Raw genomic sequence first — 72,089 nt, 5'->3', positions numbered from 1 at the left:
GAAGCCTATCAATCCGTCGGTGGATGAGACCCCGGAAACCCGGCTAATAATCACTCCTTCTGGGTGGAGAAACCTCGCCACAATGTTTTGCAAAAGCAATACAGGAGTTGAAAGCAGCAAGAATCAAAATACAATACAAATGTATGAAACACCTTCGCTTACTTGCCTTCTCTTCGACTGGATGAAGCAGCAGCTTCTCGGATCCAACCACAACAGCAACAGCAACTGATCAGTTGGTCCCAGCCGAGTGGAAGCTCACAAAAAGCTTCAGGAACGAAGAGCTCAGCAAAGCTCGCAGAAGAACTTGCAGCAGTAAGAAGAAGAGGCAGGAACAAGAAGAAGCAGAAGCTTCGGAGAAGAAGAAGAAGAAGAAAACTGTAGCAGCCCTCAATCTCCTTTTATAACCTCTGATATCCTGAGCCAACCTGCGAACCTGCAAGCAAAAAGGCCAGAACACAGAAGCCCGAAATAACCTAGCCGTTGAGTCACAACGGCTAGTCCTGGACCGATCAGGCTCCACCCTGATCGGTCCAGGGTTCTTCTGATCGGTCATGGAGACCGATCAGGCTCTATGCTGATCGGTCCCCAGACCGATCAGAATGCTTTCACAGAGAGTTGCCCAACTCTCTGTGCGTACCCTGATCGGTCCCGGGGACCGATCAGGCTTCCTGCTGATCGGTCCCCAGACCGATCAGTAAGCTCACAGAGGCACATTGATCGCTTTCTGATCGGTCTCAAGACCGATCAGGAAACCACAGTATCAGTGGATCGATCACCAGACCGATCCAGGTCTTGGTTTTTGCCCAAACCAAGTCCAAACCAATATCCGGTCAACCTTGACCTCTTGGTACATCATGCTTAGCATCCGGTCACTCTCTTGACCTGCTAAGACTCCCCACCAAGTGTCCGGTTAATCCCTTTGACCTACTTGGACTTTTCTCTTCGTGTCAAGTATCCGGTCACTCCCTTGACCTACTTGACCTTTTCAACACCAGATGTCCGATCACCCTTGATCCATCTGGATTTTCCCTTGCCCGGCTTCACTCATCAGGACTTTCACCTAGCTTCACTCACTAGGATTTTCACCTGGCTTCACTCACCAGGATTTCCAATCTGCCCGGCTTCACTCACCAGGACTTTCCAACTGCCTGGCTTCACTCACCAGGACTTTCCCACTGCCTGACTTCACTCACGAGGACTTTTCCACTGCCTGGCTTCACTCACCAAGACTTTCACCTAGCTTCACTCACTAGGGTTTTCACAACTGCCTGACTTCACTCACCAGGACTTTCCCACTGCCTAGCTTCACTCACCAGGACTTTCCCACTACCTGGCTTCACTCACCAGGACTTATCCGTCTGCCTGGCTTCACTCACCAGGACTTTCCACATCCGGTCCAGAGAATGAGCTACCAAGCCCTCTCTGACCACAGTTCGGGGAACGAGCTACCGAGCCCTCTCCGACTTCCATCCGGTCCAGAGAACGAGCTCCCGAGCCCTCTCTGACCACAGTCCGGAGAACGAGCTACCGAGCCCTCTCCGACTTCCCATGTGCCAAGCTTCCATACTTGGACTTCTCCGTGCCAAGTCTCCATACTTGGACTTTTCCCGTGCCAAGCTCCCTGCTTGGACTTTTCACCATGCCAAACTCCCTGCTTGGACTTTTCACCATGCCAAACTCCCTGCTTGGACTTTTCTCATGCCAAGCTCCATGCTTGGACTTTTCCCGTGCCAAGCTCCCTGCTTGGACTTTTCCGAGTCAGGTCAACTCACCTCGGGTCAACCAGGTCAACCTTGACCACGGGTTGCACCCACAATCTCCCAAGCTTGTATCCTTGTAAAACATCAAGATACAACTTTTCTGTTCACGTCAAACATTGTCAAACATAACTCGTCAAACATCAAAACACAACTCGAGTCAAGTCAACTCGAGTCTGGTCAACCAGGTCAACCTTGACCTAAGGTTGCACCAACATACCCAGCGAGCGAAGAGGCCGAGAAGGAGAAAATGAAGCACGGAGAGCCCTTTATGCCTGCAATTTTAGGGTTTTAGCAGGCAGACATACTTCGTTATTCTCGTACTGCACTCGATCTCTCTGCTTCAGAAGAAGGAGACACCTTTACACAAGATCAGAGATCTCGGTGTTGTTCTCTCTTCCTTCGGATTTCCTTATGTTGCCGACCAATCGTGCCATGGTGGTCATGGGCGTCCTCTCACTGTTCGGATCTCGTTGACCCCTACCTTAGCCGGGAAGAGCAAAGAGAGGAAGGAGGAGGAGGAAGAGAGGATCAGACAAGGAGGCAGAATGGAATGATTTATGCTGCGATTTTGCTTAGGACCGAAGCAGGTGGTTTCGATCCTAATCGGGAGAGGAATGGGTGTCGATCCAGGAAGGGGAAGAGATCCAGGAAGAGGAAGAGGGAGATGAGGCTGAGAGAGATGGTCGGAAGTTTAGGTTTAGGTTTAGGCTGAGAGAAGGGGCGCGATATTGGTTTAGGTTTGGAGGGAACTTTGTGAAGTGTTGTAAATTTTGGCTGGTGGAAAAATTAAATTATTATTTTTTGGTTCATTAACACCGGGTTTTAAAAATCGCTGTTAAAATCGGTGTCTATTAACAAAAAAAGTGCTCATAGACATTGGCTAAAAAACCAATGTCTATGAGCGAAAATCTGCACTCATAGACACCAATTTTAGAAGAACCGGTGTAAAATACTCAAAGACATCGGTTTTGCTTAAAACTGTTGTTGTTCCACCGATGTCTATGAGGGTTTTTCTTGTAAAGCGTGTTTATGATTTCTTTGTAGTTGGTATATTACTTTACATCATTCTAAATTGTAATACTTTTTGTAATATTTCCGAACTGATAGTGAATTGCCCAAAGTAAACGCTCAACAAGTGTGTGCCTTGGAGTAAGAGTCCCCCTAGGCTCCGAACCAAGTAAAACCAACTTGCGTACTTGGTGTGTTCTTCTTGTGTTGGTTTTCTTTTATTCCGCTACATTTACTTGATCACTTTAATACGAAAAGTGAAAGCCACGAGCACTATTCAACCCCCCTCTAGCGCGTCTCGATCCAACAATTGGTATCAATGCTTTCCCGAGAAATACCTTGTGGGCATCAATGGTAGATGCTTACATGGTATCCAAGGATCTCTCTTCAATTAAATTAGACAAATTGTTTGCTAAATTTGAATTGCATGAACAAATTAACGCTCGATCGACCGAGAAGGGTATTACTTTAATTACAGGTACAAGTAGAACCCGCGAACCAAAAGAAAGACGTAGAATCGAACCAGAGTCAGAAGAAGAACTAGACTCGGACGATGATGACGAGGAGATCACCGCCGAACTCGCCAACCTGGTAAGAAATCTCTACAAAAAGAAGAAGGGCTTTAATAAGAAGGATGTCAAGAAGGTGATCCAATCCAAGGAGGTTCAACCTAGTTCCAAGATGAAGTTCGAAGTAACCTACTACGGCTACAACCAAAAGGGATATATCAAAGCCAACTGTCCTAATCAAAATGATGCAAAGAAGCAAAGAAAGAAGAAAGCTCTGAAAGCAACCTGGGATGAGTCCTCATCAGAAGAGTCCGATTAAGAGCTCGAACAAATGAGCTACCTTGCACTGATGACCCAGGACCAAGTCAATGAATCCGAAAGAGAGGACGAATTGGAAGCTGAGTCCGAGAGAAGCCACGGATTCATATCCGTTTCCGAAGGGCCAAACTCCACTGTAAGTATTTCTCGGTTGTATAACTTTGTTAATTACCTTATGCATAAATTAGCAAAGTCCAACGTTCGGATCAAATCATTTCTAAAGGAGATAACATCCCTTAAAGAAGTGACTAACTCCGAATCATTAACTGACCCTATTCAGACTAAAACCTCAACTCAAGTCCAAAAGCTTGAGGAAGAGAATTCCAGTCTGAAAACTCAAGTCAAGGATTTGAAGATCACATTGGAATGATTTACACTGGGTTCCAAGAATCTTGATTTGATTCTTGGAAAACAGAAGGTCGTATATAATAGATCTGGACTAGGATTTAAGACTAAAAGGAAATACCGTTTATATCTATCACTTGTTAATAAACCAAATAGAAAGATAGTCCAAGCATGAGTACCTAAGTCTAACTTGGTCAATCAAGTTGGACTAGGTCATTATTGGATCCCCAAGGATCAGATACATTACCTTGATAGACTATATCGAGGCTATGATCTAGGGGAAGCCAATAGAAAAACTATCTTTATAAATAAATAAGACTTGTTTGATGATTGTTATTTTCTTTTCTTCATAATATGCATGCTTAGATTAGGATAGATTAAGGACCCAGACGTAATTTACACTTGATTGGTTAATCCTAGGAGTTTCAAAAAGAAAATTAAATATATAATTTATTTGAAAGGCTCTGTCTAGAAGTGGTGGATGATTTCATACCTAAGAAGGCACAGTGCCTCGCCACATCCTGGGAGTTGATCCTTGAAATGTGTATTTAATTGACTAATTGAAAATTTTAAGTCTAACTCAAATGTAAATTAATCCTTAGACATAATCTAAATTAAAAGATAATCATCTCACAAAAATATATAAGGTTCCCCGATTGATAACGTAGAATTGAGTGAGATGGATCTAGGATGAACTTAGTCGAATTAATTTAAACCTAATTCAATTCAATACAATTTAAATCTTAATTTAATTAACATAATTTAATTAATAACTTAATAAAAATTATTTTACAACTAATTAATTAACTTAATCAAATTAACTAATTAATTTAACCTAATCAAATTCATTTAACCTAATCAAATTAATTAACTTAACTAACTAAATTTTAACTTACCTTAAAATCTAACTTAAACTCAAATCTGATTAACTTAAATACCTATCTCACGATCACCCATAGGAATACCGTATTTGATAATCTAGACTGGGTGAGATGGTATATTAAGGAGTTAATTTCAATCAAACTATCTTTTGAATCCATTAAATTGACCCAAATCAAATACTTTATGTGTAGGAACATAAAGATTTGGATTAATGGATGCTAGATAGTGGATGCTCTAGACACATGACTGGAGATAGATTGAAATTCACTAAGCTGAAACTCAAGAACCTAGGGTCAGTTACATTCGGCAACGACGGAACCCTTAAGGTAATCAGAACAGGTAATATCCAATTAAATTCTGATTTCTATATTCGAAAAGTTCTACTAGTTGATCAATTCAATTTCAATTTACTTAATATTAGTCAGTTGTGTGACTCTGGATACTTAGTCACATTTTCAAAATCTGAATGCTTAATTAAAAATATTGAAAATCCTGAAATCACACTTAAGGGAATTAATAAAAAGAATATTTATACAATTGATCTACTATCCTCTTTACTAAAGTGTCTATTGACACAACAAGAGGAAACTAAGTTGTGGCACAGAAGACTAGGTCACACTCATACTAGACTCATTTCAAAAATGAGTCAAAATGGTTTAGTTAGAGGGTTGTCCAAACTAAAATTTATTGAAAATTCAATTTGTAATGCTTGTCAACAGGGTAAATAAACTAAGTCAACTCACAAGTTAACCAACTTAAATAGAACTAATTCAATACTTGAGCTCCTACACTTAGACTTGTTTTATTCACACGGGGCCATGCCACTAAGCAAAAACCAATATTGTTTAGTAATAATCGATGACTACTCAAGATTTACTTGGGTGAAATTTCTAAAAATTAAAGATAAAACCTACGAAGTCTTTAAAATCTTTTGTAAATTAATAGAAAATGAAAAAGACACTCAAATAAAAGAAATTAGAAATGACCATGGGGGAGAATTTGAAAACCACAAATTCAATGAATTTTGTGAAATTAACGGATATAAACATGAATATTCATGCCCTAAAACCCCCCAACAAAATGGTCTAGTTGAACGTAAAAAACAGAACCCTACAAGAAGCTGCTAGAACCATGTTAAATGAATATAATTTATCTAATCAATTCTAAGCTAAAGCAATTAATACAGTCTGTTATATACAAAATAGAATTTTAATTAATAAAATTCAAAATAAAACACCATATGAAATTTATTATAATAAAATTCCCAACTTAATCTATTTAAAAGTATTTGGGTGTAAAGTACACATACTTAATACTAAAGACTACTTAGTCAAATTTACATCAAAATCAACCCCAGGAATCTTTTTAGGGTACTCCACAACTAGTAGAGCCTACCGAGTCTATAACAAAGAGACCCTAAAAGTTGAAGAAACAACCAATGTGATTTTTGATGAAGAAGATAAAATGCCTAACCTATTAAATGAAAATATAGAAAACATTAACTCAAGAAATATAGAAGATGATGAAGAAATTCAACTTAAACCTAGTGAATCAAAAGAACCAGTTACTGACACAAATATAAGATCAAAAAGAATAAGTACCAATCACCCATACGACCAAATTTTAGGTGACCCAACTCTAGGAGTAAGAACTAGGTCATCTTATAGAAATCTAAGTCAAATAGCCCTTCTTTCCAAAATTGAGCCCAAAACTATAGACGAAGCCCTACCAGACCCAGACTGGATATTAGCAATGCAAGAAGAGTTAGCTCAATTTGAAAGAAACCAGGTCTGGGAACTAGTACCTAAACCCATTAATAAAACCATAATTGACACTAAATGGGTATTTAGAAATAAATTGGATGATCAAGGTGAGATAGTAAGGAACAAAGCCAGGTTAGTAGCAAAATGATTCAGCCAAGTAAAAGGGTTAGACTATGATGAAACCTATGTACCTGTAGCCAGACTTGAATCTATTAGGATGCTGCTGGCCTATGCAGCACACAAAGGATTCAAGTTATACCAAATGGATGTGAAATCTGTATTCTTAAATGAGTTCATCAAGGAAGAGGTCTATGTAAGTCAACCCTCAGGATTTGAGGATTTAAACCAACCAAACCATGTCTTTAGGTTAAAAAAACCCTATATGGACTAAAACAAGCACCTAGAGCTTGGTATGAATGACTATCAAACTATCTAAAGGGTTTAACCAAGGTCAAATAGATCCAACCCTATTTGTAAAAATCTTAAAAAAAGACATATTTATAGCCCAAATTTACATAGACGATATAATTTTTGGTTCAATCAACACTAATTTTTTAAAAGAATTTACCAAGTTAATGGAAAATAAATTTGAAATGAGCCTAGTAGGAGAACTCAATTTTTTGTTAGGCCTACAAATTAAACAAACCAAAGATGGTATTTATATTTTTCAAACAAAATATGCTAAGGAAATAATTAGGAAATTTGGAATGGAAAATTCAAAAAATATAACTACTCCAATGACTACTAACATTAAAATTGACTCTGACTTAGAAGGAAAACCAGTAGACTTGAAGTACTATCGAAGTGCGATAGGAAGTCTACTATACCTAACTGCAAGTCGACTTAACATCCTTTTTGCAGTAGGTATGTGTGCAAGATATCAATCTTGTGCAAAAGAGTCACACTTAACAAACGTTAAAAGAATACTTAGATATATTAAGGGGACTCTAAATGTAGGACTCTGGTACCCTAGGACTTGCACCTTTGATCTAATTGGCTATTCTGACTCAGACTATGCCGGGTGCAAACTAGATAGAAAAAGCATAAGTGGTTGCTGTCAATTTCTAAGTCAGTGCCTAGTAAGTTGGTCAAGCAGAAAGCAACACTGTGTTATCTTATCCACTACTGAAGCTGAGTACATAGCCCTAGGAGAATGTGCATCTCAACTATTATGGATGATGCATACCCTAAAAGACTATCAACTAGAATATCAAAATACGAAAATTTCAATTAATAACATAAATTCAATCAATCTAACCAAGAACCTAATTCACCACTCAAGGACTAAACATATAGAAGTAAAACACCACTTTGTAAGGGATCACGTAGCTAGGGTGATATTGTACTTTACTATGTTGAGTCCAAATCAAACTTGGCTGACATATTCACAAAGCCCTTACCTGAACTTGAGTTCAGTGCACTTAGAAGACAGATAGGAATGTGCATGATAGAATAGAACTTACTTTTAAAATTATTTCTGCTTTCTGATTTACTATCTCAAAAATTATGTTTTAAAATTAGTCTAATTTTAAAATTATCTAGAAAAAATAGTTTTCAAATCCCAATTCTTGTTAGTTTTCAAAAATTTGGACTTAGCCTAGGTATTTACCCCCTAGAAATCATGTTTCCCTAGATTTCAGCCAGAGCATCTCACAAGCACACTAGGCTTACCTTGCTTGTGTATGAAAACACTTAAAATGGTGTGAGATGCATAGGGTACTGCCTAGACTTTAGAATGCTTATATTTGTGCATAATAGTAAGTCTAGGCAATAAACACCAATTTATATTAATCAAGTTAAGTTATCCTATTTTAGTCAAATCCAACTGGATCACTAACTTAATTTGACTAACCAAGTGAAAGATGTTTCCATCTAGGTAAATAGCTAGTAGCTAATGGTTAGACATTTGGCTAAAGAAATTAAGTATCTAGTTTTAATTTTTTAATTACTCATGCTTGGAATTTATGACTTTTGGAAAAGAGAACTAAATTTTTTAAATTTGACTTACTCGATTTTGATTCTAAGTAAAAGTGGCTTTAGCTAAAGTTTTACAAGTTCTTACTACTTAAGCTAAGTATTTCTCAAATTTAACGAAGTAAAATTAATGCTTTCTCTAAGATTTTTCTTTAAAGTTTTATCAAATATTTTTGTTCGCTTTTTTTACACTAAATTTTTTAAGTTACTTTTCAAACTTTTCTTTAGCTAAAAATTTCTTTCCAAACGTAGTTTCTAAAATTTTTAAGGATTTTTTTTTTAAATCTAAGTACTTTCTCAAAAATCAAATTATTTTTAAGAACTAAGCTCCCTACTTAACTTTAAGTTTTTTTTAGCTAAAAAGTCTACAAGAAAATTTATTCTAAAAGCTAAGTTTTTATGAAAATATTTGCTCAACCTTCTATTAAAAGTTTTTTGCTAAACATTTTTGTGTATTCTAAAAAGCTAAAGATTTGTTAACCTTTTGAAAAGCCAAGTTTTAACAAATAAAATATTTCTTATAACCAGTTATTGGCTATGTACTTTTAAAGCTAAATTCTTATACTAAGGCCTATGATCAACTTCTCAACTTGTCTATTTTTATACCTTCATTTTTGTTGTTTTTTGATATATGGCAAAGGGGGAGAGTATATGAAAATTCAAAAATATGAAAATTCAAATATGAAAAAAAGGGGGAGAGGAGTTTTCATTAAGGGGGAGCTTTACATTTTTGCTTGTATTGTCATTGAAATTCTTTACAAGTTTATTTCTTTATTTCTTTATATCTTTTTACATAACTTTGAATTTTTATCGCCATAATAAAAAAAGAAGAGATTGATGGTGCGGGAAGTATTCGACGATCGAACTTGAATTTTGATAATGGCAAAGGATTCAAAGTTAAGATTATTTGTGATCTAATGTGTTGAATGAGCTTGCAGGAAAAGTCCTAAGGTATCTTAGGAAAAAATCCTAGCCGCGGTTAGGCAAGCAGGAAAATCCTAAGGGGTGGTAACCCTAGTTCCTAGGGGGTGATAACCCTAGGTGGAAAACCTTGGCGGGTCGAGATCTTCAGGTAAAAATCTTAGGGGGTGGTAACTCTAGGTTGAAATCCTAGTGTCGCGAACCAGGTGAAAGATTGGGCGGGTCGTGGAGCGAACATCCAGTGGAAAGACCTGAAGACTCAGGCGCTGAGTAAAAGTCCAGTCGGTTTGGAGGACTAGTCTGGCAACAGGTATACTCTGCTGAGTGGAGTAGGTGAGGACACATTATTCGAAGAGGGAACAGTAGGCATCCGTTCAACCTAGGGTTTCTGGTCGGAAGTTCGAAGTCAGAACCGGATAGTCCGAAGACTATAAAAAATCTTCTGTTATCATGTTTATTATGTGCTAACTTTGTTTTGCATGATATATTGTTGTTTTGTGGACTAACATAGCTTGTAGGACGAAGAAAGAGCTCAAAATCCCTGGATGAACAGTGTCCGAGGCACTTCCATGGAGCTTGGAGGCGCCTTGGATGCTTTGGCAGAAGCTACGCAGGAAGCCAAGATGGTGGTGCCCTCAAGGATTGCTGAGGCGCCTCGGATGGCATTAGAGGTGCCCTCAAGGGAGATTGAGGCACCTTCAAGAGGATAGGCTGTGACCTGTTCAACCCTTATCTGTTGGAACCCCAAGGTTTGTTGGTTGCTACTCGAAATACCGTTCTAGTTCCCCTGTACACAAAATTTGTACAAGCATAGAACTATCCTAGCTACCCATGTGCTCTACTGAAGTTAAATTTGGATTGCAAACGATGCTTAACATTATTAATCCAAATTGTCCTTCAGAAGTTAAACTTGGATTGGAAACGATACTTAACATTTTTACTCTAAGTTTAACCGATGTGATCTTCCTAAGTTAAATCATATTACAAAAGTTAATTAAATATCTATTTCAAATATCAGCTTCCAAGTTAAACATGGCGAGACACTAGGCCTTCTTGGGTATGGGATCATCCACCACTTCCTAGACAAAGCCTTTCAAAGAAATCGGATATTTAATTTCTTATAGTAAAGTAGATTTAACTACAGAGACCTCAATAGAAACACAATATCGAAACATGAAATTGAAAAATAAAATCGATAACAAAATGATAAACTAAAACCGATAGCCTCTTGTGTTTGGTTTTTCAAGATCTATACAAAGAAGATGAACTAGTTATGATGCGGAAATAAATAACTAGTTATACCTTTCTTTGTAGCTTATAGACCTCTTGATCTTCTGCTGTATTCCTCTCCTTCTCTTGGACGTCGTGTGAGCGACGATCTTCCAAGATGAAATCCACCCTAACTTCTTCCTTTGCTTCCAAGTTTCGGCCACCAAATAACCTCCAAGGGATGCTAGACAAGAGAGCTTCCTTCTTTTCTTCTTCTCCTTCAAGAAACCGGTCACCAAGAGAAAACCAAGCCTGATGCTGCCAGCCTCCAAGAGAGAAAACAAAAGGAGAAGAGAGAAAGAAGAGAACCGGCCACCAAGGGAAGAGAAGAGAGGAGTTTCGACCACAATAGAGAGGATGCAAGGCTTAGGTTATTCAAAATAAGGCACCCTCTCCCTCTCTTTTAAAATCCTTGGTGAATTCAAAAAAGAAAAGTTTTTTAAAAAAAAATAAAACTTCCTTTTATCCCTTTAACATGGCCGGCCACCACTTGTGCATCAAACAAGGAAAGATTTTAAACAAAAATTAAAATCTCTCTTTTAAGAATCCCTTTTGTGGTTAGCTATAAAAGGCATGTTTTATAAAATTAAAATCTTCTCTTTTAATTCATTTTGTGAATGTCTATAAAAGAAAAGATTTAAAATAAAACTCTTTTTATATCATGGTTACAAAAAAGGAAAGTTCAAAAATAAAATCTTTCTTTTAAACATTATAGATAACTACAAATAAGGAAAGATTTCAAATCTCTCTTTTAATCCTTTGTAGAAAGCTATAAAAGGAAAGATTTTAAAATTTAAAATTCTCTTTTAAAACCATGTGAAAAAAACATCATAAAAGAAAAGTTTTTAACAAAATAAAAACTCCCTTTTATTTCCTTTTGTGCCCGATCTAAAAAAGGAAAGTTTTATAATTAAAATCATGCTTCTAAATCCTTTTTTATGGATTTCTATAAAAGGAAGGATTTTACAAAAAATAAAACTCCTTTTCTATGTGTGGATGGTCGACCCCTTGCTTGGGCACCAAGCAAGGCTTGGCCGGCCCTAGCTTGAGCTCCAAGCTTGGCTTGGCCGACCCCTTGCTTGGGCTCCAAGCAAGGTTATGGCCGGCCCATAAGCTTGGGTAAGAAGCTGGGCTTTGGGTAGATATAAGGCTTTATAAATAAGAGGCTACAATAGTGACCGAGAGGAGGAATTGATTTTGGTCTCCCGATGAGTATGAGCTTCCCGTGTTCGGCCCGAACACCCAACTCAAGTTCATCAATAATAACTCATACCACTAAAGAGTTATTATTGCACTACCGCACCAATCTCATATTACAATATGGGCTCCTTATCATGAGTGTGTTAATCTCCCTATGTTTAAGATATCGAATGCCCATTAATTTAATGAGTTACTGACAACTTAATTAATATCTAGCTCCAAGAGTAGTACCATTCAACTTTATTGTCATGTCGGACAAAGTCCACCTGCAGGGTTTACATGACAATTCTTATGAGTTCCTCTTGGGGACATCATCAACCTAGATCATTAGGACACAGTTTCATTCTATAATCAACAACACACCATATAGATAATATCATTTCCCAACTTATCGGTCCTATTGATTTAACGAACTAAATCTCACCCTTTGATAAATTAAAGAAATAAATATTAAGTATACGTGCTTGTTATTATTGTTGGTTGCTTGTTAAGAACCACAAGTGCACGGATTCGTTGTCAGTAATAAAAATATCGATCCCACAGAGACTGATTATAAGCACTAGCAATTGCTCAATAAGGGTTAGCTAGACTATCAATGGTTGTGAATACTCTAGGGAAGAAAGGTCGAGAAGAAGAATTGAGAGCTGGTGAGTTGAAGTGTTCACTTAGTTATGAGGAGTTCTAGGAGGTCGGTTTCGTTGTGGTGGTATTGATGTGTCACGTTTTATCCTACACTCGCTGTCCTTTAACAAGCAATTGCCGGAAGCTAAAGCGGCTATTCTTAAATGCCAGAATAAAGAAGGATCCTAAGAAGGCTTGTTGCGGTTTACCCCTATCACTAGGGCATCTCGACGAATCTTGAGGACACGACTCTAATTGGTAAGTCAAGAATAGTGGTTAAGAGCTAAGTTTGGTCTCTCGCTTCCTTGAGGAGAATTTGCCTTTTCTTTCAAGGAAGTATCCTAGATGTCCGTGAACGGGTTACCTCTGTCACAAGGGCCCCTCGGGTGTACAATCTAGGGATAATCCCTCTACGGGATTAACAAGTTCTACACAATCAAGTAACATGCAATTGAGACAAAGCATAAAAGATCATCCAACGAATATAAGCATAATACGAGTTTACATCAAACCGAACCACAACTACTCCCTAATCCTAGAACAAAGGATCTACTCCATAAGTGTCGAAGAAATACCCAAAGACATAATGTAGATAAACATACAATCTTCAGACACGGAGAAAGAAAGAAAGAATATGCTTATCCAATGATGACGAGTGGCCTTCGGATCCAATCCTTTGCTTCTAGAGTCGATATGATGGTGGAAGATCACTAGACGGAGGTCCAAGATAGCGTGGGATGGCTTCAAGATGTTTCTCTGATTGACGGCTCACTTCCCCACGCTCTCCCTTCGAGAAAAAGGGTTAAAACCCTTATATAGACTATGGTTCGGCTGTGGTGACACGGTCGTGCCAAGATGGCACGACCGTGTTCATTCTCTTCTCTGGTGGCGCTACACGGCCATGCCAATTAGCACGACCGTGTGGTGTCTGGCCTCGGTCCCTGGGGCACGACTGTGCAAGGATGCACGGTTGTGTACTTCTTGGTCTCGGTATGGGGTGGCACGACCGTGCAAGGATGCACGGTCGTGTGCTGATCCACCTCTATCTTGGCCGCACGGCCGTGCAAGTATTGCATGGCCATGCACTGCTCCCTTTCTGTCTGGTCACATGGCCGTGCAAGGGTGCGCGACCGTGTTCTTTGGCTTGTTCCGGTGTGTTGATAATCGTCGTTTTTGCTTCGAAAGTTGTCCCTGTCAACACAAAACCAAACAAAGAGCAAATATCCGAACAAAAGAGTATATATAATGAATACAAAATGAAAGAGGCAATCATGCAACAAATATATATGCATAAAGTACGTGAATGTGCACTAAAACATGCATAAATGATCATAATATTTGCACACATCACACCCCCAGACTTGATCCATTGCTTGTCCTCAAGCAAAACACTACAAACTATGTTCCTAAGTTCCTGCAGTGTTTCATAATCCCTAGTGCATTCGCCTAACTCCATCAACTAGTTTCATTGATAAGAATGACTGTGGAGTAACCTAAGTATGACCTAAGCATAAGTCCTTTGTGCTCGGTGCAGTAAGTAGCTCAAACTCTTCAAGTTTCAATTCTTTGTCCTAGTTAAGTCGTCATACAATTGAGTTCCTAATGTTCCCGGTGATAGGTACTTACCTGCCACACACTGGGTTTGTTTTCCTTAAATTACACAAGGTCTAAAGGGTACTTCTCGGAATCAAGAGAAACATAACATTTATTTCCCCAGTAACCTAACTCGGTTTTAAAGGGGTGAATTGTTAGTTTCCACTCACGACAACTATTTTTTATCCCTTATTTAAATTTTTATATTTTATTTTTTTTCTTTTTGGGTGCTATAGAGGTGTAGCACTTATTACATATGCGATGCATATGTTGGGATTTAGATTTTTTCTAATGAGCTTCCATGATCCGAGGTTATTCATTAACCAAAATGTAAACAAGGAATCACCATGGGAACAAAAGTACTAAACAATTTGGATGAATCATAACTATTTCAAAAGTATATCTACCATTCAAACTTAAGTACTTAAGTGTAGTGAAAATAAGGTCCTTAAGGTTAGGCCAAAACTTATACCCAACTCCGTACAATACTTAGCTTATTTCATGCTACTAAAGATAGAGAAAGAAGATACACCAAACATACTAACACCATCTGGAAACTCATGAACTAAGAAAATGCTAGCTATTTTGTTATCAGGCAAGTAGCAAAAAAAGTAGACGATTGATGTTCTCAAATATGCCACAAAATTAAAGATAGGAAAAGAAAATGCAAATGAGGTGCAAGCAGAAACAAATAAAATGCGAATAAATAAAACAAGCCTAAATAATACAAAGCAAATAAAATATGCAAAAGCAGGTAAAATATGCAAAAATAAAAGAAAGACTCGACTTGACTCAGGTTGTGCAGACAGACACAACACAACACCCCCCAGACTTAGACTTTTCATCATCCCGATGAAATCAATATGGTGGCAGGGGTGGGGGATAAGGGGGTCCCCGATGTGTGTCAGGGGGGAATCTAGGCATACCAGGAAGATGGCCAAGGTGTTGATGATATTGATATAGGGCATCTACTTGTTGTCTAGTGATATCCATATCATCCATAAAATTTCTCATCCTTTCCTAGTCAACATCATAATCCTGAACGAACCCTGTCACCTGACTATAGAAGTCGCTAGTGAACTGAAAATGGTCCTGTACCTCCCTAAATTGGTCGTCAGATAACTTGAAGCGACCCTCCAACAATCGTTGTTGGATATTTTGCTTCTCATGAAGGGAGTCTAAAGAGGTACGGAAATCAGAAAAATCAAACCTAGAGGATCCCGTGCCATAAGCAAAAGAGTGTCTAGGAGGTTCCAGATATCTAGAAGGCTGTGGGAATCCTGATGACAAGGGCTCTTGGTGGTACTCGGGTTCTTCTACAATGGAAGGTACAGTCTCGGGGTGTGAATCAGTAATCACCCAATTCGCGGGGTCACGAACTGAAGTGCGTTCTGGGCAAGGAAGGGGTAATGGAAAACCATTGGTCCTAGGGAAAGCAAACCCATTCTCATCCCAACAAATCATCTTCATAGCAAGACAAGAATCGATGTTGATATTGTCATTATCATGAATCACCTCTAATCCATCAAGTGCACAACCCAGATTGAATGCTACTTGAGTGATTAATCCTCCAAACACTATCATCCCCGAAGATGCCTTAGCTGCCTTTCACAAAGTTTGCAAGAAATGAAACCCCGAATCAAAATCAACTTTATTTAACATCGCCCAAAGAGAATAGAGTTCTATCTTCTTAACCACCCCATCGCTCTCTCCTTGACCAAAGATCATTTTACTCATCACTCTGTGAAGGTATCTAAAGGTCGGGTTTTGCATCCGGGATGCTTTGGCTCTAGAGGTTTCATAAGGGTCTTGTGATCCGGTAATCGACATCCAAAATTTGTTCCACTTAATACCACCATCAAATCCACATGAACCACCAGTAGGTAACCCAAAACAATCATTAAAATCACTAAAGGTCCACCGAACTTCTTTATTCATCATTCTAAAAGTTATGACCCCTGCGTAGTCATCCTCAGAAGGGAATTTAACATCTATCGAGCTAAAAAATTCAAGAACTAGGCGGGGGTAAGTCGGTGCATGGGCGTACATTATATCGTTCCAATCTAAAGCACAAATTATCCAATTTATGTCATCCCTAATTCCTTGCAGATCTATAGTAGTGGGATCCATATATTTGGTACATAAGATTTTTCTAGCGACAAGAATATCATATGTAGCTTTATGCTCATGATTTTTAAAAATAATATTGAACTCGTTTTCGTTACCTTCATCACGTGCCACCCGCTTTCCTTTGCCCTTCGATGATTAAGCCTTCCCCTTGCCTTTGTCGGCTCCCGGTGTGTCTCCTTCACCAGATCCACCGCTTCCTCAACGAAGTCTCTTCAAGATCTGCGACATGGTGCAAAGCTTTGAGGAGTTTCTTGTGGAAATGGATCTTGAGGATGGGAATAGTGAGGAGAAGGAAGGGAAAATAGGGAAGTTTCTTCTCTCTTTTCGGATTTGTGGCTTGAGGAAGGTTTAGATCTAGATGTAGATCTAAGCAAAAGTGAGCTCTAGAGGTGGGAAATCAGGGGTTTATGAGGTGTAGTAGAGAGGAGAAGACTTTTGGGAGAGAGGGAGATGAGAATAGGGTTTCTTGGAAGAGGAGGCGGCAGGGGCACGACCGTGTCTTATAGACACGGCCGGGTCAAACGGGATGCTGCACGGTCGTGCCGATTGGCACGACCTCCTTCTTTCTCCCCTCGGCCGAAGTGGCACGGCCGTGTCGATTGGCACGACCCCTGCATTTTTCTCCTCTGTATGAGTTGCACGGCCGTGCCAGTTGGCACGGTCTGGACCTTCTTCCTCTCTTCCAGGGCTGCACGACCGTGCCAATTGGCACGACCCGTGCTTCTTTATTCTCTGCACAAGCCACACGGCCGTGCAGAGTTACACGACCCGTGGCTTCAGTCTCCACGTTGGCTCCACACGACCGTGTGAGGTCACATGGCCGGCTCCCTTAAGCTCAAAGTGATTCGTTCTTCATCATTTCGGCTCCTCCTTCGCCTCCACGCCTATGAAAACGCTCATGGCCAGCTCATGGAGGCTATACACATCCTGAAAATGAAATACCCAAAATAAAATACTAGACTAAAACTCACTAGAGAAATAGAACGACAAAAAGGAATGATGAACTAAAATGAAAGAAAAACCCTTGGGTTGCCTCCCAAGAAGCGCTTGTTTTAGGTCTTTAGCTCGACCCCATTTCAGTTAATGTGGACTAAACCTGTGGAAGGACGGCTCTCCTCCTAGGGTTAATGCTCCAGCCTGCACCTTCAGTTTCACTCGTGCAGGACAAATGTATTTCTTGTTGCTTGCTAGAGGGGAACTCTCATGGAAATTACACTCCTCGACTTTGTGCGTGTTGATCTTGCAAGAATTTCCCTGAGAAGAGGGGTTGCAGATGGAGGAATCTGATAAATCAAACTCGATCTTTTCTTCACCGATCTCCAAAGATAACCTGTGACTTTTTACATCAATGATGGCTCCAGCTATGGCAAGGAATGATCTTCCAAGGATAATCGATATCTTAGGGTCTTCCTCCATATCCAAGATAATGAAATCTGTGGGAACTATACATCCACCCACTTCAACTGGTACATCTTCCACTATCCCCATTGGGTATCTGCATGAATGGTCAGCTAATTGCAGTGCCATAGTGGTCAATTTAATGTTCTGGAGGCCTAGATTCTTGCATAAAGTGTACGGAAGTAGGCTAACGCTGGTCCCCCAAGTCGCAGAAAGCTCTCGGTATGAGTTTAGAACCAATTTTGCACGGTATGGAGAAGCTTCCTAGGTCTTGAAGCTTGGATGGAGAGTTCGCCATGAGGAGAGCGCTGTAATTCTCTGTCAATGCTACGGTCTCAAAGTCGCCTTTTTGCCTCCTGTTAGATAAAATTCCCTTTAAAAATTTTATGAACTTCGGCATTTGGTGCAGCGCATCTATCAGTGGTACTTCTATACAGATTTCTTTGATCTTCTTAAGGAAGTGGTTGAACTCTTCGTCTTTCTGGGATGCTATAAGCTTCTGAGGAAAAGGGATCGTCTGATTCTGTGGGGTAGCTTGAAAAGTTTCTTCAATCTTTTTAGTAGCCTCTTCTCTATCCCTGTTTTGAGTCTGATTGGGCAATAGGAGAGAGGGCTCCTTCTATGAGTTAAACTCCTTCTGAGTAATGATTTGAGGGTCTTCCACAGTACGCCCGCTCCTCAGCTTAATGCGGTTGCAATGTTCCACTGGATTTAAGTCTGGCTTCCCTGGTAATGTACCCTGTGCTCTTGAGATGGACTAAGCTATCTAAGCTATCTGACTGTCTTGCATCTTCTGGTGTTTTTCAGAGTTTTTCAGCCTCTGAGTCAGTTGTTTGATCTCGCTCCTCATCTCCTTTTGCTCTGAGAGAGCTTCCTCAAACATCTTTTCAATCCTGGACAGTTGTGAAGGTTGCTGTTGTTGATAGGTCTGTTGTCCAGATTGGTGGCTCTGTTGCCTAGGCTGATAATTCTGATGTGCTGGTCCTTGATCTTGATTATTCTAGTATGAGAAATTTGTTAGTTAGAGCCCTAGAGACAATCATATGATGATTGTTGTATGGACTCGATGTATCATATTCTCATATACTTATAAAGACATTTCTTTATGGTTATTATACTTACTTGTATTAGTGCCAAATAACTAAGTATAATAGCATCCTTGAGTAGAAGGTTCTTATCTATATCAATCGATTGGTTGAATTGATAGTGAGATGATATAGAGAACACTACTCTTAATCATTCCTAGTCAAGTATTAACATTCAGGGACAATGTTAATGCGATGAGACTAGCATGTAGGTCAACTCGATGACTTGATCTCACAAGTCATGATATGGAGATATCAAATTGACACATGGGTATGCATTGGAGAATGTATACTAAATGACCCGCCATGAGAAAGTATCATGAATCGTTATATGAGTGTCATATACTTTCTCATGTGACTATTAGTATGACTATCAGTCCTTGGACCTGAAGTCACCATGGTTCCCTACATAAGGAGTTGCATACTTTGGCTTCGTCAAACGTCACCCGTAACTAGGTAGACTACAAAGGCGATTACTGAGTATGTAACAAATTATGCGGAGGGATGTGAGTGATGTAGATGGGATCTATCCCTCCTATATGACGGGAGTGATATCATGATTCTTGATAGAGTGAGACCAATAAGTGCATGACCATGCCCAAATGAGTCAATATGAGATATTGAGCTCATTTGTTTAGAGTGAGTCTACTTGGAGTTCAAGATATAGATTGATTAGAGGATGACACGGTCTATGCCTCACATTGATCAATCTAGATGTCAAGAATAGAAGGACATTGTCACATATTGTGAGAGTCACAATTAGTAGTCACAAAGGTGATGTTGGATCTCAACATTCTTGTAACTTGGGTAGTAATGATGTGTTGCTAGATACCGCTCATTACTTATGCTTCTAATGGGTTTAGGAGCATTGGCAAAGTTACAAGAACCTATAGGGTCACACACAAAGGACAATTAGATGGAGAATAGGTTCATATGATGAACAAAGAGGATTAGGTTCATGTGATGAACCAAATTAGATTAAGAGTAATCCAAATTAGACTAATTGAGTTGGACTCAATTTGATTCATGTGTTGAATGAGTCTAATTTAGATTATGACTCATTGAATCAATTTAATTCAATGAATAGAGATTCATTAAATTTAAATTGACTTGAATCAAAGGTTAGATTTGATCAACCATGGGAGATAAATGGGTCAAGTTTGACTTGCCTTGAGAGGGAAGATGAAGGGTCAAGTTTGACTTGACCAAATGTCACCTCATTTGTGACTTGGCATGGGCTGGCCAATGATGGTGTTCCACATCATCAATGCCACATCATTGTGTGCCACCTCATGAGGAAGACCAAGAGCCATGACTCTTGGTATTACATGGAGGTTTAAAACCTCCTCCATTAAGTGGTCGACCACATTAGTGAGGCATTAAGCAATTTGTGTGCTAATTGAAGTCTTCTTCTTCCTCTCTACATTCTCTTCTCCCTCTCATCCTCCATTTCCGTGACCACCAAGAGTGCTAGCACACTCTAAGTGATTTTTCCACCTTTTGTCCGTGTGGATACATATAGAGGGGTGTACACTTGACACCCTATGAGATCCGACAACTTTTGGACGAGCGGGATAAGCGAAGGTCTTCGCTACAAAGGTATAATCTCTACCATGTAGATCTAGTGTAGATCTAGGAGAAAACTATGTATACGTAAATTTTTATCTTCGCACGTATCCATGGCAAGAACTTCGGGGTTTCCGCAACGCAAAAAGCGGTTTTTGCGTCTCGAAAGTTCTAACAAAATTGGGGTGATTCCTCCATCCAAGGTTGTATGTATTGGAGTATGGATTATTTTGCCTATGATTGTAGCTGGTTATTGAATCACATTACTCAAGTTGGTTCATATGTGCCTGTATCAGCCCAAAGGGGCAGGTGCCTTGAGTGTGATCCATACTTCCACAGGTGTCACAGATGCATGCTATTGCATTGGCTGTGTTGCCTCCCATGGCGTGAAATTTCTTGGTCAGAGCGTCCAGCTTTGCAGACATGAGTGTAACTACATCTACGTCGAATTTCCTTGACGCTTTAATTGGATTCCCTGTAAAAGAGCCACTGGATCTTTCAGATGCCCATTGATGATGGTTCTGCGCTACATTCTCTATGATCTCTTCAGCTTCATTGAGGCTTTTTTTCATCAGTGCTCCTCCTACTGCAGAATCAAGAGATACCTTCGAGGCCAACCATTTTTCAAGGCCATGATGATTCTTTGTAGAAGGTGTGCAGAACCAACCATTTTTCAAGGCCATGATGGGGGCACTGTCTTAGCATACTCTTGAATATGTCCCAAGCTTCAAATAATGATTCTGAGTCTATCTGTTTGAAGTTGGCAATCAGGTTCCTCATGTGAGCAGTTTTGCTAGGTGGGTAGAACTTATCCAGAAATTTCTGCTCACACTGCTCCCAGGATGATATGCTATTCGCTGGAAGGGAGTTCAGCCACTGCTTGGCTTTGTCTTTCAGGTAAAACCTGAAGAGAAGTAGTCTGACTGATTCTGGAGGGACCTCGTTCACCTTCATAGTGTCACAGATCTCGTAGAATAGCTCTAGGTGGTGGTTTGGGTCCTCATGTGGTCCTCCTCCGAATTGATTTTGTTGGACCATGTGGATTATTGTGGGCTTGATTTCAAAGTTGTTGGCTTCAATGGGCGGTCGGGTGATACTGGGCCGAACCCTTCGTGCATATGGTGTCACATAATCTTTCAGTAGTTTGTTGGTCATTTCTGAGGATTCTTGTGTTGCTTGGAATGCCTTCTGTAGATTATTTCTCCTCAGAAAGGTCCTGTCAATCTCTGGATCAAAGGGTAGTAGTTTCCTGGAAGGTTAGCTCTACGCATGCAATAATAAGATATGAAATATGATAGCGGAATAGAAAATAATAAAAAAGAAGAAATGAATGCGGAAAACTAAGAAAAGAAAAGAAAGCCTAGTCTAATCTAATATGATTTTGCTAATGTTATAGACGCAGTCCCCGACAACGACACCAAAAACTTGTTACGAACCGCAAGTGCACGGATTTGTCATCAGTAATACAAATATCGATCCCACAGGGACTGGTTATAAGCACTAGCAATTGTTCACTAAGGGTTAGCTAGACTACCAATGGTTGTGAATAATTTAGGGAAGAAAGGTCGGGAAGAAAAATCGAGAGCTGGTGAGTCGAACTGTTCACTTGGTTATGATGAGTTTTAGAAGGTCGGTTTCGTTGTGGTGGTATTGATGTGCCACGTTTTATCCTACACTCGCTGTCCTTAAACATGCAATTGTCGGAAGCCAAAGCAGCTATTCTTAAATGCCATAGTAAAGAAGGACCCTAAGAAGGCCTGTTGCGGTTTACCCCTGTCACTAGGACACCTCGGCGAATCTTGAGGACACGACTCTAATTGGTAAGTCAAGAATAGTTGTTAAGAGCTAAGTTTGGTTTCTCACTTCCTTGAGGAGAATTTGCCTCTTCTTTCAAGGAAGTATCTTAGATGTACGTGAATGGGTTACCCCTGTCACTAGTGTTGGAGTGTATACTAAAAGCCTAACTTTTGTAAACATTTATTTTTGAAATAAAAGAATCACATTGGTCAATATCTGTATTTATTTGTTAAATGTAATTGTTCAATTAATTTATATAGTAGATAACATGGAGTGTGGTGTCACACTCAGAAGATCATGTTGTTGGTTCTCTATAAATTACAAACAGTAGCTCACGACTAAGATGGAAAGGAACAAACCATCAGAATAGTCGTAGTGTAATTAAGTATTAGTTTATCTTGACTAATAAATTACACTGATACACATTAAGTGTATTGAGTAGGATCATTTACGTAAGTTCTTTTTGTACTGACTTAGTAAAAGAACTAGACCTTAGTTATTATGGAAGTATGCGCTCTTAATCCTAATATAATAACAAGCACATATATTTAGTAGTTATTTCTTGAACTTATCAAAGGGTGAGGTTTAGCTCAATAAATCAATATGCCCGATAAGTTGGGAAATGATATTACTTATAGTGTGTGTAGTTGATTATAGAAAGAATCTGTGTCCTAGTTATCTAGGTTGAGAATGTCCCCAAGAGGAGCTCATAAGGATTGTCATGTTAAACCCTGCAGGTGGACTTAGTCTGACATGACAATGAAGTTGAGTAGTACTACTCTTGGAGCTAGATATTAATTAAGTGAGTTGTCAGTAACTTACTTAATTAGTGGGCACTCGTAATCTTAAACACAGGGAGACTAACACACTCATAATAAGAAGGAGCCCATAATGTAATTTGGGATTGGTGCGGTAGTGCGGTAATAACTCTCTAGTGGAATGAGTTATTATCGATGAACTTGAGTTGTGTGTTCAGGGCGAACACGGGATACTCAAGCTCATCGGAAGCCCAAAACCAATTTCTCCTCTAGGTCCCTGTCGTAGCCTCATTAAAGCCTCAAGTCCATCCAAAGAAAGACCCATCTTGGTGTCCAAGAAGGGGGCCGGTCCATTGCTTGGTGACCAAGCAATGGCCGGCCACATCTCCTCTTAAAAGGCCGACCCTATTGCTTGGTGACAAAGCTAGTAGGGGCCGGCCACAATATTCAAACAAGGAGGGTTGTTTTTGAATTTTTAAAATCTTCTCTTTGTAAAAAACTATAAGTTTTAAAAGAGAGATTTTAATTTTAAAAACTTTCCTTATTTGAATTTGACCATATGTTTTAATAGAGAGTTTTAAAAGTTTTAAAACTTTCCTTTTTTAACCATCCTCATGGTTTAAGAAAAAAGGAGGAAGATAAGTTTTAAAATTAAAATTTTCTATCATCATGTTAAAAAAGGAAATTTTATAAGAGAAGTTTTAAATTTTAAAACATGGTTTTAGTTTTTTAAAACTTTCCTTTTTTAACTCTAGGAAAGAGAGCTTATAAAATTTATAAGAGTATTTTCTTCTTGTAAAATTTTATAAAAAAATTATTTTTTCTTTCCTAAATATGGTGGCCAGCCACCTTGCTTGGTGCCCAAGCAAGGGGCCGACTAAACTCAATCCTAAACCAAATAGGATTGATCACAACCATTGATTTGGTGATTGATTCAATCAAGAGGAAAGAAAAGGAAAAATTAAAAGGGAAAAGGAAAAACTCTTGGATGATTTTATTTTTTATAAAAAGTTTTTCCTTATTTTCCTTGGGCAAGTAATATAAAAGAAGGGGTGAGGGGGCTTCATGAGACAACTCTTATTCTTTGGCTTGGAGGCTCTCTTGGTGGCCGGCCCCTCTCTCCCTCTCTTCTCCCTTTGCTCTCTTTTCTATTGTGGTGGTGGTGGCCGAATATTACAAGGAGGAGAAGCTCTTTTTAGGTGGTGTTCATCTTGGAGGATCGTCACCCACACGACGTGTAAGGCGAGGCAAGGAATACGGTAGAAGATCTCGAGGTCATTAGCTCACAAAGAGAAGGTATAACTAGTAATTTTCTTCCGCATCATACTAGTTATTTGCTTTGTAAGAATTCTAAATACAAGAGGAAATAGATCTAGTTTTTCGAATTTATTTTTCGAGTTTGTGTTTTCTTCTTTTTCGAATTTGTGATTCGATTGTTCTTTTTGGTTAACCTAGAGTTATTTAAGGAAATAAATATTAGCTTTCCTTAAAAGGCTTTGCCTAGGCGGTGGTGGTTGCTCCCATATCCAAGAAGGCCATGTGCCTCGCCATGCAGTCCTGGAAGACGATTTTGGAAATTAATATTTATGGAATTAATAACTTAGGTAGATTTGAATCAATAGTGTTAAGTTCTGCTTGCGATTCAAATTTAAACCATTAAGAATAGATATGTTAAATTTGGAATCAATGATGTTAAGTTTCGTCTGCGATTCCTAATTCAACTTCTAAAGAACACAATAGGTTATTTAAGGAAAGGTTCGACACTTGTACAAAAATTTTTGTACAGTGGATCCGGTACGTTTTCCTAGGATTAACCAACAATTGGTATCAGAGCTAGGGTTTGCCTCTGTGTTTAGAATTCAAATAGGTTATGCACATGTCATACATAATTTAGGCAGGATAATAGTAGGATGTGCTAACTCTTTGGATGCAGACTCCAACTATTATGGCTTATTGATATTGTGTGTGATTGGACCCTTGGACATGTCAAGGGCATTATTTGTGTGCATGATTATATGTATAAAATACAGCAGGAGCTGTATTATTTTTAGAATTTTATTTTTTTGTTCGATCTAGAATACATGTACATTCCCTCGTGGAATATAGGATCGATATATGTAAAATTATATTTTTGTCGCGGATCGGATTCTTGCGAGGCGTGGTACTTTTGGAGCACCAGAGGCGCAGCAGAATAAGAAGCAAGATGGATGCAACGACTTGACCTGATGGCGGTGGCTAAAGATGGCAGCAGCTAGGGTTGGAGCACATGTTGGACAGTAACAGAAAAAGGTCATAATAGTTGGAAAATAATTTCCATATTTATTGCTTTTATTTACTGTGATGTGTGTGTATGCATGTGATGTATGTTAGGATAGTTTAAAATTCCTCATTTTAAATAACTATGTGGGAGAGGGATTTTTATAAATCCCATGGTCTCCATTACTGGTTTGTAAGTGATGCAACAAGCTTGCATGTTGGCTCTGAGTGCCTCCCTCCACAACGGATGGGTTTGTTGTGGATCACTAGATCAAATTTCCTTTTATGGATGGTTATAGGAAATTATTTAGGAGCGTGTGATCTTCTCCAACTGAAGGGGCACAATCCTATTTAATGGACTTAGTATCAAGTAATGTTATACACTTAGATACATTCAATAGTATCCTCCCCAACGGAGTCACTGCTATTGTATTGTGTGACTAAAGTGAAACCAACTATTAATTTTATTTGTCATAAAGTTAGGATGACAAGATAATAAAATTAATGGGTCACACCCTCCTCTTATAAATGTTGAATTTGTATACGTCCACACTAATGTGGCATGCAATATTCACGGTGATTTGAGATGTTGGTTAATTTAAAAGAGCATTGTTTGAGGAATCAATATTATTCTAAATTTAGAGTCTTGACCAAAGTTTATTTTTGTGATTCTTAGGATGACTTTCAACTCACTGCCATTATACTGAAAAAGAACAAACTTACTGGTCCCAACTATATTGATTGGAAAAGAAACCTGGACATTGTTCTTATTGTTGAGAGCTATAAGTTTGTACTGACTGAGGCTTGCCCTGATGCACTTGACGGTGACTCTACCCCAGAGGAGATTGAGTATCATAAGAAATAGGTAAAAGCTGATGAGATGGCGCCGTGTTACATTTTGGCATCAATGTCAAATGTATTTCAACATCAGCATCAAGATTTACTAACAGCTTATGATATAATGAACAATCTCAAAGAACTCTTTGGGCACCAGAATCGGACTGCTAGGCAAGAGGCAATGAGAAAGCTAATGACAACCACCATGTTTGAGGGGACACCCGTAAGGGATCATATCCTCAAAATGATGGCTTATTTAAATGAAATACAAGTCCTTGGAGGAGAAATCGATGGGGAAACCCAGGTCGATATAATTCTCCAAACGCTACCTAGAAGTTTTGAGCAGTTCCGTCTGAACTATAACATGAACAAAAGAGAGTATACGTTGGCGGAACTTCTGACAGAACTACATACAGCAGAAGGAATATTTCGTCATTGTTCTCAGATTCACTATGTTGAAAATGGTTCTACTTCTAAGTCGAAAGGCAAGAAGAAGAAGATATAGGTCTTTTCAGCAAAGAAGGTGAATAAACCTCAGGGTACAGGACAAAAAGCTGGAATGAAGAAGCCGAAGGGCCAATGCTTCATCTGCAAGCAGTATGGACATTGGAAAGCGGACTGTCCTCGTAGGAACCAGAACAATAAAGGTATATCTCATACTTTAGTAGTTGAAACATGTTTAGCGGTGTTATCTACCAGCACCTGGTGTGTAGATACGGGAGCCACTGATCATGTCTGTAATTCTTTGCAGGGGTTCCAGGAAACCCGGTGACTATTTGATGGAGAGATAACTGTCTACATGGGCAATGCTACTAAGGTGGCGGCTATTGCAGTGGGAGACGTCTACTTATCATTTGATAGGAATAGAAATTTGATTTTAAGAAATTAATCTTTATGTACTCAATTTTAGAAAGAATTTAATTTCAGTTTCTAAGCTGTATTTGGATGGATATTCAGTTTCTTTTAGTAATAATGTGGTTATAAAGAGAAATAAGGTGATTATCTATTTTGGTGCATTGGTTGGCAATTTATACACTTTAAATCTAATTTCTCCCACAAAGTAAAATATGAAAATTAATAACACATCTTCTAACTCTAATAAGAGAAAAGAACCTCGGAAATGAACCAAACGTATCTTTGACATCTAAGGCTTGGACATATTAACTTAAGTAGGATTCAAAGGCTTATAGCCGATGGACTCTTGGGTTCATTATAGTTGGAAAACTTTCCAACATGTGAATCTTACTTGGAAGGTAAAATGACCAAGATACCTTTTAAGGCCAAGGGGTATAGAGCCAAAGATGCGTTAGAACTGGTTCATTCTGATTTGTGTGGTCCTATGTCTATCCAGGCAAGAGGTGGTTATGAATACTTCGTCTCCTTTATAGATGATTATTCAAGATATGGATACATTTACCTGATGCGCCGCAAGTCTGAATGCTTTGACAAGTTCAAAGAATATAGGGCTGATGTGGAGAAACGTCTTGGTAAAAGTATCAAGACACTACAGTCTGACCGTGGTGGCGAATACCTCTTTGGAGAGTTTAGGAATTACTTATCAGAAGTCGGGTTTCAATCCCAATTGTCTACACCTGGTACACCCCAGCAGAATGGTGTGGCAGAACGAAGGAATAGGACTCTTATGGAAATGGTTAGATCGATGATGAGTTATTCAGAATTACCAAATTCATTTTGGGGATATGCTTTAAAAATAGCAGTGTATATTCTGAATATGGTACCTTCTAAAACAGTTCCTTCTACTCCCATGGAATTATGGAATGGGCGTAAACCTAGTCTGAATCATATCCGGATATGGGGTAATCCAGCACATGTGCTGAAGGGAGATACTGACAAGTTGGAATCACGTACAGAAGTTTGTTTGTTTGTGGGATATCCTAAGAGAACGAAAGATGGTTTGTTTTATAATCCTAAAAATCAGAAGATCATTGTTAGTACCAATGCTCGATTTTTTGAAGAAGATTATGTAATGAACCATAAGCCCATGAGTGAAATAGTTCTAGAAGAAATTAGAGAGGACACGTCTACTTTAATACAAATAGTACAAGATGAAGTACCACAAGAAACTGCAACACGAGTCACACATGATACACAGCCAAAGACAGTGCCTCGTCGTAGTGGGAGGGTTGTGAGGCAACCTGAGAGATTCATGTTTTTGGGAGAGTCTTCGGACTTGATCCCAGGTAAACATGAACCTGATTCTCGAACATATGACTAAGCACTCCAAGATATAGATGCAGTATCTTGGCAAAAGGTAATGAATTCCAAAATAGAATCTATGTATTCTAATAAGGTCTAGGAGCTTGTAGAACCACCTGATGGTGTAAAATCCATTGGATGCAAGTGCATCTACAAAAGGAAAAGAGGGATAGATGGGAAGATAGAAACCTTCAAAGCAAGGCTTGTTGCGAAAGGGTATACTCAGAAAGAGGGAATCAATTATGAGGAGACTTTTTCACCGGTAGCCATGCTTAAGTCTATTTGGATACTCTTATCCATTGCCGCTCATATGGATTATGAGATTTGACAAATGGATGTCAAGACAGCTTTCCTTAATGGAAGTCTTGAAGAAAACATCCATATGAAGCAACCAGAAGGGTTCATTGAAAAGGGAAAAGAACATCTAGTGTGTAAGCTCAATCGGTCCATTTATGGACTAAAGCAAGCTTCAAGATCTTGGAACATCTAATTTAATGAAGTAATCCAATCATATGGATTTATTTAGTGTCCGGATGAGTCTTGTGTATACAAGAAGTGTAACGGAAACGTGGTGGTATTTCTTGTACTATACGATATTTTGTTAATTGACAACAATGTCAAGGTATTATTGAACGTAAGGGTATGGTTGTCCAAACAATTTGATATAAAGGACTTAGGAGAATATGCACACATTCTTGGGATCAAAATTATAAGGGATCGCAAGAAAAGAATGTTGTGCCTATCCCAAACTTTATATATAGATACAATCCTTGCTCGTTTTAGCATGCAAAACTCCAAGAAAGGTTTCTTACCTTTTAGGCATGGAGTAGCCTAATCTAAAGAGATGTCTCCGAAGACATCAAAGGAGATAGAGGACATGAAGGCAGTTCCTTATGCCTCGGCTGTAGGAAGCCTTATGTATGCAATGCTGTGTACGAGACCTGATATCTGTTTTGACGTGGGCATGGTTAGCAGATATCAAAGTAACCCTGGACAAGGACATTAGACTGCGGTAAAACATATATTAAAGTACCTGAGAAGGACTAGAGACTATATGCTAGTTTACCAAGCAGACGATTTGCTCCCTGTGGGTTACACAGATTCGGATTTTCAATACGATAGGGACAATAGTAAGTCTACGTCAGGCTATGTGTTTACTCTAGGAGGTCGACCCATTGCATGGAGGAGTGTTAAGCAGAAATGCGTCTCGGACTCAACCATGGAAGCTGAGTATGTGGCAGCCTCTGAGGCAGCCAAAGAAGCTGTATGGCTAAGGAACTTTCTAATGGACTTAGATGTGATTCCTGGTTTGCCCAAGATCATCACAATTTATTATGATAATAGCGGTGCAGTTGCAAACTCGAAGGAACCATGAGCCCATAAAGCAAGTAAACATATAGAGCGCAAGTACCACCTGATATGAGACATCGTCAAGCGAGGAGAAGTTGTCGTTGCCAAGATTGCATCAGCAGATAACCTGGCAGATCCTTTCACTAAGGCCTTTTGACGAAAGCTTTTGATCGGCATATGGAGGGGATGAGAATCAGATGTATGGCAACAGATATGGTAGCTTAGTCTTTTAGTATTAATGGGAGATTGTTGGAGTGTATACTAAAAGCCTAGCTTTTGTAAATATTTATTTTTGAAATAAAAGAATCACATTGGTCAATATCTGTATTTATTTGTTAAATGTAATTGTTTAATTAATTTATATATTAGATAACATGGAGTGTGGTGTCACACTCAGAAGATCATGTTGTCGGTTCTCTATAAATTACAAACAGTAGCTCACGACTAAGATGGAAAGGAACAAACCATCAGAATAGTCGTAGTGTAATTAAGTATTAGTTTATCTTGACTAATAAATTACACTGATACACTTTAAGTATATTGAGTAGGATCATTTAGGTAATTTTTTTTGTATTGACTTAGTAAAAGAACTAGACCTTAGTTATTATGGAAGTGTGTGCTCTTAATTCTAATATAATAACAAGCACATATATTTAGTATTTATTTCTTTAACTTATCAGAGGGTGAGGTTTAGCTCGATAAATCAATATGCCCGATAAGTTGGGAAATGATATTACTTATAATGTGTTTTATTGATTATAGAAGGAATCTGTGTCCTAGTTATCTAGGTTGAGAATGTCCCCAAGAGGAGCTCATAAGGATTGCCATGTTAAACCCTGCAGGTGGACTTAGTCCGACATGACAATGAAGTTGAGTGGTACTACTCTTGGAGCTAGATATTAATTAAGTGAGTTGTCAGTAACTTACTTAATTAGTGGACATTCGTAATCTTAAACACAGGGAGACTAACACACTCATAATAAGGAGCTCATAATGTAATTTGGGATTGGTGCGGTAGTGTGGTAATAATTCTCTAGTGGAATGAGTTATTATCGATGAACTTGAGTTGTGTGTTCGGGGCGAACACGGGATACTCAAGCTCATCGGAAGGTCAAAACCAATTTCTCCTCTAGGTCCCTGTTGTAGCCTCATTAAATTCTCAAGTCCATCCAAAGAAAGGCTCATCTTGGTGTCCAAGAAGGGGGCCGGTCCATTGCTTGGTGATCAAGCAATGGCCGGCCACATCTCCTCTTAAAAGGCCGGCCACAATATTCAAATAAGGAGGGTTGTTTTTGAATTTTTAGAATCTTCTCCTTGTAAAAAACTATAAGTTTTAAAAGAGAGATTTTAATTTTAAAAACTTTCCTTATTTGAATTTGGCCATATGTTTTAATAGAGAGTTTTAAAAGTTTTAAAACTTTCCTTTTTTAACCATCCTCATGGTTTAAGAAAAAAGGAGGAAGATAAGTTTTAAAATTAAAATTTTCTATAATCATGTTAAAAAAGGAAATTTTATAAGAGAAGTTTTAATTTTAAAACATGGTTTTAGTTTTTTAAAACTTTCCTTTTTTAACTCTAGGAAAGAGAGCTTGTAAAATTTTATAAGAGTATTTTCTTCTTGTAAAATTTTATAAAAAAATTAGTTTTTCTTTCCTAAATATGGTGGCCGGCCACCTTGCTTGGTGCCCAAGCAAGGGGCTGGCCAAACTCAATCCTAAACCAAATAGAATTGATCACAACCATTGATTTGGTGATTGATTCAATCAAGAGGAAAGAAAAGGAAAAATTAAAAGGGAAAAGGAAAAACTCTTGGATGATTTTATTTTTTGTAAAAAGTTTTTCCTTATTTGGCTTGGGCAAGTAATATAAAAGAAGGGGTGAGGGGGCTTCTTGAGACAACTCTTATTCTTTAGCTTGGAGACTCTTGGTGGTTGGCCCCTCTCTCCCTCTCTTCTCCCTTTGCTCTCTTTTCTATTGTGGTGGTGGTGGCCGAATATTACAAGGAGGAGAAGCTCTTTTTGGGTGGTGTTCATCTTGGAGGATCGTCGCCCACACGACGTGCAAGGCGAGGCGAGGAATACGGCAGAAGATCTCGATGTCATTAGCTTACAAAGAGAAGGTATAACTAGTAATTTTCTTCCGCATCATACTAGTTATTTTCTTTGTAAGAATTCTAAATATAAAAGGCAATTAGATCTAGTTCTTCGAATTTATTTTTCGAGTTTATGTTTTCTTCTTTTTCAAATTTGTGATTCGATTGTTCTTTTTGATTAACCTAGAGTTATTTAAGGAAATAAATATTAGCTTTCCTTAAAAGGCTTTGCCTAGGCGGTGGTGGTTGCTCCCATATCCAAGAAGGCCATGTGCTTCGCCATGCAGTCTTGGAAGCCGATTTTGGAAATTAATATTTATGGAATTAATAACTTAGGTAGATTTGAATCAATAGTATTAAGTTCCGCTTGCGATTCAAATTTAAACTATTAAGAACAGATAAGTTAAATTTGGAATCAATGATGTTAAGTTCAGTCTGTGATTCCTAATTCAACTTCTAAAGAACACAATAGGTTATTTAAGGAAAGGTTCGACACTTGTACAAAAATTATACTATAGTGGATCCGGCACATTTTCCTAGGATTAACCAACAACTAGGGCCCCTCGGGTGTACGATTTAGGGATAATCCCTCTACGTGGTTAACAAGTTCTACACAATCAAGCAACATGCAATTGAGACAACACATAAAAGATCATCCAACGAGTATAAGCATAATACGAGTTTTACATCAAATCGAACCACAACTACTCCCTAATCCTAGAACAAAGGATCTACTCCATAAGTGTCGGAGAAATACCCAAAGACATAATGTAGATAAACATACAATCTTCAGACACGGAGAAAGAAAGAAAGAATATGCTTATCCAATGACGACGAGTGACCTACGGATCCAATCCTCTGCTTCTGGAGTTGATATGGTGGTGGAAGATCGCTGGACAGAGGTCTAAGACGGCGTAGGATGGCTTCAAGATGTTTTTCCAACTGACGGCTCGCTTCCCCGCGCTCTCCCCTCGAGAAAAAGGGTGTAAACCCTTATATAGACTGGGGTCTGGCTACGCCGATACGGTCGTGCCAAGATGGCACGGCTGTGTTCATTCTCTTCTCTGGCGGCATTGCACGACCGTGTGGTGTCTGGCCTCAGTCCCTGGGGCACGGTCGTGCAAGGATGCACGATTGTGTACTTCTTGGTCTCGGCATGGGGTGGCACGACCGTGTGCTGATCCGCATCTGTCTTGGTCACACGACCATGCAAGAATTGTACGGTCATGCACTTCTCCCCTTCTGTCTGGTCACACGACCGTGTAAGGGTGCACGATCGTGTTCTTCGGCTTGTTCCGGTGCATTGATAATCGTCGTTTTTGCTCCAAAAGTTGTCCCTGTCAACACAAAACCAAACAAAGAGCATATATCCGAACAAAAGAGTATATATAATGAATACAAAATGAAAGAGGCAATCATACAACGAATATATATGCATAAAATACGTGAATGTGCGCTAAAACATGCGTAAATGATGATAATATTTGCACACATCATTGCTACTCGGAATATCGTACTGGTTCCCCTATACAAAAATTTTGTACAAGTCCCGAACCTTTCCTAACAACCTATTGTGTTCTTTAGAAATTAAATTTGGAATCGCAAATAGAACTTAACATTATTAATTCCAAATTCAATTTATCTGTTCTCAGAGGTTTAGACTTGGATTGCAAACAATGCTTAACATTATTAATCCAAATCCACCCATGTTACAAATTTGATTAAATATTTATTTCAGAGATCGGCTTCCAGGTTAAACATGGCGAGACACTAGGCCTTCTTGGGTATGGGATCATCCACCACTTCCTAGACAAAGCCTTTCAACGAAATTCAATATTTAATCTGCTTATAGTAACCCTAGGTTTAACCACTAAGAACAATCGAATCACAAGATCGAAAAACAAAAGAAACACAAAATCGAAACATAAATTCGATAGCCTAGAATCGTTAGCCTCTTGTGTTTGGTATTTCAAGATCTAAACAAAAGGATGAACTAGTTATGATGCGGAAATTAATAACTAGTTATACCTTTTGTAGCTTATAGACCTCACTATCTTCTGTCATATTCCTCTTCTTATCTCGGACGTCGTGTGGGCGACAATCTACCGAGACGAGAATCCACCCAAGCCTCCTTCTTCTCCTTGCAAATTTCAACCACCAACAATCTTCTAGAGATGAAGAACTTCGGCCACCAACCAAGCTCCAAGGGGTGCTAAGAAACAAAGTCTCCTTTCTCTACTTCTTCTCCAAGCTAAATCACGCCACCAAAATCTCCTCAAGAGTAGATGTCGTCGGCCACCAAAGAAGAAGAAAAGGAGAAGAGGAAGGATGAGGGTCGGCCACCACGAAGGAAGAGAAGAGAGGAATAATAGATGTGTCGTAAGGTGAGACACCTCTACCTTCTCTTTTATATTCCTTGGTCTTGGCAAATAATAAAAGTTTTAAACATAATTAAAACTTCATTATATTCCTTTCCAATGACTAAAAAGGAAAGTTTTAAAAAAAAAAATTAAAACTTCCTTTTTCTCCTTCAATTGCCGACCCCTACATTTCCTCTAATTAAGGAAAATTTTAAACACAAAATTAAAACTTCCTAATTTGTTTTCAGAAATTTTTAAAATAAAAATTTCTCTTTTAAAAATTTCCTTCATGGTTGGTTATAAAAGGAAACTTTTATAAATTAAAATCTCTCTTTTAAAACATGTGGATGATTTCAAAAAGGAAAGTTTTCTCCAAAATTAAAATCTTCCTTTTAACTACAAATAAAGAAAGATATCAAATATTTCTCTTAATCCTTTGTAGAAACTATAAAAGGAAAGATTTATAATTTTTAAATTCTCTTTTAAATCATGGCTTCCACATAAGGAAAGATTTTAAAATTAAAATCTCTTTTATTTTTATTGTGGCCGGCCACCTAAGCTTAGGTTCCAAGCTAGGGCCGACCACCACTTGACCCATCTAGCCTTGGTTTGGGTGGCCCTAGCTTGGGCTCCAAGCTTGGCTTGGCCGACCACCATAAGGTGGGTAAGAAGTTAGGTTTAGGTGGGTATAAGACTTTATAAATAAGAGATAACGACAGGGACCTAGAGGAGGAATTGATTTTGGTCTCCCAATGAACTTGAGTTTCCCGTGTTCGCCCCGAACACCTAACTCGAGTTCATCAATAATAACTCATACCACTAAAGAGTTATTATTGAACTACCGCACCAATCCCATATTACTATATGGGCTCCATCTTATCATGAGTGTGTTAATCTCCCTGTGTTTAAGATATCGAATGTCCACTAATTAAATGAGTTACTGACAACTCACTTAATTAATATCTAGCTCCAAGAGTAGTACCACTCAACCTTATTGTCATGTCGGACTAAGTCCACCTGCAGGGTTTACATGACAATCCTTATGAGATTCTCTTGGGGACATTATCAACCTAGATTATTAGGACACAGTTTCATTCTATAATCAATAACACATCATATAAATGATATCATTTCTCAATTTATCGGGCCTATTGATTTATCGAACTAAATCACACCCTTTGATAAATTAAAGAAATGAATATTAAGTATACGTGCTTGTTATTATATCATGATTAAGAGTACACATTTCCATAATAATAGAGGTCTTGTTCTTTTAAAGAGTCAGTATAAAAAGAAACTATCTCAAATGGTCCTACTCAATACACTCAGAGTGTACTAGTGTAATTTTATAATCAAGATAGACTAGTACCAAATTACACTACGACTATTCCAATGGTTTGTTCCTACCCATCTTAGTCGTGAGCTACTATTTATAATTTATAAGGAACTGATAACATGATCTTCTGTGTGTGACACAACTCATCATGTTATCTACAATATAAATTAATTGAACAATTACACTTAGCATATAAATGTAGACATTTGACCAATGTGATTCTTTATTTCAAAATAAATGTTTACAAAAGCTAGGCTTTCAGTATACACTCCAACAATTATATCATGATTAAGAGTACGCACTTCCACAATAACAGAGGTCCTGTTCTTTTTTTACAGTCAACATAAAAAGAACAACCTCAATTGGTCCTGCTCAATACACTCAGAGTATACTAGTGTAATTTTACAATCAAGATAAACTAATACCAATATTATACTACAACCATTCCAATGGTTTGTCCTATTCCATCTTGGTTGTAAGCATCTATTTATAATTTATAAGGAACTGATAACATGATCTTCTGTGTGACACCACACACCATGTTATCTTCAATATAAATTAAATGAACAACTACATTTAGCATATAAATGTAGATATTTGACAAATGTGATTCTTATTTCAAAATAAATATTTATACAAAAGCTAGACTTTTAGTATACATTCTAATAGTTTTGGTGTGATCAACAAGTTAAGTTAGGTCCTGTCGATTTTTAACCTTGTGTCTAAGTGTGCAGGAGCTTAGGAGCACAGGTAGTCGAGCAGAAGACGCAGCTAGCGAGAAGGACGGCACGCGATGCGTCTGAGGGACGAGCAGCTGTGGAGGAATGCATCGTTGGACGAGAAGGAAGCGTGCGGTGGTTCCTAGGGATGAGAAGCCGGAGCGAAAGACTGCTCAGGGAGCAAGAGACGCAGCTAGCGAGATGGTCGGCACGGGGTGCGACAGAGGGACGACGACTGCGGATGAGTACGCTGGCGAACGAGAAGGAAGCACGCGATGATTCCGAGGGACGAGAAGCCGGAGCGGAAGCTTGCTCGACAAGACCAGAAGTTGGGTTTGGGTAAGCCTCATTCCGAATGGCAAAGATCACCCAAGTGAGCAGAGCCGGTGCAGAAGACCTTGACCGAGGTGAATGGAGCCAGAGCAGAAGACTCGGGCTGAAAAGGTCAATAAGGTTGACTTTTCCACCCGTGGCGCCTGGAACAGTCTGGGGCGCTCGGAACCCTTCCATGCGCCCAAACCGAAAGTATATCTAGATCTCGATCAAACCGAGATCTATGCATTTGGTATAAAGTTGTATCCCCCCTAGGGCGCCCGGAACACTTCAGGGCGCCCCGAACAAGGCTATAGATACAGCTTTGGTCCAGAAGCTTTCAATCAACACAAGCAATTCATTTCCAACACTTGTACGCTTTATTTCTAGATTAGCTTCTTTGTTTTTGCGCTTCATCGTTGTAAGAGGCTTCTCCGCCTGAAGAAGATACTAGTGCTACTTCTTCCTTGGATTAACAACCTCCCCGGTTGTAACCAAGTAAATCTCTGTGTGCCTCTTCTTTTCTTTTAGTTTATTTACTTTTATCATTTATGCAAGTGTTATTCTGTTGAAAGTTCGAGAAGGGTTGTACTTTTAGTTTTACAAGCTATTCAACCCCCCCTTTAGCAGGCCGCCAACGGTCCAACAAGTGGTATCAGAGCAAGGACGCCTTAGGCGGACTAACCGCTGACTGAAACAACGAGATGGCCGGAGCTAACATCTATCCACCAACTTTCGAGGGGGAGTTCGCATTTTGGAAGCGACGGATACAGGTATTTTTAAAACAGATTTTGATTTAATGTTAATAATGAAATATGGTTATGAAGCACCGAAGAATATGAACGGAGAAGAAATAAAAAAAACGCCTGTGGACCAAAAAGCAACGTAATGATTTTACATCAAATGGTTAGGCTGAATTTCACCTTTTAAGCGTACTACTGGTTAAAGATCTCGACAAAATCGGCGACTATAAAAGTGGAAAAGAACATTGGGAAAAGTTCTTAAAGCTCCATGAAGAACAAAAAGAAGCTGCATCCAACTCCTCAATGGACACCCAGTCATCATCGAAAGAATCTAAAATCGAGAAAATCACCGGAACAACCTTAATAGTCGAGTACCTACCAGAAGACGAAGTAAGCTTATCCTCAATGAACATCGAGAGCATCGATGAAGGGGGAGAGTCTTTGGAAGAAAGTAGCTTAACAGGGGGAGGATTAGCAGGCGACAAGGTAAGTTAGGTATGCTCTTTACCACCTGACCAAATGTTCAAATTTGTAAAGTTTTTAACTAAAGATTGTTACATGCTAGAAAAAGAAAATAAAGAATTGAAATTAATTCTAGATAAATCTTGTTTGTTAGAGGATTTTAAAAAATTAGAATTAGAAAATAAAAAATTGAAATAAGAAAATGATAATATGAAAGTACAAGTAGATAACTTGAAAACTTTAGAAAATTTAATAATTTAAATTGGTATTTTAGATATCACAAGGAACAGATTACAAATATTTCAAAGAAATACGTCCCTAACAAATTTCTAGTTAATCCAGTAGGCTGGAACCTATATTGGGTTCCAAAGTCCTGTTTAAATTGAACAGTTAATTAGATTTAGTGCTTTTAGCGAGAAAATTAAACAGTGAGTTTTTTTATGAGACTTTGTCTAAGGAAGTGGTTGTTGCTCCAATAACCAAGAAGGCTTAGTGCCTCACCACGACCTGGAAGCCAAAATATTGAAATAAAATGTTTAATTAACTTTATGATAAAGCATTAAGGTTGAAATTTAATAATGCTTTAAAAAGTCTTTTAAACATTTTTCTTCTTAGAAATTTTCTTTGCGTAAAACTAAATTTGCCTAAGTTAAAAGTTCTTCTAAAATAAAAAATTTCTGCTTAAATTTTTACTTAGAAAATTTTTCAAAAATATTTTTTATAAAATTTTGTAAGTCAGATTTTTTTTTTTAAATTCTCTTACTTAAAGTTTTACTTAGAAAATTTTCTTACCTAAAGTCTTATTTATAATTTTTTTAGAATATTTTTTTCGTTGAAAAATTATTGCAAAATTTTTTCAAAGTCTTACTTAGAAGGAAGCGTGTGGTGGTTCTGAGAGACGAGAAGCCGAAGCGGAAGACTGCTTAGGGAGCAAGAGATGCAGCTAGCGAGAAGGTCAGCATGGGGTGCGACCGAGGGACGAAGACTGCAGATGAGTATGCTGGCGGACGAGAAGGAAGCACGCGAAGATTCCGAGGGACGAGAAGCCGGAGCGGAAGTTTGCTCGAGAAGACCGAAAGTTGGGTTCGGGTGAGCCTTATTCTGGATGGCAGAAGAAGACCCGGACCGAGGCGAACGGAGCTAGAGCAGAAGACTCGGGCTGAAAAAGTCAACAAGGTTGACTTTTCCACCCGGGGCGCCCGGAACAGTCAGGGGCGCCCGGAACAGTCAGGGGCGCCCGGACCAGTCCTGGGTGCTCGGAACCCTTCCTGGCACCCGGATCGAAAGTATATCCAGATCTCAATCAAACCGAGATTTGTGCATTGTGGATAAAGTTTTATCCCCACAGGGCACCCGGAACACTTCGGGGTGCTCCGACCAAGGCTATAAATACAGCCTTGGTCCAGCAGCTTTCAATCAACACAAGCAATTTATTTCTGACACTTGTACGCTTCATTTCTAGATTAGCTTTTTTGCTTTTGTGCTTCATCGTTGTAAGTGGCTTCTCTGCCTGAAGGAGATACTAGTGCTAGTTCTTCCTTGGATTAACAACCTCCCCGGTTGTAACCAAGTAAATCTCTGTGTGCCTCTTCTTTTCTTTTAGTTTATTGTCTTTTATCATTTATGCAAGTGTTATTCTGTTGAAAGTTCGAGAAGGGTTGTGCTTTTAGTTTTACAGGTTATTTAACCCCCCCTTCTATTCGGCTGCCAATGGTCCAACATTATCTTCATTGCGAAATTAGTGAAGTTGAGGGCGCCCTCAAGGAGGTTGAAGGCACCCTCAATGGGCTTTATATGGAGGTCTCGAGCAGCAACATGGATAATCACTCACTGAGCAATCTTTCTTCAGCGCACTGCTAACGAGACGATTTGGGAAAGCTGTAACGACATTCCGACGACCTGAAGCTTCGAATTTATGATTTCTTTGTAGTTGGTATATTTCTTTACAACATTCTAAATTGTAATACTTTTTGTAATATTTTCAAACTGATAGTGAATTGCCCAAAGTAAACGCTCAACGAGTGTGGGCCTTGGAGTAAGAGTCGTCCTAGGCTCCGAACAAAGTAAAACCAACCTGTGTACTTGGCGTGTTCTTCGTGTGTTGGTTTTATTTTATTCCGTTGCATTTACTCGATCGATTTAATACGAAAAGTGAAAGTCACGAGCACTATTCATCCCCCCTATAGTGCGTTTCGATCCAACAGATTGTTGGAATCCCAAGGTAGTTTTGATGTGATCAACTAAGTTATGTTATGTCCTATTGTATTTAACCCTGTGTCTAAGTGTGCAGGAACTTATGAGAATAGGAACTCGAGCAAAAGACGTAACTAGCGAGAAGGACGGCACGGGAGAGAGCCGACCGGCTCAGTGCGTTTGAGGGACGAGGTGTTACGGAAGAGTACACCGACGGACGAGAAGGGAACATGCGATGTTTCTGAGGGATGAGAAGCTGGAGCGAAAGATTGCTCAGAGAGCAAAAGACGTAGCTATAGAGAAGGTCGACACGGGAGACACTATGTGAAAATCGACAATATACTTCGCCACTGTTTACTTCGTCAATCAACAAGTGTGAAGTAATATATGATAATCAACTTCGATAATAAATTTGATGCAGTAAATACAAATTTATACTTCATAGATTTAAAAACGTGAACCTCACTTCTAATTTTATCTGACTTTTTACTTCATACTATATATTCGGGGGAGTAATAAGTTATAAAATAAATTTTATATGGATAATTGATGAAGTAATATCACCATATAATATAATAATTTAATTATAATCTATATAGTTTAGTACTGCTTAATTTTTTCTCAATCCGTGTCTTTAGTTTTTGCCCGAGCTATTCCCTCGCCGATTCTTCCTTCTCACGCGATCCCTAACCCTCGTCGTCGCCACTCCTCAGATCACCCCCGCTCAAGCCCCAATAGATCCTCTCCCTTTCTTCTCACTAACCTGCTCTTGTCGTCGCCACTTCTCACATCCACGCTCATCATCTCTGTCGCTGCTTCTCACCCTTTTTCCTCCCTAACCCGCGATCGCCATTGCCGTTCCTCTCACCCACGTTCACGCATCCTTGTCGCCGCTGCCTCCAGACGCCGCCGGCCTCCATCACTCGTCTCCACCATGATTCCTCCACAGCACTACCTCCTCTGTGATTCCTTAGGTTTACGGTAATCTTTTGAATCCTCAAATTAACGAAATCATTCTCCTTGTCATTGATCAACAATCATTATGGAATTCTGAGAACCTTAAAACATCAATTGCAGGAACAGAAGGAAGCATTGATTGGAGGTTTTGGTCTAATCAATCTGAAGATTTATAGGTATTTCTTTGTTACCTGATACCTTATGTTTTTGTGTACTGTTGATTTTTTCAATCTGAACCCTACCTCCATGAAAGTAAGACTGATTGATTCCCCAACCATACAAGTAATTCCTTGTTGCATTGAAGTGAATCACAAATTTTAAAGTAAAAAAAAAAGATTGTGAAGTGAATTACACATTCAATTAAATCAAGTGTTTAATGATCCAAAAATTAAGTACTAGATGGTCAGAAAGTTGCTAACTTACATCAATCTTCTTTGCCTCAATAGAGTAACAAAAAATGTATAAGATATAGAAGGAAGAGGTTTGTTTACCAGCTGTAATATGAGTGAAAGCAAGGACCATGGTACTAAGCCAGGAAGCAAGGGACGCTATAGAGAGGGTAGCAGTGGGTAGAAGGAATAGAGCAGCTAGGAATAAGTCAACCAATAAGGTACAAAGGGCATTCTATTTAAATGTAGATAGGGTTCCTAACTATTTAAGATAAAGAAAAAGTCTAATATCAAATCCAAAAATAATATGAAATTTAATGTGAACGTTAGCGTGAGTGTGCACATACAAAAATAAATATCCTTCCAACTCTTTGTATGCGAGGTTAATGCATACATAACCTGGATATAGTTTCGGTCATAATCTTAAAATGATATGAAGTTTGATTATCTATGCACACAAAATTACATGTTCATATAAAGTTTCAATTCTTTAGCTAGCTAGGTATTAGAGGAAATAACATCAAAAAAATACAAACCTCTTTCTAATAAATCTCTTATTATATTAAAAGGAATGAGACAGGCAACTGTACTATTTATTCCATGAGCCAATTTCATGAGCAAAAATGCAAGTACTAACTAAGCATTATTCCATCCAAAATTATGAGCCAATTAGTAGAGGACAACTAAATTATGAAATATGTATAGTTTAAACAATAGAATTAGAGCTTTTGTTGGCGTTTGAAAACACACAAAAAAATCTTCATTAGATGTTCTTGTTGAAACCACAAATTGTAAGACTATCTACTTTTTATTTATTAGAGTACTCTATGTATGTATGTTTCTTTTTTTTTTTTTTCATGAAACTCTGTATCATAGATTAAGCATATAGACTTAGTAGCACATAGACTTGCTTGTTTTCTATGCTTCTTCAGCAACTCTAAAGTTAGTTCCAAACATTGATTCATACTTTTGATATGGCTAAAGCTAGAAACCCTTAACCAAATCAAGATTTGTAGAATGGTGTGCAAGTTGATTCATTTAATGTTTTCTTACTCACACATATTCCTACTCACTCTTTTGTTAACCAACACATATTATAAACAACTTAATACCATTAGAGATTAGTATATTAATTTTAATAAATTTTTCTTCATACCACACACCAACCTCTTTGGTATGTCTCTTCTTACTTGTATTAGATTTCACAAATTGAAGTTCCAATGATTTTACATTTTGAGTTGCATGTAGTATGTTTTTTAACTTTTATTTATTTACTTTAATATCTTCAGATTTTTACCTATTTGTTTAGGGATTTTGCTAGATTGAAATGAATAAATCCTGGATATACTCGGATAGAAGGTCCAAACAGTATGAGGAGGGTGTGGAACAGTTCATTAGAGATTATTTACAGAATCCGAATATTGACCCCAATGACATTCATTGTCCTTGTTGCAAATGTATCAATCTTAAAAAAGGGCCGGTTAAGTCCATTTCAGAGCATCTTTATTTCCATGGTTTCAGTCAAAACTATGTGAATTGGATTTGGTATGGCGAGCCTGCTAAAGATGATAAAGTAAAATGGAGTGTCAACCAGGGGCCAATTAATAATGATTATGACAACTTTGAAACCGCTCATATGTGTGAAGCAGCGTACGATAACTATACAGAAAATCCTGAAGTGTTTATGAAATTTTTAGAGGAATCAGAGAAGCCATTGTATAAGGGATGCGAACGTTACACAAAATTGAGTGCACTTGTGAAACTGTACAATACCAAAGCAAGGAATGGGATGAGTGATGCTCTATTTTCAGATCTACTATTAGATTTTGGGGATATGCTACCAAATGATCACAATCTACCATCCTCAATGTATGATGTAAAAAAGACTTTGAGTTGTTTAGCGTTGACTCATGAAAAGATTCATGCTTGTTCAAATGATTGCATTCTTTATAGGAAGCAATATGAAAACTGCGTAAGTTGCCCTAGATGTGGTTTGTCATGGTGGAAGCTAAACAAAAACAAGGTTGAGAAGAAAGGTGTTCCTGCTAAGGTGGTTTGGTATTTCCCTCCCATTCCAAGATTTAAGCGCATGTTTAAATCTTTAGAGACCTCGAGAAATTTAACATGACATGCAGATTCTACAAGAGTTGTTGGTCAGTTATGTCATCCAGTTGATTCACCATCATGGAAGTTGGTGGATCATATGTGGCCTGACTTTGAAAGTGAGCCAAGAAATCTTCGCCTAGCACTTGCAGCTGATGGCATTAATCCTCATAGCAACCTTAGCAGTCGGTACAGCTGCTGGCCAATTATGTTGGTCAACTATAATTTACCTCCAAATATGTGTATGAAGAGGAAATACATCATGCTAACTATGCTCATTTCAGGGCCTAAGCAGCCTGGAAATGATATTGATGTCTATCTGGAGGTGTTAGTTGAAGATTTGCAACGATTGTGGGAAGGAGTTGATGGAGTCTATGATGCTTATCGCAGGCAGTTCTTCACTCTTAAAGTAGTCTTATTATGGACCATCAATGACTTTCCTGCATATGGTAACCTTAGTGGATGTACTACACATGGTTATTATGCATGTCCAGTATGCAGAGAAGATACTTATGCAAGACACTTGGAAAATGGGAAGAAAATGTCATTTGCTGGCCATAGAAGATTCCTATCACGGTTTCATCCATATCATAGGCAAATAAAGGAGTTTAATGGCATGGAGGAACTTGGAGAAGCAGCTAGACCATTATCTGGGATTAAGTTGTTTGACAAACTTTTTGACATAAGGTGTGAGTTTGGAAAGAAGATAAGTGTGAAAGGGAAAATAAAGAATGCAAAGGCTAATAAGTTGGAAGTCAATATAGAAGAAAAAGATTTAGAAGTAACAAATTTTAGAAAATGTTGGAAGAAGAAGTCAATCTTTTTTACTATTCCTTACTGGAAACACCTGCATGTAAGGCATTGTCTTGATGTTATGCACATCGAGAAAAATGTCTTTGAATCCCTCATTAATACTTTGATGAATGTTAAAGGAAAAACCAAGGATAATGTGGCAACTAGGTTGGACATGGTTGAGATGGGGAATAGGCCTGAATTAACACCTATAGTTGGGGAGAAAAGAACATATCTTCCTCTTGCTGCGTGCTCATTCACAAAAAAAGAAAAGTTGCAAGTGTGCAAGTCATTAAAGGATATAAAAGTTCCAGAAGGTTTCTCTTCGAACATGAATAATATTGTATGCATGGATCAGTTGAAGTTAACTTGCTTGAAATCCCATGATTGTCATGTATTAATGCAGCATTTCTTACCAATAGTCATACGTGATGTACTGCCAAAACATGTTAGATATGCCATCATAAGATTATGCTTCTTCTTCAAAGATATTTGTTGCAAGGTTATAGATGTAGCCAAGTTAGATAAGCTGCAATCTGACTTGGTTGTTACACTCTGCTTATTGGAGCAATATTTTCCCCCATCTTTCTTCGATATCATGCTTCACTTAACTGTCGATCTTGTTCGAGAAGTCCGATTTCGATTATGTGGACCAGTTTACTTCAGATGGATGTATCCATTTGAAATATGCATGAAGGTGCTTAAGAGTTATGTGGGCAGTCAAAAACATCCTGAAGGTTGCGTTGTTCAGAGATATTTAGCAGAAGAAGCAATTGAGTTTTGTTCAGAATATTTTAATGGTGTTGATCCTATTGGAGTCCCTCAATCAATCTGAGACTCGAAAGCAAATATTTCTGGCTTGCAAGCATGCAAAACACCAATTGTAGTGCAACAAGTTGATCTGCAACAAGCACATTTGACTATGCTAGAAAATATGGAAGAAGTATCTCCCTATATAATGTAAGTGTTTTGTATTATTTATGATTCTGCATATGTAATTGAGATTATCTAATGTCTGACACAAATTTATATATTAATACTTCTACAGTGAACATAAAACATTTTTGAAATCAATGTTTCGCAAAAAAGAGAAAGATGAAAGGTGGATACAAGATGCTCACAATAAGAGGTTTATTGATTGGTTTCGTGCAAAGGTGGATACTAGATTCATTAAATTATTACTATCATTTGCGTTGAACAACTTATATCTACTATTTTTAATCACCATATTCAAATTGAATACATGTTAGGTGGCTGCTGAAATTGACAGTTGCAATGGTGGAACAACATCGACATTAACATGGTTGGCCCATGGACCGCGTGTGCAAATCCTTAAGTATAATAGTTATGTGATAAATGGTAATTTATACCAAACAAAGGCCGGGATGATGATAGAGTTTGACAAAACAGTGGGGTTTCTTTAGTTACCAACACCATGCTTGTATGTAGTGCTAAAGATAAGAATCCCTTGCTAGCTGATGTGTCTTTCTATGGAGTGATTGAAGAAATATGGGAATTAGACTATCATCAATTTCATGTTCCTCTTTTCAAGTGCGCGTGGGTTGCAAATGACAAAGGAATAATCAACAACGATGAATGTGGTTTCACTTTAGTTAATTTGAACAAACGAGGACACAAGAATGACGAATTTGTGCTTGCAAGTCAAGTCAACCAAGTCTTTTATATTGATGAACCATTAAAAAAGGGATGATCAATTGTGCTCCCAGTTCCAAATAGATGTTATGAGGGAGATGATGATGATTGGAGCAGTATTCCAGTTTCGCAACCAATTGATGATGTTGATACTCATTGTATTCCTGCACATGAAAGATATTTTAGATCAGAAATTGACGGTGTATGGGTCACAAAAAAGAAAAAAATGATGTTTTGTATTTTTATCCAATGTTTATGTTTTGAACATGAAGTAACGTTGTATGCACTTTAAGTAATTATGTTATGCAATTCTATATCATGTGTACGCTTGTGTTGTTATTTATTTATATGTGTTATTGTAATTACATACGTCATGTTTATGTTACTATTATTGTACAAATTTTAACATTGGTTACATTTATGTTATTATGTAGATAATACTCGATGGGTCGTAAAAAAAAGGGAGTAGCAATTGAGGAGATACATGGAGTAGCCGATGTTGAGCTACATGGAGTAGTCGATGCGGAGCTACATGGAGTTACTGATAGAGAAGAACGTTCTGTAGATGTGTAGAAGAATAAACGAGGTCCTACATCAATGTGTAAACTCACTGCAGCTGCAAGATGGGGGAAAAAAGCGAAGATTGATTATGATGACATGGGGCGCCCATTATACAATGCAAATGGAAAGGCATTGCAATCGTACATTGGCTCTGTTGCTAGAACTATGGTGCAAATCAACATAAAGTCTTGGCCTACTGTTCCAAAAAATATAAAACAAAAAGTGTGGGAAGAGATCTCGGTAAGATTAATATATAAATATAATCCCAAATAAAATTAGCTTTCCAATTCTATGTTGTCATTGCCTTCTTTAATTCATTCTTATCATATTAGTTGTATAATCATCTAGTTTGTATGCTGATTTTTTCCTTATTCGTGTTCAACTTCTCTATTAATAGTACCAACTAATATTTTATGCTGCAGAATGTGTTCGAATTAGCACCACAAAGCGAGGCTGCTGTGATGAATTCAGCATCTCAAAAATGGCGAGATTTCAAAAACAAACTCACTAGCAGATTTGTTTGGCCAAATAAAGACAATCCTGAAAAATTAAGTTCTTCACCGAGTCAATATCAGATTCCAAAAGCAGTTTGGAAAGCATTTGTAGATGAGAGACTTCATCCATCATGGGAGGTACGTACTCATATGGTGTTAGGGAAAGCATACGTAATGGTGTTAAGGATTGTAGCAACTTTTTTACAATATAGTGTTGTTTGTTCTTTTGCATTTACAAGTTCAAAATCCTGCATTTACTGATTGTGTAGTATTATTTGTTCATTTACATTTACAATTCTATGGAATATAAATTGTTTGCTTACAAGTCTTTATAGTTAAGTTAATGGTTTGTTTGCTTACACGTTTGTAAGTTCCTGCACGTAATGGTAAGGATTTGCAAGTTCCTTAAATTTCAGTGGCAAGTTCCTGCACGTTTGTAAGTTCCTGCACGTTTGTTTGCTTACACGTTTTAAATTCTGTTTGTAAGTTCCTTACGTTTGTTTGCTTACACGTTTGTAAATTCTGTTTTAAATTCTGGTCACGTTTCATATTGCAGCAAGTTTTATACGTTTCAGATTGCTTTCACGTTTTATACATTATTTGCTTACATGTTTTAAAGTCTGTATGTAAGTTCCTTACATTTCAGTGGCAAGTTCCCTGCACGTTTGTAAGTTCCTGCATGTTTGTTTGCTTATTCTGTTTGTAAGTTCCTTACTTCATATTGTAGCAAGTTCCTTACATGTTTCAGATTGTAGCAAGTTCCTGCACGTTTCATATTGCAGCAAGTTCCTGCACGTTTAAGATTGCAGCAAGTTTTATACTTTGTTTGCTTTCAGATTGCTTTCACGTTTCAGATTGCAGCAAGATATCTACTTTGTTTGCTTTCAGATTGCTTTCACGTTTCAGATTGCAGCAAGTTTTATACGTTTCAGATTGCTTTCACGTGTTATACATTGTTTGCTTACATGTTTTAAAGTCTGTATGTAAGTTCCTTACTTTGGATTGAATACATGTCTTTGGATTGTTCATTTTAAAGTCTGTTCATTTGCATTTGCTATATATATATATATATATATATATATAATCCATACAAGTGTTTATGAATATATCTTCTATGTAGGTTATTCATAACAAGCAAAAAGAACGAACGATGCATTATAAATACCATCACAGATGGTCTCGCAAGGGTTACATCGGGTTAGAGGCTGAATTGGTAAGCTTCGAAGCATTGTATTTGTCATTTTCAAGCAAATATTTAATATTATGTAACTAATCAGTTTTGGAATTATAGAGGGAGAAAAAATTAATTGCTGAACATGACGAAGTTGATAGATCAATACTTTGGCGTAAAGCTCGTGAGGACAAATCTGGCAACATAACAAATATGGAGATAGCAGAAGTCGCCGAAAAAATTATAAATATTTTTTTTTATCTAATTTTCATATTGTCTTGCTAAATAATATTGGAATTTTTGTATTGATATGTTACTATCTCATATTGTAGGATGACTTGTTGGAAAAGAAAGTCAAAGGAGAGTTAAAATCTTCTGGGATAAATGATGTGTTAACCACTGCCTTAGGAAATCGAGAACACTATGGACGTGTTAGAGGCGTGGGAGGATGTGTAAAACCCCAACTCTACTTTAAAACTACTAGAAAGAATAGGGAATCAGTCCCAAAGGATTCAATCGATAAATTCAAAGAACAATCAGAGGAGAATAAGAGCTTGAAGGCTGAAGTAGAGAAATTAAAGGCTCAACTTGCCCAGGTCGATGATAATCAAACTTGTGAGGTTGTGATATCGAACAAGTCCTCAAACATGAATGACCCAAAATGGAGAGATGATGTGGAGGTTTATGAATGTGGCACTTCAAACTTGGAGGTTCTATAATTCTTAATTTTATGTCAAATTGATTTTTCTTTCAAATTTAGATATTCATATACAATTTCTTATTGTTCTTAAAGGGAAAAAAATGTAACTTGGCTGTGAAGCAACGTGAAAATGTGGTGGCATACGGTACAATACTATCAGAAGGAGGCCCAAATATATTGATTCATCATGTTCTACTTGGAGAAGGGAATTTCAAGGTATCTATTGATGCTGTGTTAAATGAAGGAGCAGAGCTTCCAATTCCAATTCGGTTTGGACCAACACTCGTCAATGATGCCATTGGAACAATTGTTGCTTGGCCTAAAGAGTTGGTAATGCTACCAACGAAGAAGGTACTTTCAATTTTCTTGAAAAGTTGGTATTTGAAAAAACCTCAATCATTTGAATACTCATACGAATGTTTTAAAATATTGTAGAATAATGTGCAACATCAATTATTTTCTCCTTCGGATGTTCATGGTCATCAGGATAAGTACAAGGAAATTGAAAAAACATTGCCGATGGCATGCAAGTATATCTACTCGTATGTTATCAGAATGATGCATGAAGATAAGAGTATACACATAGAATTCGATGAAGTAATGTTTGGACGTCCTAAAAGTGTATGGTTGCTAAGAGAAGATATCTTGTTCTTTATGGAGATGAAAGAGATAGGTGCTAGGCAAATTTTGGTTTACATGGGGTATGTTATGTCTTAAATACAATATTTGTTCAAATGCTATGCTTCGTTTGCAATATTTATTCATATACTTTTGTTTGGTTTACATGGGGTATATTTAGATTTGTCATTACTTTATCATTACCTTGCAATTATCTTACAGTTACCTTTACAAATACTTGAAGAAAGAAAATAGAGCTAAGTGTGTTTCATTTGTGGATCCTGGTCACATACCAACATGTGGTGTGGGCGAAGAAGGCAGTAAATTGTGACAACATATTGCTGAGCAGTTGAGAGCATCAAACAGAGATAGTATCTGCTTCATTCCATACAATACTAGGTAAAATTTTAATTATTTATCAATTCCTACTACATACTAGTCAATGTTATATTTTCATTTGTCCAGGTACCATTGGATTCTGACTATAATTAATGAAGATAAGAATATGATATATTTATTGGACTCTTTGAGTAATAGGAATTGAGATCATGCTTGGCAAACTATTGTGACCAAGTAAGTAGTAGATTATGTTGATTGTGAATATATACATTAAATTCATTAGAGGTTGAAAAAATAACTTTCTATTTTTTAGAATGTAGTGGGGTCAAGTTATACAATGCATCAAGGGATATTTCAAAAGGACCTGATTTTAAACAATTGACGGTATGTATTGTGACTATGTATTTAGACATCAGTTAATAATTCTTATTATTTGGCCTATAACTTATTGATGACATTTTCAATTTGATTAGGGTAATCTAAAACAAAAAGGTGGTGTTGAATGTGGATATTGTATAATGCGATACATGAAAGAGATAGTCTTGGATGAATATCCCCAATTGGAGATGAAGGTGAATTTCTTCTTTATAAAATATCTTCTTTATGAAATATTGAATCATTTTACATTGACTCTCAAACTTCTGTTTATGTTTCAGTTTGCAACATCAAAAAACAAACAGTATTACGATCAATCTCAGTATAATGAAGTCAGAAGTGAATGGAGCGAATTCGTTTACTTCTATATTGGTGCTTAAGTGTAAGCTACGATATAAATTTTGGATTGTATTTAGAGAATTTTGGATACAAAAAATTTTTGAGTTATGGTTATACGTGTCTTTTATTAATACACTTTTGGATTGTATTTGATACATATTAATGATATATTTGTTTAATTTTGATGGTGAAAAATATTGTGTGATCATATATTCTTTTGGCCAATTAAAATTATATTGTAGTAAAATATTATCAATTACTTCGACAGTAAAAATAAATGATGAAGTAATACAACACAAAAGACTTCTATAAATTTAAATAGTGATGTAGTTAAAGAAACTATTTACTTCACTACTGATCAAATTTGAAAAGTAGTTCGTATCAATTACTTCGCTACATTTGAATTTTTTGTTGTAGTAAAATATGCTCTATTACTTCTATACTACGATGAAGTAGTACGATAAGGAATACTTCGACTAAGTCAAATTATGCGGAAGTAAAATAAAACATTTACTATACCAAAATTTAAAAAATGTGAAGTCGTATACATATTTTACTTCGTCAAATAACGTAACTTATGAAGTAATATAACGATTTTACTTCGGTATTTTTAAAGGTCTTGATGAAGTAATATAACTTTTTTACTTCAAAATCGGTTCGATTTTGAACCGGTTTTGAACCGGTGATAGACTTCGGTAATGTGTGGTGAAGTAAAAAAATTTACCCTTTTACTTCACGTGCGTCTACTTCGGTAATTAATTACCTATTACTTCGGATAATATCCGAAGTCTATTAACGATTTTCACATAGTGAGAGAGCCGACGGGCTTAGTGCATCTGAGGGAGGAAGCTGCGGAAGAGTACGCTGGTGGACGAGAAGGAGGCATGTGACGATTTCGAGGTACAAGAAGCCGGAGCGGAAGCTTGCTCGAGGAGAAGACCCAGATCAAGGCGAGCAGAACCGGAGCAGAGGGCCCGGATCAAAAAAAGTCAACCTTGTTGACTTTTAGGGTCCAAGTGCCCGGACCCATTCCAGGCGCCTGGAGTCCGAGCGCCTGGACGCCTGGAACCTCAATTTTATCCACTTCGACGTGGATGTTGATCATTGTATCAGGGATAGAATTCTATCCACTCCAGGCGCTTGGAACCCTTCCAAGCTCCTCGACTAAGGCTATAAATATAGTCTTGGTCCAAGAATCTAAATATAACAAACAATTATTGAAACAACACTTGTACGCTTTCCTTTCTAGTTTAGCTTCATCTTTCTATGTGTAAATTGTTGTAAAGAGGCTTCTCCACCTGAAGGAGAATTGAGTGCATTTCACTTCCTTGGATTAACAACCACCCCGATTGTAACCAAGTAAATTTCGGAGTCTCTTTCTTTTTAGTTCATTATTTGTTCTATGTTTATGCAAGTGTTTAATTAAGTTATAAGTCCGAGAAGGGTTCGTTTGTTTTGATTTTGTGTAGAGCTATTCAACCCCCTTTTAGCCGGCCAACGGTCCTAACAAATTGCTGTCAAGCATCCTGGGCGCGTGGAAGAGGCTGGGTTGGCGGTTGGGATGACTTCTTCTCTGATTTATTGGCTGGAGCAGGCGCCTTGTTCGCTTTCTGCCGAGCCACCTGAACTTCTTCTACATTGATGTAACTGGCGGCCTTCCCTAGCATCTAATCAAAGTTCTTCATGGGCTCTCAGATGAGGGCTTGGAAGAACTCCCCTTCTACCAACCCATGGGAGAAGGCGCTCATCCTTCTTCTACATTGATGTAACTAGCGGTCTTCCCTAGCATCTCATCGAAGTTCTTCATGGGCTCTCGGATGAGGGTTCAAAAGAACTACTCTTCTACCAACCCATGGGAGAAGGCGCTCATCAATATTTCAGTGATAGCGGATGGGACATCTTGGGCTACCTAGTTGAAGCATTTGATGTAGCTTCTCAAGGGCTCGGCAGTCCCTTGCTTGAGGGCGAAGAGACAGTGGTCTATCTTCTGGTACTTCCTGCTGTTGGCGAAATGGCGCAGGAAAATAGTTTTGAAATCATGGAAGTAGGTGATGGACCCGTTTGGCAAACCATTGAACCATTTCTGTGCCGAGCCGGACAGAGTGTTCAAGAACACTCAACACTTGATGGTGTCACTATATTAGTGTAACAGCGCAGCGTTTCAAAACTTTCGGAGATGATCCTCCGGATCCTTGCTACCATCATATTCTCCGATAGCTGAGGGCTTGTACCCCTTCGGTAGCTTTACTCGAGTACTCTTAGAGATAAGGGCACTTGCTCCTCAGGCTCCCCTCGGGGCTCCTCCTTGAGGACTATGGCTTTCCCCTTCTTTGAATCTTGCTTAGAGATAGTGTTGGAAAACTTTCTAACTTGCGAATCTTGCTTGGAAGGTAAAATGACCAAGAGACCTTTTAAGGCCAAGGGGTATAGAGCCAAAGATGTGTTAGAACTGGTTCATTCTGATTTGTGTGGTCCTATGTCTATCCAGGCAAGAGGTGGTTTCGAATATTTTATCTCTTTTATAGACGATTATTCGAGATACGGGTATATTTACTTGATGCGCCGCAAGTCTGAGTGCTTTGATAAGTTCAAAGAGTACAGGGCTGATGTGGAGAAACGTCATGGTAAAAGTATCAAGACACTACGGTCTGATCGTGGTAGCGAATACCTCTTTGGAGAGTTTAGGACTTGAGAGAATACGCACATATTCTTGGAATCAAAGTAATAAGGGATCGTAAGAAAAGAATATTGTGCTTATCCCAAGCTTCACATATCGATATAATCCTGGCTCGTTTTAGCATGCAAGACTCCAAGAAAGGTTTTCTACCTTTTAGACATGGAGTAACTTTATCTAAAGAGATGTATCCGAAGACATCAAAGGAGATATAGGACATGAAAGCAGTTCCTTATGCTTCGGCTGTAGGAAGCCTAATGTATGCTATATTATACACGAGACTGGATATATGTTTTGCCGTGGGCATGGTTAGCAGATATCAAACTAACCCTGGACAAGGACATTGGATTACTGTAAAGCATATATTGAAGTACCTGAGAAGGACTAGAGATTATATGCTGATTTACACGGATTCTGACATCCAATTAGATAGGGACAATAGTAAGTCTACATCAGACTATGTGTTTACTTTGGGAGGTAGAGCCTTAGCATGGAGGAGTGTTAAGCATAAATGTGTTTCAGACTCAACCATGGAAGCTGAGTACGTGGCAGCCTCTGAGGCAGCCAAAGAAGCTGTATGGCTTAGGAACTTCCTAATGGACTTAGATGTGATTCCTGATTTGCCCAAAATCATCACAATTTATTGTGATAATAGCGGTGCAGTAGCAAACTCGAAGGAACCATGAGCCCATAAGGTGAGTAAACACATAGAGCGCAAGTACCACCTGATACGAGACATCGTAAAACGAGGAGAAGTTGTTGTAGCCAAGATTGCATCAGCAGATAACCTGGCAGATCCTTTCAATAAGGCCCTTCCGGCGAAAGCTTTTGATCGGCATGTTAAAGGAATGAGAATCAGATGTATGGCAGCGTTTATGAAAGCATAGTATTTTAGTATAAGTAGGAGATTATTAGAGTGTATACTAAAAGCCTAGCTTTTTGTAAACATTTATTTTGAAATAAAAAATCACATTGGTCAAATGTCTACATTTATATGCTAAGTGTAGTTGTTCAATTAATTATATTATAGATAACATGGTGTGTGGTGTCACACATAGAAGATCATGTTATCAGTTCCTTATAAATTATAAAAAGTAGCTCACGACTAAGATGGGTAGGAACAAACCATTGGAATAGTCATAGTGTAATTTAGTACTAGTCTATCTTGACTATAAAATTATACTAGTACATTCTGAGTGTATTAAACAGAACCATTTAAGGTAGTTTCTTTTTATACTGACTGCATAAAAAAATAAGACCTTTGTTATTATGGAAGTGTATGCTCTTAATCATGTGGCAAAAGGCGATTCGCTCGCCCCCAGCGCCTCCGCCAACCCGTCCCTAGGCCAACACGGAGGAGGTAAATCACGGGTGCCTACTAGCCATTAGTGTAAATGGCCAAGACATGGGGGAGGTTATGCTCGGTCATGCCGAGTTTCGCCCCCAAGACCTCATGTGGCAACACCCCATATCTTAACAATCGCACCGCCCCGAGGGGACTGTGTGCTCTTAATCATGATATAATAACAAGTATGTATACTTAATATTTATTTCTTTAATTTATCAAAGGGTGTGATTTAGTTCGATAAATCAATATACCCGATAAGTTGGGAAATGATATCATTTATATGGTGTGTCATTGATTATAGAATGAAACTGTGTCCTAGTAATCTAGGTTGATAATGTCCCCAAGAGGAGCTCATAAGGATTAACATGTAAACCCTGCAGGTAGACTTAGTCCGACATGATAATAAGGTTGAGTGGTACTACTCTTGGAGCTAGATATTAATAAAGTGAGTTGTCAATAACTCATTTAATTAGTGGACATTCGATATCTTAAACACAGGGAGATTAACACACTCATGATAAGAAGGAGCTCATATAGTAATATGAGATTGGTGCGGTAGTTCAATAATAACTCTTTAGTGGTATGAGTTATTATTGATGAACTCAAGTTGGGTGTTCGGGGCGAACACGGGAAGCTCAAGTTCATCGGAAGACTAAAACCAATTCCTCCTCTCGGTTCCTGTCGTAGCCTCTTATTTATAAAGTCTTATACCCACCTAAACCCAACTTCTTATCCACCTTAAGGTGGCCGGCCAAGCCTAGCTTGGAGCCCAAGCTAGGGCCGGCAAAATCAAGGTGAGATGCTTTCAAGAGGTGGTCGGCCCTAGCTTGAACCCAAGCTTAGGTGGCCGACCACAATAAAATAAAAGGGATTTTATTTTTTTTAAATCTTTCCTTATGTGGAAGTCATGATTTAAAAGAGAGTTTAAAAATTAAATATTTCCTTTTATAGTTTCTACAAAGGATTAAGAGAAATGTTTGATATCTTTCCTTATTTGTAGTTAAAAGGAAGATTTTAATTTTGGAGAAAATTTTCCTTTTTGAAATCATCCACATGTTTTAAAAGAGAGATTTTAATTTATAAAAGTTTCCTTTTATAACCAACCATGAAGGGAATTTTTAAAAGAGAAATTTTTATTTTAAAAATTTTCGGAAACAAATTAGGAAGTTTTAATTTTATGTTTAAAATTTTCCTTGTATGGAGGACTTGTAGGGGCCGGCCATTAAGGGTTTATAAGGAAATTTTTAATTAATATTTTCTTCTTAAACATTGGCAAGAAATATAAGGAAGTTTTAATTATAAAACTTTCCTTATTTGCCAAGATCAAGGATTATAAAAGAGAGGGTAGAGGTGCCTCACCTCACAACATATCATCTATTATTCCTCTCTTCTCTTCCTTGGTGGTGGCCGACCCTCATCCTTTCTCCTTCTCCTATTCTCCTTCCTTGGTGGCTGTCGGCATCTCATCTCAAGGAGCTTGGTGGTGGCCGAATCTTGCTAGAGAAAGAAGGAGAGATAGGAGGCATTGTTTCTTAGCATCCCTTGGAGGTTGGTTGGTGGCTGAAGTTCTTCATCTCAAGGAGGTTGTTGTTGGCCGAAACTTGCAAGGAGAAGAAGGAATCTTGGGTGGATTCTCATCTCGGTAGATTGTCACCCACACGACGTCTGAGATAAGAAGAGAAATATGACAGAAGATCGTGAGGTCAATAAGCTATAAAAGGTATAACTAGTTATTAGTTTCCGTATCATAACTAGTTCATCCTTTTGTTTAGATCTTGAAATACCAAACACAAGAGGCTAATGATTCTAGGTTTCAGAGTTATGATTCGATTTGTGTTTCTTTTGTTTTTCGATCTTGTGATTCGATTGTTTTATTGGTTAAACCTAGGGTTACTATAAGGAGATTAAATATTGAATTTCATTGAAAGACTTTGTCTAGGAAGTGGTGGATGATCCCATACCCAAGAGTAGTACCACTCAACTTCATTATCATGCCGGACTAAGTCCACCTGCAGGGTTTACATGATAATCCTTATGAGCTCCTCAAGGGGACACCATCAACCTAGATAACAACAACACACCATATAAATAATATTATTTCCCAACTTATCGGGCCTATTGATTTAACGAATAAATCTCACCCATTGATAAATTAAAGAAATAAATACTAAGTATATATGCTTGTTATTATATTGGGATTAAGAATACGCACATCCATAATAACAGAGGTTCTGTTCTTTTATGCAATCAGTATAAAAAGAAATAACGTCAAATGGTCCTACTCAATACACATATAGTGTACTAGTGTAATTTTATAGTCAAGATAAAATAATATCAAATTACACTACAACCATTCCAATGGTTTGTCCCAATCCATCTTGGTTGTGAGCTACTATTTATAATTTATAAGAAACTAATAATATGATATTTTGTGTGACACCACACATCATGTTATCTACAATATAAATTAAATGGACAACTGCATTTAACTAAATGCAGACATTTGACCAATGTGATTCTTATTACAAAATAAATGTTCAAACAAAAAGCTAGGCTTTTAGTATACATCCTAATAAGTTGATCTTGTCCGGAATCTGAGTCAGACAAAGGTCGGATGAGTTGTAGCTAGTGTTAACGGAGAGACGACTAGGACACCCTTCTCGTATGCGCCTACAAGAACGGACCCCCACGTGGTGCTGACGGACAACGATGACTGAGTCGGTGGTACTTGAGCTATGCGCACACTCAGACAAGCACATGAAACGTTAGAGGCCAGAAACCATGAAAAAAGTCCTCGGAGTAGGCCCTCCAACGCTCAAGTCAGGTACTTTTTTCCTAGAAGAACATTGTACGAATGAGAAAGAAAAGTAGAAGATAAGTGCGAATATACAAGAGAGCGTACCTGCGCAAGGGAGATGACCTCCCATTTTATATAACAGTACGTACCTCTGGAGCCTGACTGATGTTAGGGAATGTCGGGAGTCAGGACCTGTCTCGTGATGGAGGACGCATGTCACCCTCTTGTAGACTGAAAGAAGGTTCCATTCGCAGATGACTGCAGATCCTTAGAATATTCTTTAACATACAACAATTATTCCCTGATAGGTAGTTATGATTCCTTGATCTTGTTGTCGTGTAGTGCCTTCTGTCAATGTCGGGCATAACTAGGGCAGCTTGGGATGATCTGTTAGGTATAACACTTGGCCTAAGTCTTGAGGGGCAGGAAGAGCCATGGTGAGACCGCTCTAGGATTCATCGGGAGTTGGCCTACTGAGAGAACCCGGCTTGGGTATGACTGAGCTGTGAAAACTCGACCAGTCGGAGCAGGTCAGGCATCACCTTGATTGTAGATCCTGATTCAGATCTGGGATCCTGATCTGTAAGCACCCGACCGGGCATCCTGTGTCTGACGACACCCGACGGTCCTACCTCTTCTTTCCCTAACTGTTGACTGCCACATCCTTCTGACCGTTGATTGTCACATCCCCTTGACTTCTGACTGCACGTCTCCTTGACTTCTAACTGCCACATCTCCTTGATGATTGACTGCCACATTCCCTTTATTTCTGACTGTCATGTCTCCTTGATTCCTGATTGCCAAGTCTCCTTGACTGTTGACTGCCACATCACTTTGACTTCTGACTATCACGTCTCCTTGACTCCCAATGATCGGACCCTACCATTATGTACCGTATCAGATAGGATTAAAATAATTCACATATCGTCATAATAATATAATATTATTTATTTTAAGTGTAAGTTCTCATGATTTTATTTTTAAATTCTATCTAAAAAAATTTCATATTTATTCTTTTGATATTTTTAATATATTTTTAATATAAAATTTTAATTGTATTCTCAAGGCGTGGCATGCCTCCTTAGAAAACATCCTTGTCGGACATAAAGCTTTGTGTTTTTTCAAACTATCCTGCTGTTTCTCATGAACAAGCATGAATGAAGAAGATTCAAGCAAGAAAAGTGAAAATAATTAGTTTCTCGTTAGGTCAAAGATTCAAGCAAGAAAAGTGAGATAGTAATTACTCTACGGATAAAATTGAAAAGAAGCCAATAAAAATTAAGAAGACAAAAGGAAATCATTGTCTGTAAAAAAAAAATAAATAAATAAAACTTTGTTAGTAATAGAGAGACGAATCCTTGTATAATTAAATAAATATTTATATAAATTTTATATCTTAAGAGTAAAAAATAAAAGAAATTTTAGTATAGAGATCTCAATTTATATTTTAAAGAGAAAGAAAATATATATTTTTAAAAAATAATCATAAATAAAAATTAATAGAATAAGATGCTGATAAATTATAATCCATAAATATCAAAATTATCTTGAATATCAAAAAAATATAAATTAATAAAAATAGTAAAAAAAAACTTCATGAGAGTCTAAATGGTAGAATGTAGATCTAAACTTGAGATTCTCCAATAATAAATGTAGATCTTTAAATTCTAGATACTTGAAATTCGACATAATCTAATTTTAAATCCTTCGAAAATTATAACTCTTTGCAATGTAAAGGTTAAGGTAAACATGTCGAGACGATATAGTGATTAATCTTAAAAGTAGCTAGTTAAACTCAAAGAGCACACTTAATATCTTGTTTAAACAAGCAGTTACAGATCTCTCATGAGATCTCTCCACCGGCAACCCTAGAAAACCTAGACAATCTTGCTGAAAGCATTCTATCAGACACTCTCGGAGGTCGACGAGGGCAATAGTGGCTGAGCAAGGTTGGGCGAAGCTTTGAGCGAGGCAGCCGATGGCCTGAGGCCATCATGGACGCAACTGGAAGAGACAATGGAGGCCTCCTCGGTAGCAAAGATCCTCTCCTGACTCTTCCCCCACAGCACCAGGTACAGTCCCAAGACGATGAAGATAGCTCCGATGATGCTGCACGAAGAAGAACAAGATGAGTAATGTAAGTTAGAATTTTAGGACCATAATTGTAATTATAAATGTTTAATATCATCAATTAAAGAAGTCATAGTTTAATGTGATCTAATTTATGATTAAGGAATATGACTTAAGGGTTTAATTGTTATGAATAAATTAATGTGGATACCATGTGCAATTCCTAATTTGTTGAGGGGCCAAATTAGAAATAAGCAACTTAGGCTTCTATAAATAAGGGTTATGGTCCCAGTTTGCAGATGACGCTTTTGTTTTGTTTCCTCATCGACAAAACTCTCTGGATACTAAGGAAGATCTGCAAATTGAAGATCTTGCCTAAAATCAATTGCATACTATGGATTCTGGTATGCTTCCGTAATTTTGTCTATCCAGTTTATAATTTCTTAAGAATTTGAATAAAATGCATAAGTTTTGTGTTGATATTTCTCAACCCAATTTATTCTATCAATTGGTATCAGAGCCTTCTATTCCAAATTCTTAAGGAAAATTTTTATTTTGGGTATAAAATTTTATTTTTGTACAATCTCGGTTTTGGTTCATGATATATCATGTTGCGATTTTATTCATCGCGATTTTCGACACTGTTCTGTATCACAACCGGATGGAAAAATTTGCGAATCCATCGCAAATTCCACCGGGAAAGGGAAAACGTCATGGGAGGTTGCTTGCAACTGGTTTCTTAGGCCACCGATGACCAGCTTCATACTGGAGGTTGTTTTCCGGATCAGAATAAAATGTTACAGTTGGCCGGAGATGCGCCTGTCGTCGGCGAGTTGGCTGTGGCCGCCTCTCGTTATTTCGTGATCGGCGTTCGGCGCTGGAAAGGGCTGCCGACTGCTTCGGTATCCTGTCGATTGGTTGTCGTGGTAGGCAACTATGGTTGTGGCAGTTCATGCGGCGTGGAGACGTGTGGCGAAACTGGCGAAGAAACGGTTCGTTTCTTTGTTAAAAAACAAAAAAAAACACGTACGTGGAACGTGGAGTGAGGCCAGTACATGGCGTGATGGCCACGTAGGAGTGAGGCCACGTTTAAGAATAATAAGTTTTATTAAATTTTATATTTTAGAATTTTGATAAAAGGATTTTGGTGCATGCTTTCACTGAGGAATCAAAATATTACACATCAGTAATATAATTTCTCCCATTAAAAGATAATCCATTAAATTTATTATTTAAATTAAATAATCAATTTATTTTATAATATTAATTTAATTGGATTATATAGGTTTTATTAATATCTATTATTTTAAATTAAATTAAATTTGAATTATATGTCACCAAAGTGACCTCTATTATTTGAATTTAATTTTATTTGAAATATTAAGATATTATTGAGGTATTAAATAAAGTGTAAATGTATATATTTATGTGAGTATTAATCGGCCCAAAGGAAGATTTATACTTAACAAATTATACATTTATTTGTAATAATAAACACGTAACAATTATAAAGTTTTCTCTGTTATAGTTCATGCATATAATAAATCGATCCAAAGATAGGTTTATTATTTGTCATGCATTATTGTTAGTGTTTGATTATTATAGAAAGAGTATCACTTGCAAATAATATTACTGTCCAAAGACTTGATATTGTTGTTGCACTAGGTATCTTTAGATGGGATTTACCATTTATTTTTGATTAATTCAAAATGAGCATGTTAGTTATGTTATAATTCTTGTGTTCTCTTTTCAGCAAATGTTGCTACTATTTCTGCTAACTTAAGTTCAGTACCGATCCTTAATGGTACAAATTTTAAGGATTGGAAGGAGAACATTCTAATTGTTCTTGGCTGCATGGATCTGGATCTTGCGCTTAGGACATAGCAACCCACTGCTCCTACAGATACTAGTTCCTCTGAACAGAGAGCTAAATATGAGAAGTGGGATCTCTCTAACCGCATGAGTCTTATTATCATCAAGCGCGGCATACCTGAGGCTTTTAGGGGTGCGGTGTCTAATAGTATCACCAAAGCTACAGAATATCTCGATGAGATTGAAAAACGCTTTGCCAAAAGCGATAAGGCGGAAACAAGCACAATTCTAAAGAACTTGATTTCCATGAAGTATAAAGGCAAGGGAAATATTCGTGAATATATCATGGAAATGTCCCACCTTGCATCAAAGTTGAAGACACTTAATCTTGAATTGTCAGATGACATGCTTGTGCATTTAGTGCTTATATCTCTCCTGAACCAGTTCAGTCAGTTCCAAATCAATTATAACTGTCAAAGGGAGAAATGGACTCTTAATGAGCTCATTTCATACTGTGTTCAAGAGGAAGAGAGGTTGAAGTAAATCAAGGCTCAAAGTGCATATTTGGCAAGCACCCCTAAAGATAAGGGCAACAAAAGAAAGAATGAGGCTACTAAAGGTCCTTATATGAAGAAACAAAAGCAGGATACTGACAAGAAAGGTTGTTTCTTCTATAACAAGCCTAATCATGTCAAGAAAGAATGTCCTAAGTACCATGCCTGGCGTGCGAAAAAGGGTACATTTTTCACTTTGGTCTGTTCTGAAGTAAATTTAGCTTCAGTACCTAGAAACACTTGGTGGTTAGACTCTGGCGCTACTACTAATATCAGTGTTTCAATGCAGGGTTGCCTGAGCTACCGAAAGCCAACTGATGCTGAAAGATGCATTTATGTGGGTGATGGCAAGTCGGTTGAGGTGGAAGCAATAGGGTATTTTAGATTGTTGTTAAGCACTGGTTACTATTTAGACTTAATAGATACTTTTGTTGTACCGTCATTTAGATGGAATTTGGTTTCTGTTTCTAATTTGGATAAATTAGGTTACTGTTGTTCGTTTGGAAATGGTCAATTCAGTTTATCTATTAACTCTATTATTGTTGGAACCGGTTCACTTATAATTTATGACAATCTATATATGCTTGATATAAATACTTCTTATATTGAAACCCTGAATGTGGAATCACATGGTACTAAGCGTAAATTTAATAATGAAAATTCAGGTGCCTTATGGCACAAATGTTTAGGACACATCTCTAGAAATAGAGTTGAAAGACTTGTATCAGATGGAATTTTACACTCCATTGATTTTTCAAACCTAAATGTTTGTGTTGAATGCATTAAAGGAAAACAGACCAAAAGAAAGAAAGAGGGTGCATAGAGAGCTACAAAAATATTGGAATTGATACATACAGATGTTTGTGGACCATTTCCAACACCTTCTTGGAATGGTCAACAATATTTTGTATCATTCATTGATGATTATTCTCGATATGCATACCTATTTCTTATTTATGAGAAGGCTCAAACTTTGGACATTTTCAAATCATTTAAGGTTGAAGTTGAGAACCAACTAAACAAAAGAATTAAGAAAGTCAGATCTGATCATGGTGGTGAATACTACGGTAGATATGACGGTTCAAGTGAGCAACGTCCAGGACCTTTTGCTCAATACCTAGAGGAGTGTGGAATAGTCCCACAGTACACCATGCCAGGCTCACCAAGCATGAATGGTGTAGCTGAACGACGTAATAGAACTCTTAAGGAAATGGTAAGGAGTATGATTAGTTATTCAACCTTACCAATGCCACTCTTGGGAGAAGCATTAAAGACAGCAGCTTACATTCTAAATCGAGTATCCACTAAAGCAGCTACTAAAACACCTTTTGAGCGTTGGACAAGGCGAAAGCCAAGTCTCAAACATTTTCATATTTGGGGATGTCCAGCTGAGGCTAGACCGTATAGGCTACATGAAAAGAAACTGGACTCCAAAACAGTAAGTAGCTACTTTATTGGATATTCTGAGCGATCACGGGGCTATAAGTTTTATGATCCCAAAGTAAAGACCATCTTTGAGACGGGAACTGCAACATACTTTGAGGATATTGAGTTTGGGGGGAAGAATAAAGTAACTGACCTTGTCTTTGAGGAGGAATGTATTCCCACTACTCTTCAAGAGGAAATGATTTATATTCCTATGATTGCTTCTAATAATGATCAGGATTTTATTCCTGTCAGTGATCAGGATGCAATATAAGAACAACAAGACATTGTTAATCAACTCCCAGAAGAACAAACCCAACAACCTCAAAAACCAGTGTGTGTAGAACCAGTGCCTTTACGAAGATCCACTAGAGAAAGGAGGAGTGCTATTTCGGATGATTACATAGTACTACTTCAAGAACATGAAGAAAATGATGGTATGGCGGAGGATGATCCTATCAACTTTCGTCAAGCCATGCAAGATTCAAATTCTCAAAAGTGGATTGAGGCAATGAATGAGGAGTATAAGTCAATGCAAGACAATAAAGTTTGGGAACTTGTCCTATTACCTGAAGGTGTGAAACCCATTGGTTGTAAGTGGATTTTTAAAACCAAACGGGATTCAAATGGTAATGTGGAAAGGTATAAAGCACGTCTTGTAGCTAAAGGCTATACTCAGAAATATGGGATTGACTTTAAAGAGACATTTTCTCCAGTTTCAACGAAGGACTCTTTAAGGACAATCATGGCACTTGTTGCACACTTCGATATGGAACTCCATCAGATGGATGTCAAGACAGCCTTTCTCAATAGAGACATTGAGGAAACAATCTATATGGTGCAACCAGAATACTTTGTATTAGGAGATCCAAAGAGTATGGTTTGCAAACTTAAGAAGTCCATCTATGGGTTAAAACAAGCATCTCGTCAATGGTACCACAAATTTCATCAAATAATCATCTCATTTGGTTTTGAGGTAAATGTGGTAGATGATTGTGTATATCATAAGTTCTGTGGGAGTAAGCATATCTTCCTGGTTCTATATGTTGATGACATTTTGCTTGCCACAAACGATATAGGTATGTTGAACGATACCAAGAGATTTCTATCTAGATATTTTGAAATGAAAGATCTTGGTAACACATCTTTTGTATTAGGAATCCAAATACATCGAGATCGTTCTCGAGGTATTCTTGGATTATCGCAAAAGAACTATATCGATAAGGTGCTTAAAAGATTTGGCATGCAAGATTGCAAACCAGGTAATACCCCAGTCGCTAAAGGAGACAAGTTTAGTCTTAAACAATGCCCTAAAGGAAGCCTCGAGACTCAAGAAATGCAAAAGATTCCCTATGCTTCGGCTGTAGGAAGTCTTATGTATGCTCAAGTTTGTACGCGTCCGGATATTGCGTACATTGTTGGAGTGTTGGGCAGATATTTAAGCAACCCAGGAATGGATCATTGGAAAGCAGCAAAGAGGGTAATGAGATATTTAAAGAGAACTAGTGATTACATGCTCACATATAAGAGGTCAGATACTCTTGAGATCATGGGATATTCTGACTCTGATTTTGCGGGATGCCAAGATAGCATGAGATCCACTTCAGGCTATGTTTTTCTGTTGGCTAGCGGAGCCATCTTTTGGAGAAGTGCCAAACAGGCATTGATAGCTTCTTCCACCATGGCAGTAGAGTTTATAGCATGTTATGAGACATCTAATCATGGAATATGGCTGAAAAATTTTGTCACTGGGCTGCGTATTTTGGGAAAGGTTGAAAGACCACTGAAGTTATTTTGTGACAATCGATCAGCTGTATTATATTCTAACAACAATAGGAGCTCGACAAAATTGAAGCACATCGATATCAAGTTCCTTGTTATGAAAGAAAGAGTACAAAGTGGACAGATTTCGATAGAACACATAGGCACAAACTCCATGATAGCAGATCCTTTTACAAAGGGTTTACCACCCAGTGTCTTTTATGAGCATACCACTCATATGGGTGTTATTCAGTTTGGTGAAATCTAGATCTAGTGGGAGTTTGTACTATATATATGTTTTTTTTATATATGTTTCGTTATGTTAAAGAAACATATGTATTTGGAGATTATCTGATCAGATATAAAGTTCAATATTTACTTCATTACACTTTGTATAACTTAAGTTAAAGTTTTGATCTCACTTTGGTAATAAGGAGGACCAGTTGAAAATTGACATGAATAGATCACCTTGCATGTAATTTTCATGCCACATATTCATAATTGATCCATGTTATTTGATTATATTGATGTACGTGACCATTGATGGTTTAGTTGTGAAAGATACAATGAACACTACATTGATCCTATGTCTATATAATTAATGGACGAGATTGTTAAGGAAACCCTACAGCTATGATGACAAAAGTTATGAGCTCATTAAGGTTAACATTTATAAGTTTACACATATGGTCCAGTGGGAGATTGTTAGAATTTTGGGACCATAATTGTAATTATAAATGTCTAATGTCATTAATTAAAGAAGTCATAGTTTAATGTGATCTAATTTATGATTAAAGAATATGACTTAAGGGTTTAATTGTTATGAATAAATTAATGTGGATACCATGTGCAATTCCTAATTTGTTGAGGGGTCAAATTAGAAATAAGCAACTTAGGCTTCTATAAATAAGGGTTATGGTCCCAGTTTGCAGATGACGCTTTTGTTTTGTTTCCTCATCGACAAAACTCTATGGATACTAAGGAAGATCTGCAAATTGAAGATCTTGCCCAAAATCAATTGCATACTATGGATTCTAGTACGCTTCCGTAATTTTCTGTCTATCCAATTTATAATTTCTTAAGAATTTGAATAGAATGCATAAGTTTTGTGTTGATATTTCTCAACCCAATTTATTCTATCAATGTAGTGTTCTTTCTTCTTGCTAGTTGGTGAAGAGAATTAAGAAGCAGTAGATTAGTACCTGCCGAGGTAGAATTTCTCGCCTAGAACGATGAAAGCCATGATTGCGACGACCAGAGTTTGAATTGGCTGGTACACGGCCACGAACACAGGGCCGGCCCTGTCGATGCACCATATTTGAACGGAGAAGGCGATTCCGGACATCACGATTGCCTGCGCGTTATCCATGCTTGAGATCTAGTTGAATCGATGGGTTTATTTTGTGTTTATTCGTTTAGGTGATGGCTTACGCTGTAGAAGATGGGGAAAAGCTCGCCGGTGGAGTGGAAGGCCCAGGCGTCGGCGTCGCGCTCCATGAAGGCGGCGATGACGAGGAACTGGAGGAGGCCGAAGAAGAAGGTGAAGAAGGTGAAGGAGAGCCTGGCGGGGTACTTCTTCAGCACCGGCTTCTGGAGCACCTGCCATCCCGACAAGCATAGGCAGTGGCCGATGAGGCAGACGCAGCCCAGCGTCCAGTTCTTCCCCTCCGCCATGAACGCCGGCGCTGCAAAGTTCAACGCCGTCGTAGACGCGCGGCCAAATATGGACGGCCCTTTGTAGAGCGTGATCACGGTGGCGCCGCCGACGCACACCAGCGTTCCGACGACCTTCGCGATTCCATCTCGCCGGTCGAGCCGCACCTTCTCCATTCTAATTCATTGTTTAAACAAAAAAGATCAAATCTTTACGCATGGTAACCAAACTGGGAATCGGTTAGTGGAATTACCTGAGGGCGGCGGCCATGGCGAAGGTGATGGCCGGAACAGAGTTCTGGATGGCGGAGGCGAAGGTGGGCGACGTGTGGTCGAGGCCAAGCAAGTAAAGTCCCTGGCTCGCCGTTATCCTGATTCCATCGATTCTATCGATCAGTGTACTCAAGATCGAACAAATCGCCCAAACCTGGGAAATTAAAATTACCCGCAGAGAGCGAGAAGGAAGAACTGCACGAGGAAGGAGAACTTCATCGTCGGCCGTTCCTTCCTGCATCAATCCACGAAACGACGTACGTTAAACAATCAAATGCTCTACAAATCGAAGCAAATTGTATAAATCTGATACTTCTCGAGGAAGTAGGCGAAGGGGAAGAGGAGGATCAAAGCGATGATGTTGCGGTAGATTGAGTAGACGAGTTTGCTGATGCCCATGTTGAGCGCCGTCCGGGAGATGACGTGGAAGCCGGCGTAGCCGAACTGCACCAAGAACATGGCAACGTGCAACTGCACCTTCTCCGGCATGCCGCAGACTCTCTTCCCTCCGTCGGCGTCGGCCATTCCTGATCGAGCTCAGAGGCGATATATACCAGCGACCGGTGGGCGGAGAGGGCCGGAGGAAGGGAATGGGTGACGAAGCGAGGTGGAGCCGGTGGGCTATTTATAGCCACCGGAAAGTGTGAACTGTTAGAAAGCATGCCAACTGCCACTAGCGACGACGATGGGCACGGCGGGAAGGGAATGATGGCCACGGCGGGAATGGAATGAATGGGAAGAGACAGATGGCTCTCCATTAGCTCTAAAACATAAATAAAAAAAATATACTAAATAGTTAGATATAATTAATTCGGCAGGTAATCGAAATTAGAAACCACAGATGCCCATACAAGTTAAACCAGTTTAGAAGCTCATAAAAAGTAGTCTATCTATAATATCAAACAAAAAAAAAATAGATAGGCTCATTAAATTTTAAATTAAAAATTTTAAATCATGTGTTGAAATTAAAGAAGGATGATCAATTCCTTCTTTAAAAAGTAATAGTTTGTACACTGGACTAAGTAAAATTATTAAATAATATAAAATAATTTTAAAATTATTAAATTATGTATCTATTTTTTATTTTGTCTCTATTAGTCGAATGGTTATTTTGATTAGTCAAATCAATTTTACTGAAACGTTAAAATTTTGAATAAATCAGTTGATTAATTTATTATTATTTTTTATGAAAGTCAGTTTTAGATAAAATCAGTTGATGGACCAGACGACCTCAGATTTATACGAAACTAATTCTATATATTCAGCTAACTCTCCTGATTATATCCATGTCCTCAAACATCAATTTGATTCAATATATAAAGAATAATTATTTTTTTGAACACAGATGTGTTTGAAAAATTTAATTCGTTTTCAAAAAATTATTACTCTCAATATATTGAGTCAAATTGGTATTTGAGAACTTGGATATAATCAGAAGAGGTAGATGAACATATAGGAACTAGTTTCATGTCAATCCAAGATCATTTTGTTCATCAACTGATTTTGCCCAAACATAGCTGGGATCAGACATTTGATTGCCATGAAACTAAATATTATGTATTCGGTTTGTTCTCTTGATTATATTCATGCCTTAAATATCAATTTGACTTAACATATTGAGAGCAATGATTTTTAGAACATGAATTAAATTTTTTTATATTTAAAAAATCATTATTCTCAATATATTGGGTAAAATTGACATTTAAGGGTATGAATATAATTAGGAAAGGTAAACAAACATATAGGAACTAATTTAATGTCAATCTAAGGTCATTTGGTCTATCAACCTATTTTGGGTAAAATCAGTTGATGGATCAAATGATCTCAGATTAATATAAAACTAGTTCTTATGCGTTCATCTCGCTCTTTTGATTATATTCATGCTCTCAAATACTAATTTGACCTAATATATTGAGAGTAATAGTTTTTTTAACATGAATTAAAATTTTTAAACACATTCGTGTTCAAAAAATCACCGTTCTTAATATATTGAGTCAAATTAATGTTTGAGGACATGAATATAATCAGGAGAGGTAGCTGAACACAAAGGAAGTAGTTTCATGTCAATTCGAGGCTGTCTAATCCATCAACCAATTTTACCTAAATTTGATTTTGATAGAAAAAGCAAATTAGTCAAGTTAACTAATTTAAAAAATTAGTCGACTGGTTTACTCAAAATTTTGACGTTTCGGCATAGAGCAAAATCGATTCGACTGATAAAAAAATCAATAAACTGATAGGGGTAAAATGGAAAATAAATACATTGATCTGGCAGTAAGCATAGAGGGACCCGCATGGGCAAGGATCAATGACACATGGAGGATAAAGTTAGAGGGGTCAACCTACGGGTTCGGCCGATCAGAGAGGTCTCATGACCGCTCAGCCTGGAGAAGTCTTATGGCCGCTCGGCTAGGATTGCGCCAAGGCTGGTGCGAAGACAGCTCGACAACGAGTCGGGCTTCCGACGCTCACAAGCTGCCAAGTATAGAGAAATTGCTGAGCCGAGCGGCATGTCCGCTCGGCTGAACTGCAGCTCAACCAAGGAAGCATTCTCGCTCGGTCCGGCATGCCTTCAGGTCCGAGCCCTACGGGACCGAGCGGCTCTTCCGCGACCTGAAACGGACAAGGCGCAGAAGGGGACAAAGGGAGCAGCTAAGGATATCCTTCTCGAGACGTGCGTCGCCGATAGACAGCATGGTTGGCGGTTGGACCGGACAGAGAATCTTACGGTGGAAGTTTCCACTGTCACATCAGAGATATGACCGGACGGTTGCGGCATGGCGCCAAGCATCCTTTTCTAACACGACCATTCTAGGTATGCTTTGAGGAGCGTGCATGCTTTGGGATACGTGCACGCATCCCCCCCGGGAGCCCTATGTAAGGACCCCCAAGCTTCGACGGAGGTATGCATTCTACATCACTGTAGCTACAGTTTTCATTCTTGTCATTCTGCCTCGATCTCTTCCCGCCGGAGTTGACTTGAGCGTCGGAGGGCCGTTGCTGGAAACCCCTTCCCGGCTCGGTTTTGTGCTTGTAGGTTCTCGCCGGAGGTTCACAACAGTCGAAGGTCTATAAGTCATCACCGGGAGCACCACGTCCCCAGCGTTCATCGACTCAACACTTGGACAGGATCAAATTGGCGCCGTCTGTGGGAACGCACCTGAATCCGAGCCGAGAAGATGGAAGAAGCTGGACGCCAACTCATAGTGACGCTCTCTCCCGAGGAGCTCGATGCACTCATCTAAGCGCGAGCTGCGAAGATGGTCGAGCAACAGCAGATGACCTAAGCCGTGCGGATAGCGCAGCAGGCCACCTCGGTTTCTGGTGGCCGAGCGCCGATGGAGGACCGATCGGAGCAATACTCTACTTGGGCACAGACCAAGGGGCAGACCGGCACACCAGGAGATGCGCCGCCCGCCCCTATTATGTTTCATCGGGCACTGTTCCAGACTCCGTCGGAGCTGGCCCTAACCAACCAGGGATCATCCGATGAAGTGCCCGTGCGGGACGCTAGGAAGGAGAAGGCGCCGCGGGCTGAGTCATCCCCCGAGCGGGTCAATCGCCAGTTCTTCGAGGCGATCTTACAAGACCCTCTCCCAAAGCATTACGCTCCCATATCGATCGGAGAGTATAACGGTACAACCGACCCGGACGACCACCTCGGTAAGTTCGATAATGCCGCTACTCTCCATCAATACACCGACAGAGTCAAATGCAGAGTGTTCCTCACTACATTGTCCGGTTCAGCACAACGCTGGTTCCGGAGGTTGCCGGACAGATCAATTCAGAGCTTCAGAGACTTTCGAACGGCATTCCTTCATCACTTTGCCAGCAGCCGACGTTACCAGAAGACCAGCGTCAGCCTCTTTTCCATGAAGCAAGGGCCAAGAGAAACTCTCCGAGCCTACATCCAATGCTTCAACCAAGCAGCTATGGACATCCCTGCGGTCTCGTCCGAGACAATGATGCATGCTTTCACACAAGGCTTAGTCGACGGGGACTTCTTTCACTCGCTCATCAGGAAGCCGCCCCGTGACTACGACCAGATGCTAAAAAAAGCAAATGAATATATTAACATAGAGGAAGCGCAGGCGACCCAAAAAAAGGAAGCACTAGGCGAGCCTTCGGTCCCAACCGAGCGGAGACCACACACCAGCCAACAACCGCCAAGAGGACCACGTGCCGAGGGGTTGAGGCCACATCAAGACTCCAGGTCGCCCGCCGTTCAGCACATTGCGGCCGAACGATCTAGGAAAAAAGGCAAGGTATGGATGCCCATGTTTTGCAGAATCCATCAATCAGCAACTCACGACACTCGAGACTGCCGGAGTCTCCCCCCGGTCAGCCAACCTGAGCCAAGGAACTATCACCACCAATCACCTTCACTGGACAGGCAGGCTCATCATCAGAACACCGAACGACGAATGGCCAGGCCTTCACACGAGCAACATCACCATCAGCAGCATCATCACTAGCCAAGGGCCAACCCCCGAGCCTCACAGGAGCGAGCGAGACCATCCACTCGGGAGGAGGAAAATAGAAGCAATGCAGCTCGGGGTGAGATCAACATCATCGTCGGTGGACCGATGGGCAGTGACTCGAATCGGGCTAGAAAGTCACACGCCCGGCAACTCAGGATCCATGCGGTTGGTTGCAGTCAAGAACGAGCATCTGGACCCGAGATCAGCTTTGGTCCCGAGGACCTTGAGGGAGTTGAAGTACCCCAAGATGACGCCCTCATCATCCGAGCGGTAATAGCTAACTACACTATTCACCATATATTTATTGATACAGGCAGCTCGGTCAACATTATTTTCAAGAAGGCGTTTGACCAGCTTCAAATTTTCTGAGCCGAGCTATTGCCAATGACGACCCCGTTATATAGGTTCACCGGCAATGAAGTCCTTCTGATTGGGCAGACCAAGTTGGCTATCTCGCTAGGAGAAGAGCCGCTTCGGAGGACGCAAACCACTAACTTCATCGTGGTCGATGCCCCTTTGCCTATAATGTAATATTGGGACGAACGACCCTCAATGAGTTCTGGGCGGTCGTCTCAACCTTTTGCCAAAACATCAAATTCCCCGTGGAAGATCGAGTGGGAGAAGTCCGGGGAGATCAGCTAGCGGCCCGACGATGCTATGTGGAGATGGTCCGAGCCAAAGCAAAGTCCGCTCGGAAAGCACCGCGCCTTGAGGTAAATGCTATAACTGAAAAGCCCACTACTTTGGTTTATGAGGAAAAGGAGGAGGTGCAGATCCATTGCGGCCGACCGGAAGCCAAAACATTCATAGCGTCTGACCTGGAGGATGGCCAAAAGAGGGAGCTGATCCGATGTCTCCAATGAAATCACGACGTCTTCGCATGGTCAACTCATGAGCTGCCAGATATTTCGCCCAGCATCGCGCAGCATGAGCTACATGTCCGGTCGGACGCTCGGCCAGTGAAGTAGAGAAAGAG

General features: G+C 38.6%; 1 protein-coding gene and 1 pseudogene across 1 annotated transcript; one reads left to right on the top strand and one right to left on the bottom strand.

Moving 5' to 3' along the window:
- Positions 1 to 21,018: 21,018 nt before the first annotated feature.
- LOC122030689 lies at positions 21,019 to 21,090 on the top strand (annotated as a pseudogene).
- Positions 21,091 to 58,988: 37,898 nt separating this feature from the next.
- Positions 58,989 to 67,157, bottom strand: LOC122030153 (protein WALLS ARE THIN 1-like). Its single transcript, XM_042589319.1, has 6 exons — positions 66,946 to 67,157; positions 66,805 to 66,867; positions 66,614 to 66,730; positions 66,138 to 66,537; positions 65,909 to 66,060; positions 58,989 to 59,193 (listed from the first exon to the last, which is right to left on the bottom strand). The coding sequence occupies exons 1-6, from the start codon at positions 67,155 to 67,157 to the stop codon at positions 58,989 to 58,991; spliced, it is 1,149 nt and encodes a 382-aa protein (XP_042445253.1).
- Between the last annotated feature and the right edge of the window lie 4,932 nt (positions 67,158 to 72,089).

Source organism: Zingiber officinale, chromosome 10B (assembly GCF_018446385.1).
Source record: "Zingiber officinale cultivar Zhangliang chromosome 10B, Zo_v1.1, whole genome shotgun sequence".
NCBI classification, from domain to species: Eukaryota; Viridiplantae; Streptophyta; class Magnoliopsida; order Zingiberales; family Zingiberaceae; genus Zingiber; species Zingiber officinale.
Note: the sequence above shows the minus strand (reverse complement) of the source record. Positions and strands in the feature narration are given on the sequence as shown.

What these genes read in the sequence shown, in the direction of transcription:
- LOC122030153 (XM_042589319.1), bottom strand. Translation starts at nt 67,157, where the DNA reads ATGGCCGACGCCGACGGAGGGAAGAGAGTCTGCGGCATGCCGGAGAAG. An exon ending in TTCGCCTACTTCCTCGAGAA is followed by an intron (nt 66,868 to 66,945) that starts GTATCAGATTTA and finishes GGATTGATGCAG; the next exon opens with GAAGGAACGGCCGACGATGA. An exon ending in GCCATGGCCGCCGCCCTCAG is followed by an intron (nt 66,538 to 66,613) that starts GTAATTCCACTA and finishes ACAATGAATTAG; the next exon opens with AATGGAGAAGGTGCGGCTCG.